Source organism: Monodon monoceros, unplaced genomic scaffold (genome assembly GCF_005190385.1).
Source record: "Monodon monoceros isolate NGI ecotype Baffin Bay Population unplaced genomic scaffold, NGI_Narwhal_1 Super_Scaffold_16, whole genome shotgun sequence".
Lineage (NCBI taxonomy): Eukaryota > Metazoa > Chordata > Mammalia > Artiodactyla > Monodontidae > Monodon > Monodon monoceros.
The window spans coordinates 50,081,161-50,153,249 of NW_021703772.1; the positions used below are offsets into that span (position 1 = coordinate 50,081,161).

General features: G+C 36.5%; 2 protein-coding genes across 2 annotated transcripts in view; both read right to left on the reverse strand.

Annotated features, from left to right (window-relative positions):
- Nucleotides 1–13,330: 13,330 nt before the first annotated feature.
- NUP35 (nucleoporin 35) lies at nucleotides 13,331–49,813 on the reverse strand. The gene is made up of 9 exons (XM_029226034.1): nucleotides 49,676–49,813; nucleotides 46,314–46,484; nucleotides 44,135–44,262; nucleotides 41,295–41,355; nucleotides 19,773–19,914; nucleotides 17,052–17,121; nucleotides 16,167–16,295; nucleotides 14,935–15,099; nucleotides 13,331–13,977 (listed from the first exon to the last, which is right to left on the reverse strand). Exons 1-9 carry the CDS (start codon nucleotides 49,713–49,715, stop codon nucleotides 13,900–13,902), a joined length of 984 nt encoding a protein of 327 aa, XP_029081867.1. The 5' UTR covers nucleotides 49,716–49,813; the 3' UTR covers nucleotides 13,331–13,899.
- Nucleotides 49,814–69,118: 19,305 nt separating this feature from the next.
- Nucleotides 69,119–72,089, reverse strand: part of DUSP19 (dual specificity phosphatase 19) — an 18,912-nt gene continuing 15,941 nt past the window's right edge. Inside the window, exon 4 of the mRNA XM_029225789.1 lies at nucleotides 69,119–69,502. Within this exon, the coding sequence (XP_029081622.1) occupies nucleotides 69,248–69,502 (255 nt within the window). The 3' untranslated portion in view covers nucleotides 69,119–69,247. The remainder of the gene's footprint in view (nucleotides 69,503–72,089) is intronic.

Sequence of the window (72,089 nt, forward strand, 5' to 3'; positions counted from 1 at the left end):
CAGACGTGAACCTGCCCACTAGAGACAAGATCCAGCCTCATCCACCACAACATAGGCACTAGTCCCCTCCACCAGGAAGCCTACACAACCCACTGAAACAACCTTAGCCACTGGAGACAGACATCAAAAACAACGGGAACTACGAACCTGCAGCCAGCAAAAAGGAGACCCCAAACACAGTAAGATAAAAGCAAAATGAGAAGACAGAAAAACACACAGCAGATGAAGGAGCAACATAAAAATGCACCAAACCTAACAAATGAAGAGGAAATAGGCAGTCTACCTGAAAAAGAGTTCAGAATAATGATAATAAGGATGATCCGAAATCTTGGAAATAGAATGGACAAAATGCAAGAATCAGTTAACAAGGACCTAGAAGAAATAGAGATGAAACAAGCAACGATGAACAACGCAATAAATGAAATTAAAAGTACTCTAGATGGGATCAATAGCAGAATAACTGAGGCAGAAGAACGGATAAGTGGCCTGGGAGATAAAATAGTGGAAATAACTACTGCAGAGCAGAATAAAGAAAAAAGAATGAAAAGAACTGAGGACAGTCTCAGAGACCTCTGGGACAACATTAAACGCACCAACATTCGTATTATAGGGGTTCCAGAAGAAGAAGAGAAAAAGAAAGGGACTGAGAAAATATTTGAAGAGATTATAGTTGAAAACTTCCCTAATATGGGAAAGGAAATAGTTAATCAAGTCCAGGAAGCACAGAGAGTCCCATACAGGATAAATACAAGGAGAAATACGCCAAGACACATATTAATCAAACTGTCAAAAATTAAATACAAAGAAAGCATATTAAAAGCAGCAAGGGAAAAACAACAAATAACACACAAGGGAATCCCCATAAGGTTAACAGCTGATCTCTCAGCAGAAACCCTACAAGCCAGAAGGGAGGGGCAGGACATACTGAAAGTGATGAAGGAGAAAAACCTGCAACCAAGACTACTCTACCCAGCAAGGATCTCATTCAGATTTGATGGAGAAATTAAAACCTTTGCAGACAAGCAAAAGCTGAGAGAGTTCAGCACCACCAAACCAGCTTTACAACAAATGCTAAAGGAACTTCTCTAGACAAGAAACACAAGAGAAGGAAAAGACCTATAATAACGAACCCAAAACAATTTAGAAAATGGGAATAGGAACATACATATCGATAATTACCTTAAATGTAAATGGACTAAATGCTCCCACCAAAAGACACAGATTGGCTGAATGGATACATAAACAAGACCCTTATATATGCTGTCTACAAGAGACCCACTTCAGACCTAGAGACACATACAGACTGAAAGTAAGGGGATGGAAAAAGATATTCCATGCAAATGGAAACCAAAAGAAAGCTGGAGTAGCAATTCTCATATCAGACAAAATAGACTTTAAAATAAGGACTATTAGAAGAGACAAAGAAGGACACTACATAATGATCAAGGGATCGATCCAAGAAGAAGATATAACAATTGTAAATATTTATGCACCCAACATAGGAGCACCTCAATACATAAGGCAAATACTAACAGCCATAAAAGGGGAGATCGACAGTAACACATTCATAGTAGGGGACTTTAACACCCCACTTTCACCAATGGACAGATCATCCAAAATGAAAATAAATAAGGAAACACAAGCTTTAAATGACACATTAAACAAGATGGACTTAATTGATATTTATAGGACACTCCATCCAAAAACAACAGAATACACATTTTTCTCAAGTGCTCATGGAACATTCTCCAGGATAGATCATATCTTGCGTCACAAATCAAGCTTTGGTAAATTTAAGAAATTGAAATTGTATCAAGTATCTTTTCTGACCACAACGCCATGAGGCTAGATATCAATTACAGGAAAAGATCTGTAAAAAATACAAACACATGGAGGCTAAACAATACACTACTTAATAATGAAGTGATCACTGAAGAAATCAAAGAGGAAATCAAAAAATACCTAGAAACAAATGACAATGGAGACACAACGACCCAAAACCTATGGGATGCAGCAAAAGCAGTTCTAAGGGGGAAGTTTATAGCAATACAAGCCCACCTTAAGAAGCAGGAAACATCTCGAATAAACAGCCTAACCTTGCACCTCAAGCAATTAGAGAAAGAAGAACAAAAAACCCCAAAGCTAGCAGAAGGAAAGAAATCATAAAAATCAGATCAGAAATAAATGAAAAAGAAATGAAGGAAACAATAGCAAAGATCAATAAAACTAAAAGCTGGTTTTTTGAGAAGATAAACAAAATAGATAAACCACTAGCCAGACTCATCAAGAAAAAAAGGGAGAAGACTCAAATCAATAGAATTAGAAATGAAAAAGGAGAAGTAACAACTGACACTGCAGAAATACAAAAGATCATGAGAGATTACTACAAGCAACTCTATGCCAATAAAATGGACAATCTGGAAGAAATGGACAAATTCTTAGAAATGCACAACCCGCCAAGACTGAATCAGGAAGAAATAGAAAATATGAACAGAACAATCACAAGCACTGAAATTGAAACTGTGATTAAAAATCTTCCAACAAACAAAAGCCCAGAACCAGATGGCTTCACAGGTGAATTCTATCAAACGTTTAGAGAAGAGCTAACACCTACCCTTCTCAAACTCTTGCAAAATATAGCAGAGGGAGGAACACTCCCAAATTCCTTCTACGAGGCCACCATCACCTTGATACCAAAACCAGACAAGGATGTCACAAAGAAAGAAAACTACAGGCCAATATCACTGATGAACATATCCTCAACAAAAAATCCTCAACAAAATACTAGCAAACAGAATCCAACAGCACATTAAAAGGATCATACACCATGATCAAGTGGGGTTTATTCCAGGAATGCAAGGATTCTTCAATATACGCAAATCTATTAATGTGATAAATCATATTAACAAATTGAAGGAGAAAAACCATATGATCATCTCAATAGATGCAGAGAAAGCTTTCGACAAAATTCAACACCCATTTATGATAAAAACCCTGCAGAAAGTAGGCATAGAGGGAACTTTCCTCAACATAATAAAGGCCATATATGACAAGCCCACAGCAAACATCATCCTCAATGGTGAAAAACTGAAAGCATTTCCACTAAGATCAGGAACAAGACAAGGTTGCCCACTCTCACCACTCTTATTCAACATAGTTTTGGAAGTTTTAGCCACAGCAATCAGAGAAGAAAAGGAAATAAAAGGAATCCAAATCAGAAAAGAAGAAGTAAAGCTGTCACTGTTTGCAGATGACATGATACTCTACATAGAGAATCCTAAAGATGCTACCAGAAAACTACTAGAGCTAATCAATGAATTTGGCAAAGTAGCAGGATACAAAATTAATGCACAGAAATCTCTGGCATTCCTATACACTAATGATGAAAAATCTGAAAGTGAAATCAAGAAAACACTCCCATTTACCATTGCAACAAAAAGAATAAAGTATCTAGGAATAAACCTACCTAAGGAGACAAAAGACCTGTATGCAGAAAATTATAAGACACTGATGAAAGAAATTAAAGATGATACAAATAGATGGAGAGATATACCATGTTCTTGGACTGGAAGAATCAACATTGTGAAAATGACTCTACTACCCAAAGCAATCTACAGATTCAAGGCAATCCCTATCAAACTACCACTGGCATTTTTCACAGAACTAGAACAAAATATTTCACAATTTGTATGGAAACACAAAAGGCCCCGAATAGCCAAAGCAATCTTGAGAACGAAAAATGGAGCTGGAGGAATCAGGCTCCCTGACTTCAGACTATACTACAAAGCTACAGTAATCAAGACAGTATGGTACTGGCACAAAAACATAAAGATAGATCAATGGAACAGGATAGAAAGCCCAGAGATAAACCCACGCACATATGGACACCTTATCTTTGATAAAGGTGGCAGGAAAGTACAGTGGTGAAAGGACAGCCTCTTCAATAAATGGTGCTGGGAAAACTGGACAGGTACATGTAAAAGTATGAGATTAGATCACTCCCTAACACCATACACAAAAATAAGCTCAAAATGGATTAAAGACCTAAATGTAAGGCCAGAAACTATCAAACTCTTAGAGGAAAACATAGGCAGAACACTCTATGACATAAATCACAGCAAGATCCTTTCTGACCCACCTCCTAGAGTAATGGAAATAAAAACAAAAATAAACAAATGGGACCTAATGAAACTTCAAAGCTTTTGCACAGCAAAGGAAACCATAAACAAGACCAAAAGACGACCCCCAGAATGGGAGAAAATATTTGCAAATGAAGCAACTGACAAAGGATTAATCTCCAAAATTTACAAGCAGTTCATGCAGCTCAATAACAAAAAAACAAACAACCCAATCCAAAAATGGGCAGAAGACCTAAATAGACATTTCTCCAAAGAAGATATACAGAATGCCAACAAACACATGAAAGAATGCTCAACATCATTAATCATTAGAGAAATGCAAATCAAAACTACAATGAGATATCATCTCACACCAGTCAGAATGGCCATCATCAAAAACTCTAGAAACAAAAAATGCTGGAGAGGGTGTGGAGAAAAGGGAACACTCTTGCACTGCTGGTGGGAATGTGAATTGGTTCAGCCACTATGGAGAACAGTATGGAGGTTCCTTAAAAAATGAAATATAGAACTACCATACGACACAGCAATCCCACTACTGGGCATATACCCTGAGAAAACCAAAATTCAAAAAGAGTCATGTACCAAAATGTTCATTGCAGCTCTATTTACAATAGCCCGGAGATGGAAACAACCTAAGTGCCCATCATCGGATGAATGGATAAAGAAGATGTGGCACATATATACAAGGGAATATTACTCAGCCTTAAAAAGAAACGAAATTGAGCTATTTGTAATGAGATGGATAGACCTAGAGTCTGTCATACAGAGTGAAGTAAGTCAGAAAGAAAAAGACAAATACCGTATGCTAACACATATATATGGAATTTAAGAAAAAAAAATGTCATGAAGAACCTAGGGGTAAGACAGGAATAAAGACGCAGAACTACTGGAGAATGGACTTGAGGATATGGGGAGGGGGAAGGGTGAGCTTTGACAGGGCGAGAGAGAGTCATGGACATATACACACTAACAAATGTAGTAAGGTAGATAGCTAGTGGGAAGCAGCCGCATGGCACAGGGATATTAGCTCGGTGCTTTGTGACAGCCTGGAGGGGTGGGATAGGGAGAGAGGGAGGGAGGGAGATGCAAGAGGGAAGACATATGGGAACATATGTATATATATAACTGATTCACTTTGTTATAAAGCAGAAACTAACACACCATTGTAAAGCAATTATACCCCAATAAAGATGTTAAAAAAAAAAAATCAAATAACCTAAGTTTTAAAGAAAATACACTATAATTCCACAACACTACACTCTAAAGAATCTGGGTTTCTGTCCAGTTGCTATCAGTATATTTCTATGTGATTTTAGGCAAGACATGTGTTCTGTGTTCTTACCTTCTGTTCCAAATGCTCCATAACCTACCTCCCTAAAACTCAGTAGCTTGAAACAACCATCATTTATTTTTATATCTCACAGTCCTGTGAATCAGGAATTCACACAAGTTTTGGCTGGGTAATTCTGTTCCACGTGTTATGAATGGACTCCCAGTGATATTGAGCTGGCAGCTGGGCTCTGTGGAAGGGTCTGTGACAGCCTCACTCACATACTTGGTGCCTTGGTCAACTAGAAGGCTTAGTTTAGCTAATTCCTTTTCCCATTCCATGTAGTCTCAGGCCCTTTCCATATTTCTCCCACAGGGTGATGGGTCTGCTTACCTGGCAGATCAGGACTTCAAGAGACCAAGGTGGAAGTTGCTGGTCCTCTTACAGGCTAGTTCTGGAACTGGCATAGCATCACTTCCCCTGTACTATATTGGTTAAACACACACACACACACACACAAGGAGAAATAGATCCTGCATCTCAATGGGGAGGAATGTCAAAAGTTTGCACCCATCTTTAATCCATGGCATACTCATTTTTTTAATAAGGGTAATTAGCAAACATTAACTACATAATGTTTAATGGATGCTTAGTGCATGCCAGACACTATTCTTAGTGATTTATATGTATTCATTCCTTTAATCCTAACAATCCTATAAAGAATATACTATCATTATCACCATTTTATAGATGAGGAGGCTGAGGCACAAAAAGGTTAAGTAACTTGTCCAAGGTTATACAGTTATCAGACAGGACTTAAAAATAGTCTCAGTCCAAAATCTAGGCTTTTAATCTTTATAAAAAGAAAATTCTAAGATTCCAGTAACTTTAACCACTACCTTTTTTTTAATATATATTTTTTTTTAATTTTATTTTTGGCTGTATTGGGTCTTCATTGCTGTGTGTGGGCTTTCTCTAGTTGCAGCGAGCGGGGGCTACTCTTCATTGCGGTGCACGGGCTTCTCATTGCGGTGGCTTCTCCTGTTGCAGAGCAGAGGCTCTAGCTGTGCAGGCTTCAGTAGTTGTGGCTCGTGGGCTCAGTAGTTGTGGCTCACGGGCTCTAGAGCGCAGGCTCAGTAGTTGTGGCACACGGGCTTAGATGCACCGTGGCATGTGGGATCTTCCCGGACCAGGGCTCAAACCCACGTCCCCTGCATTGGCAGGCGGATTCTTAACCATTGAGCCATCAGGGAAGCCCCTAACCACTATCTTTTAATCGAACAGTTAGTAGTACAGTAATGTGAACTGCATAGGATATCAGAATGCTTACTGAAATTTATGTATGGACACTGAGTCAAGAAAATGAGTATCAGATAGATATCCACTTTGGAAAGCTATTTAAAATTATGTCAGAGGGATTATTTTCACCTTGAGTCATTTCCTTTTAATGACCTAGTCAAAATTTTTTAAGTTAAAATAATTTTGATTCAATTTATTTACTAATGTGAGGTGAATTTCCAAAACTGGATCAGAGTCGCAATACCTACACTTTTGCTTCATTAACATCCAAAAGTCTTACAAGCTCATTAAGAACTTTAACTTCAATCAGCGTTCTACATCAAATAGAATTCTCAGCCCTTTTCAAGCCTGTCTGAACCTACAATGTCTGCACAACATATACTAGTGTATTTTACTTTTAGTCTATTCCTACTTATTATAGGGATAAAAAAATGTATTGGGAAGTACTTGAGGTTTAAAAGAGTATTCATATTTAAGGCTAAGTCTGTAATTCACAGGAGTGTCTTCATGCCCTAAATCACAGAGCTATTGCCAACCAATTCACAGGAAGTTGGAGAAACAGAGACTCACCTTTCTCCCTACTATCATAACATGAGAGTATCCAGTGTTATGAACAGAAGGGAAGAAATACACAGAGCATTTGCCATTCAAGTTACACTGGAAATCTGAGATACAGATGAGCTGGAAAACACAAAGCTTACAATCAGAACACAATGTCATCTAGCTCAAGATTTGTTTATGGCCATAAACTTTCCTTTACTTGCATGTTAGAAGATGAATAAAGCTGTGTATCAAAATTAAACTTTGTTTTAAAAATCAAAATGCAATGGAAGCTTTTTAGTTTTTTTTTTTCTAGTACCTTTCTATTTTTCTATTATTCTTTCTTCATAGTGTGGGAAAAGATAGGGGCTGGAGAATCAAGAAAGGCAGTGAGACTAAGGTAACTGGGTAAACAAGAGTAAAAAATGGCAGGGGGGGAAGACATATGGGAACATATGTATATGTATAACTGATTCACTTTGTTATAAAGCAGAAACTAACACACCATTGTAAAGCAATTATACCCCAATAAAGATGTTTAAAAATTAAAAAAAAAAAATGGCAGGGGAATGCAGGGAACACTAAGTAAATTAATCATCTTGAGTCCCAGAAAAAAGATCAAAGCCCCATGCCTTATTTCTGCTCAATCTCTAGCAACTAGCATAATGAATAAGACAAAATAAACGTTTGACAAATGAATGATAATAACTTTAAAAGAGTTAGGATCAGGTAGCAAGAGGAAGGAAGGAAAGGAAGAGTACTCTTTAGATTTACAACACTTTATAAAACCTGATTAAGACATTTTGGAGAAAAGGCAAAACAACATTTCAGAAGGGAATGAGGGAATTTAACCACAAACCTTCAAGCTAGAAATTACTATCTTTTTAGCCAACAAGTTTCTTTGCAGAACTTCATCTCCTAAAAACATTTCTACATTTCTTCACTCTAATTGCCAAAAAATATAGTTGGTAACAAAACCATAGTTCTTCATCTACAAAAACATCCAACAACTCTGCCCACATACACACAAAAGGAACCACTGTGAAGTTAGCAAGGCTTCCTAGAAGCTTACCCTTTCTTAAATTTCAGGAAAACTCATTTCATATAAAAATGAGTAAGACCAAAGTAGTGAGGTCAAATCCCATACAAAGTTATTATGAGAAAAAAAGAGAAGAATGACATCCCTAGAGACAATGAAAGCACGCCAGAAAGACATAAGCCTAAAAAGATCAAACCCATAAACCTGTTTCAAACTGAGCTAAAGGACATCAATAAAATGATACAAGCATGAAATAACAACATAAATCAGAATTAGAAACCTAAAAATGATGTACAGAATTCAGAAAAGAATCAAAAACCAAAGGCAAAATCATTTCAAAATGAAGACTAAACCAGAAGGCACACAAGACTGAATAAATACAAGAAATAAAGACTTAAAGGAAAGACACTTAAAAGGAAAACTCAATAAGATACAGAAAGTATTTTAGTTTCTCCCACCTCCAACTGAGGAAGTAATTTTCAATGCCACAGCAAGTCTTCCTCATTTTTCAGAGTGCACTGAAGAAGAGGAATACAGTGATATTTCCAAGGGCTGTTAAATTCAGGGTCTTAATTGACATGATGAATCAAAATGTTCTCATGGTTCCTGTTGAAAGTGGGGTCATAAGGAAGCCAGGTGACAGAAACTTAGCCCATGTCTGTCTCACAGTAGGCCAGTCACAATATATAGTCAGAGAACTCTTGATCATTTGAACATTGTGCTGGTCCACTACATTGATGGTATCATGTTCATTGAACCTGCAAGAAATAAGTGGGAAATACTCTGGACATTCTGGTAAGGTACATGTATGCCAGAGGGTAGAAGGTAAACCACAAAAATTCAGGTTTACCACATTGGTGAAGTTATGAGTCCAGTGGTCTGGGGCACGCTAAGACACCTCTTCCTAAAGGATAAATTGTTGCACCTTGCTCCTCCTACCGTTAAAAAAGAGACACAGCACTTGGTAAATCTCTTTTTGGTAAGCTTCTGGATTTTGGAGACAACCCAATATCAATGAGAAAGTGCTTCAAACCATTTCTCAGATTACTTAGAAGATTCTAGTGGAGCCCAGAGTGAGAGAGGGCACTGGGACAAGTGACTTAACACCTAATCATCAATTACATCAGAGCGTATGAAATACATGACCAGAGCTGTCCCTCATAAGCTCGGTACTGTCAGATCCACAAAGCCCTGAGACCGGGCCAGCGTAACAGTAACCTATGGCACATTCAGATTGGGGCACAATGAGGTCCACAGGCTCCAAGTTTCATGACAAGGTGACCCATAAGCTCATGTCACTTACCTCCAAAACACTGAACACCTCTCCCTCAACTCACAATCTATGACTTGAGTTCACTACCATCAGCTGACAGGAGAAAAAAATCCAGGCTTGATTCAGACAGATCAGCTTGATATGTTGCTGTAAGCCAAAACCTGACTGCTGCCATATTAGATTCAGAGTGGACTTGAATGACAGTGATGAGGGGAAAATCCACCCAATGGGCTGAGCTTCAAGCAATAAACCTGGTCAGCACTTTGGTCTAGTGATGTGATGTCAAAATTAATGCTCACCGCAGACTTTATGTCAACATCTTCCTAGTTATTTAGCTTGTCTGAGCACATTCTCTAGTCCACTTCTCAGGAAGCGCTCAAAGGAAACTTCCTGAATTCTTGCATACTGATACTGTCTGAGCAATGACTTTTACTTAAAAATCAGTTTCATCAAAAACATACATGTAGGGCTTCCCCGGTGGCGCAGTGGTTGAGAGTCCACATGCTGATGCAGGGGACATGGGTTCGTGCCCCAGTCCAGGAAGATCCCACATGCCGCGGAGCGGCTGGGCCTGTGAGCCATGGCCTCTGAGCCTGCGTGTCCGGAGCCTGTGCTCCGCAACGGGAGAGGCCACAACAGTGAGAGGCCCACGTACCGCGAAAAAAAAAAAAAAAATACATGTAGATGCAGAGAACAGACTGGTGGTTACCACAGGGGAAAGGGGGGTGGGGGAAGGGGAAATGTGTAAATGGGGTCAACTGCATGGAAACTAGACATGCTGTAGTGTATACAGAAGTCAAGTTACAATGTTGTACACATAAAACAGATTATAAACCACTGCTACCTCAATTTTTTAAAAGATCAGTTTTCTTAGATATAAAATCTGCTCACATTTTTTTCCCGCAAATATCTTAAATGTATCATTTTCTCCTGGCACAGTACTGTATTTAAGTCTTGCTTTTCTAAGTCACTGTTTTTGTCTAGATAGCCAAACCCAGTTTATATCTAGGAAAATATTCTTAGTAGACAAGATGTTCTTCCAGTATATAGCTCCAAATATTCTTTTTCAGCAAAGTATTCTTCATACAGTTTTGTTCACTATATTTTTTTAATCTCTAAAATGTCACTTTTCTATAAATCCTTTCTATACCTTTCTGATTTCTAAAGCCATCATCCTTTTTTGCACTGTATTTCCAAAAGGCATTATCTGTTGTTCATCTACTTTTGTGTGTATTCTCGTTTAGTCTTCATTTCTAAATTTTTTTCCTTTATTTCTAGTATTTTCCCAAGTTCTTCAAATTCTGATTTTTAGTATCCTTTCATATTTTGCAGCATTTCCAAAACATCTTAGAACCTATTTTTAAATAACAGGTCATAATTTTGATCTATTTTATGTGCATGGCTTTCTGGTGTGCTTTCAATGTCTATGGGAAATTTTGTTCGTTATCCTCTATATTTTTTTCTTAACAACTTTGCATGACTATACTTTTTTTTGTTTTAGTTAGTTTTGGCTGCATTTGGTCTTTGTTGCTGCACGCGGGCTTTCTCTAGTTGTGGCGAGCGGGGGCTACTCTTGGTTGCGATGCACGGGCTTCTCATTGCGGTGGCTTCTCTTGTTGCGGAGCACAGGCTCTAGGCACGTGGGCTTCAGTAGTTGTGGCATGTGGTCTCAGTAGTTGTGGCTCACAGGCTCTAGAGCACAGGCTCAGTAGTTGTGGCACATGGGCTTAGCTGCTCTGCGGCACGTGGGATCCTCCCAGACCAGGGCTCAAACCCGTGTCCCCTGCACTGGCAGGCAGATTCCTAACCACTGTGCCACCACAGGGCAGTCCCATGACTACAGTTTTATGTTACTTACTTATTTTTGTGTGAAATCAGCTTTTCTGAACTTTAAAATGAGGCTTGTTTCAAGGTAACTTTTCCAGCTTCACAGATTCTACTGTTTTTGTATAGTACTGGAAAATGTGGCAGTTTGTTTCCTCAGATTTTCCTGGCTTTTACTTTTGTTTTGTATTTTTGTTGGTTTTATTGTATTTTTTAAGTTGAGATACAACTGACATATAACATTGTATAAGTCTGAGGTATACAAAGTGTTAGTTTGATATATTTATGTATTTCCTGGCTCTTTTTAAATAAAGGATGTGATGGATACAAAGACAGGTAAGATACAATACTGGGTAAAAATAACGAACCCAAACATAGCAAACAAATATTTTTAGCCAGAAAGCAAACTTCATGCTCCACAGAGGTTTACGGAAATAAAATGCCCTCTCAAAAATAAAACCCACAACAGCCCTTTTACAAAAATGTGTATAACTCAAATACAAATCCAACAGTTTAATAGGAAAACTATCCAGATCTACCTTGAATAACTGAGTTCTGTATGTAAAGAAACAGGATAAAAAATATACTCCTATTTTAAGGTGGAAAAGACTTTAAAAGTTTCAGATGAAAAATACTCTATAAATGTAATGATAAATGGATTTTCATCCATGCCAGTACATTCCTTAGTTTCACTTCATCTCAGAGAACTAAACAAGTCTTCAATGGTAGTTTGCTGTGATTTAAAAAGGATATCAAAACCTTCTATACAATGTGTTACTTTATTCTTTATAGATATGTATTAAAGATAAAGAAAGATGCAGATTACCTAGATACATGTATTATGGTGAAATATCATGTCAATTAAAACCTCCTTTTCATACAAGTGCCAGCTTGATGAGGTTCTCACTGGCCAAGGAGGACAATTTGAATAAAAGAGTGATGACCGCAAGTGACTGCAACAGTGAATTTAAAAAAGAAAAAAAAAAAGCCATTAAGTGCATAATGATACCAAAGGAAAAAAAATTTTAACTCAGGACAGCAGTGGAGGTCGCCAGGGCGCCAAAAATAACTCTGAAAACTGATAAAGGAAACGAATTAAATATTTATCCTGCTATCCTGGTATGAATGTATTCCATGATAACCAAATAGCCCTAATGGATGGATGCGACAAGTTTCTTCTATATGAAAGAATTCCAACTAATAAATGCAACAGGAATGATAGGTTTGGAAAGTCCTCATTTTGCAAATCTTAATGAAATAACTGATTCAGGCAAGTATCATTAATGCACGCTTTTAAATACATTATGTAAAAAGTTTATGGGGAACTTTCCAATGATGGTGTTTGGCTTTTGCCCACATGCCCAATGAACAACCTGAGGACCATTAAAAGTGGGACAACCAGAACTAAATGCCTCATCGTTTGACATAAAGTACACCATACTACTATCAAGTATTCTTGCTCAAAAAAAATGAGATTGCAGAATCTAATTAACCTTCTCTAGATATAACTTCTAGGATATGGGACAAATGACAGAACTAGTTAAACAAGAACGCTATTCTTGTTTAGATCAAATTCAGTCTGTGGTGCACTCTGTAGGCAACTCACATGGTTCCTTCAACAAATCATGGTGTACTGAACGGTGGGAAGAGCAGGGGAACTCTAATTTAAACTTCAAGACACTCCAAAGACAAAACCAAATACACTGTGTAGACCTAGTCTCGACAGAGACTCACACAAACCAAACATAAAATTTAACAAATTTTGGAAACAATTGGGAAATTTTTAAAAGGACTGGATATTAGAAATTAAGAAAATAGTGATGGTTATATGGTTATTAAAGCTGGATTACAGGTGGATGGAGGTTCATGACATATTTTCTCTATTTCTGCAAAGACTTCAAACCCCTTGTACTAATTAATAAATCACCCTTTCAAAAACTGCTCAATACATATAATCGACGTTTATTATCAAGAAACTTCGGTAGGTTTTTTAAAAGGCTGTGTTGGTTTTACAAGACTGAAAGATGACAATTCATGACAGGACAACTATAAACAAGGATAATTAAAATATTAAATATCATCTAAATTAAAAGACCATAATTCAAATTAATTATAATCTTTGTGTCTTGTTAGAATCAGCTGTACAGTTACCCGTCATGAAATTCACCTCACCAACTCATGAAGACTACAAAGCCTCACTACAAACTCAATTACATAATTTACAATAATCAATGAGTGTTTTGCACTTAAGCATGCACTATCACAGAAAGCACAAAATCTTATATACAAGGATTTTTTGTTTCTTTAAAATGTATCTCAAGCATCGTTTAAAGTGTGAGCTACAAATATGCTGTATCCTTTAAGAAAAAGGCTTCTAAAGGAAGTATGAGACAGCTATTCGATACTGTCAAGAGTGGTTATATAACTAACCGAAGGAAACCCAGCAGTACCCTGCTAAGTCTGTTTTATTGTGGCAACCTTCTCCTTTGTAGTTGAGTTCTTAGCTCTTACTGTATTACCAGCCAAACATGTATTCCATTGCTTTGGATACAAGACTTTCATCTTTTTTTGGCGTTTGTCTGTCAGAAATAACCTATTAAAAAAACACACAATTGTAAGGTTATGGTTTCTTTAGTATCATAGTCAATTCTTCAGTTAATGGCTAATTTAAAAGTGCCAAACACTAAAGTGGATTTGCAACAATAAATTGTATATTTAAAAATTAAAATATAGGCTTGCTTGGAACATCCTTATGCTTTTAAGAATAACAAAATTGTATTCCTTTGGCAAGGCAAATTACATCTGCTCCTTAAATTAGTAAACTGAACAAACAACACAAAAGCTAAAAGAGATAAGGACTTTAAAATACTAGTTTAAAAAAAACTAAAGGGAAAAATTAAACCAGTTCTAGAATGATCCCCAAATTTCAAGGGAAGTCAAACTGCCCTACTAAAGTGTTTTATTTGCTATCTCAGGACCTGTGTCTGCAGCTAGGCAAGTTCAGAACTACTGGCTAATTAAGCAGGCAACAATAGCATACTGAATGACAGTCATAATACTTCTAGCATTCTTCAATGAATATAATGAACTTTTCCTTTAAACTTTTTTGAAATAAGTTTTGAAATGGGGACTGGTCAATGTTTTCTTTTGATAACCAAAGCTACTTCCAATCTGAGGTTCTTCATTTGCAACACCATCAAATTTAGTTATCAATTTAACAGGGATTTAACATTCCCTCATGCCAGAGACGTCCACAAGAGAAACTTTTTACGTATGCAACATACCTCAGAAAAAACCAAACTAATTAACTCTCAAAATGTTTTTTAAAATGGCAAAGAATTTTTTTAAAAACTCAAGATAAATTTCCAACTGGCTAAAATTCTAATTTTTAAAATAGGAAATTTAAAAATGCAAAGTTTATAGGTTTCATCAAGCCAATCAACTTCAGTAGGAAATATTTAATGGCATACAAATCAATCCAATGAAAAAGTTAAACATGCTAAGCACTGCAGCCCTTAAAGTATATTCTTTTATCCAATCTTTAAAATACCTGATAGTCACTAGTAGAAGCTTTGTATGCTGTAGCAAGAGGTCTCATGGTAGAAATTCTAGGATTACTTCCAGGTTGGGTTGGTGTACCTAAGGTTTTGATTGGTGGTGTAAAGGCAACAGATGGAGATGATAAAGCACACCTGTCACTGTTTTCCATAACGCTCTAGGGAAATAAAGACAAAGAACTTCTCTGTTTATTAACATAATACATATCATCCACTATTATGTCCTACTTACAAAGAAAACTTCATTAAAAGTAGCGTACTTTATTTAATCTAATTAAACGTTCAAATAACTTTAGGGTTGAGAAAACAATATGTGCTTCTCAGCTAGCATATGAGATCTAATGCTCAACCAGAAATCTCACTTGAATGACCTCAAATATCCTCAAGAAAACTATAGACTCTCAAGAGTAAGAATCTCCTAACAAACACTACGGAAAATCAGTAAGAAAAAAAAAAGAATTCTTAGGGAAACTCAGGGGTGTGGGGCATCAAAGTCCAGTGCTTTTTAGTATCCAGTAACCCCAAATTTTCCTCTAGCCTCTGCAAACACCTGCTACAGCACAACGTAATAATTACACAACTACTCAGTGATCCTAGATTATGATAACAGGAGCCATGTTTGCTTCGTGCACTAGTGTGTATACATAAGTCCCAAGCACAGTGCCTGCTAGGTAGTAGAAGTTCACATATATTTACTTAAAGAATGATCATGATTTTACAAGCCACGAAGTTTAAATTGTGCCCAGGATTATTTTATCAGTATACAAATATATAATAATATTTAAATATTTTAAAGTAGAAATGACTAATAAAAAGCTTCAGCTTTTACAAGTTAACCCTCAGTTACCATTCTTATGAAATATTTCATTCTGAAATAGCACCACTCCTTTGAGGTAAAGAATTTGAAGTTGCTTTGCACAAAAAAGGGAATGGGTTAAAAGTTAAAAGACCTAGAATGCAGGCTTCACCTTAACAACTCTGGGTAAGTTACCTAAGTCTCCTTGGCCTCTTTATTTGTAGAGTGAAGGGGTTGGCATGTATTACCTCTAAAGTCTTGTGACTAAATATCTTTGACTTACCATAAAAGAGTGCTGTAACATCATCCAGCACATTTTATAAAATAAGAGGCACAGTGAAGCAAAGTGACATAACCACCAATGTTAGTACTTAGACTTGTGCACTACATATAAATTAAACTGCTTTCCTTACACCAGCAATAACTTACTTTATCTATACATGGTTTTACACCAATCATGATGGACTCTCCAAAAATTCTCCCATCTTTGCTTAAAGCTTTCCGGGCCTGCAGTTTAGATTGATAACGAATATGCATCCAATTTCCTGTGTTAGACATCTGCAAAAAATGAAGTTTTCTCTTAAATTAAAATACAAAGTATACAAAATTTAAACTTAATGAGTTCTATTAGAAAACAGAAACATATGAAATAAACCTGCTTCCACTTTTTATTTGATGCCCTGTAAAAAGCTGTATACTAGGATTCAACAAAAATCCTATTAAACTATTTCAATACATTTCAATAGTTCTCAAATCTCTTATATAAAGAATATGTGACAAATATTCTCTGAAAGCAAAGTAATTCTCAAAAGATAATGTTTCTTATAAAAAGGTCTTATCAACACTTGCTATGAAATTTTTTAAAAACTGTATTCATCAATCTGATTTTGCATAGGAGTTAAGTCAATTTCTAGTAATAGAAAAAAGATTTATTTGTAACTGGCACGCTAAAAAAGCTCTAAGAACTCTAAGTTAGAAACATCTCCCTTTTCCTTTATCCCCAATAAAACAAGCTCAAATTGGAAAACTTGGCATGATCTTTTTTAAGAGACTGTGAACTATTTTTAAAAGGGGGATACCTGAAACTCTCACTCTCTTGCTTATCTTCTCTCTTTATCCCTTTTTATCAAATACTATGCAACTACCAGCCTTCCAAACTCCAATAGATAGATACATCCTACGAAAACTTTAAAAAAAAGAAAAATTTTTAAGTTTGGAAAAAAAACAGACAACATTCAGCAGCAAAGTTTTCCCTCAATTCACAGGTTATCTTTCCTCAGCTTAAATCTTGAAATGAAAAGAATTAAGACTTACCACATGTTTTAAGATATTTCCATACTGTGCAAATTGTAATAATATATAGGAAGCAGATGCTTGAGGAAACCTGGGGTTGGGGGGGACAAAAAGTTGTCTGAACAGTCAACTTCAATAATACAAATGCAAATTACCTTACAAGTGTTTCACAATAAACTCCCCCTAACTGTCTAGTACATTAATAAGAGACCCTGAACATCCTATTTTCCCCTATATTAGCTAAATTTATTCATTTGCCCATCACCCAAAAGCAAATTATATTAAAATTTTGACTCAGCCACTTTTCTCCAGCCCCAAATTCCACCTTCTACTCTCACTGTCATTATCATAATCCTTAGAAAAGTACTATGAAGTTACAGTTCTGTAAATAACTTATTTTACATGGGTGTGTGCGTGTGTGTGTGTGTGCGCGCACATCCATGAGAGAGAGAGAGAGAGAGAGAGAGAAAGGGAAATGTTGCGATATACTACTATGGTTATTAAAGGGGAAAGAACTTTAAATTATATAGAATCATATCAATATATATTGAGCACTACCTGAAAATTCAGAAATGTATTCCTGAAACAAAAATACAGTCAGAACCAATATCAATGGTAAACAATCAATTAAAAGGACTGTTACCAAAATTTTAATAGCCATATCTCTGTATGGGAAAATTTTAAGTGATTTTTACTTTCTTCTTTATAAAGTTCTGTATGCTTTGAATATTACAATGAGATATAACTTTTATAGTCCAAATAATAAAGCTATTTTCAGCTTGAAAATCTCGAGTTTCCTTAACCAGTAACTTCAGTTATCTGGAGCTTGGATTAGAACCCTAAAGGAAAAAATGTAAGTCACAAAAATAAATGAGAAACTCCACACGTTAAAATCTATGTGACTAAAATACTCACTGCATTCAGGACTGGAAATTTATTTTATGTTACGTAAATTTGGATATAAGATTTCTAATCCCAAAGAAAACAACAAATGAGTCAGGGTGCCTACAAAGCAGAACTAAAAAAAAATTAAAACGAAAGGGAGAAAAAATGGTTGCAAGTGATGCAGGCACTTGAGAAATAAAACATAATTCCAAGAGTCTAGGACCACTCTGAGTAGAAGCAGTCCAATATCCTGTCACAGAATCACCCTACAACAATAAATGATATTTCATGATAACCCTGAGTCAGCAGGAAAAAGTTAAATTATCAAAGGAAGAAGATATATAATGTATTTTAGATGTACTTCCCTATAAATAATCAAAATAAAATATTTTATCCCTTAAAAGAAAATGTTTCTGTGCTTGCAATTAAACTTATATGCAGGGTTACTGAAACATAAAACCAACAGAAAATAAATAGCTGGGAAAGTGTACATCTTAAAAATGAAGGGCTAACAGAAGTACTTCAAGTAATTTATCTAATTACTGAGGAATCTTAAAAATGACACCATTACTACTTAACCTGAAAAACACTTGAGAGTGGACAGACACATTCAAAAACATACAGCCACTTACTTCACAAGAGAATACAAAAATTTAAACACATAAAAGGAAAGAAAAAAAAAGCAGCAGCAGCAGTCAGCCCAACTGCTATGGACATATGGCTGAGCATGCCCTTTCTGGAGAACAAGGGAAAGCAATGACCCTGCTTATTACCTAAACAGAATCAGTAACAAAGAATCTCTCTGAAAGGTTACACAAAAAACAGGTGGCAATTACTGCCTTACAAGGGAGAAAAACTATCTGGGGGAAAAAGTGGGAAGGAAAACTTTTCACCATATTCTTACACATTCTTCTGAATTTTAAATAAATTGAATATATAAAGTCCACTAATATTTATTTACTGGGCATTGTTCTTCCTTCAAGGAGCTCATATGTTTTTATATTTTTTTAAACCCCAAAACTAAATATAGTAAGGTCCAGTAACAGTATGACATCACACTTTCAGAAACCAACCTTATGTAGTACAGTATAAACAATCACAGCCTGAAAATAAAAGACCTGGGTTTTCGATGAAGCTACTAATAACTAGATGTAAGCCTCTGAGTAAATCACTTAATCTGTCTATATCTCAGGTTTTTCATATGTAAATGATGCAATATGATCTCTAAGACGCTTTAAAGTACTTTATTAGATCTAAAACTCCATTCAACTAGGACTGTCATGCACAATTTCTATTAATATTCAATATTCTGTAGCTAGAAAGTATCAACCCTGTGACATAGTATGCATATATATACAAATGAAATTCAATCTGTTAGTTCAAAACTGGTTAAGTCCAATATAAGCATAGACACAGTCACAACAAAGAGAGAAAGGAGCTTCCTAAGTCTAAAGGGACAACCAACCCTCTTCCAATATCCAGCAAATGTGCTCAAGAGAAGATAATCTGAGAAGAGGCATACAGATAAATGATGGAAAAACTATTAAAAATCAAACATTACTTAAACATTACTTAAAACATTACTTAAAATACAAAAATCAAACATTACTTAAATACATGCTGAAATGTCAAGGTGGTATGTACTGATGTCTGCAACTTACTCTGAAATATACCAACAACAAAAAAGATGAATTAATAGTAGATAAAACAAATGTAGCTGTTAACAACTGCAGAATCTAGGTGGTCGGTACATATGGGTGTTTGCTGTGCCACTGTTTTAGTTTTTTTATGTTTGATAATACTCATTAGAAAATGTTAGGGCTTTTTTTTTTTAAGTAAATAATCTAGAAACCTTACCCGAACACAGTCACCCAAGTGTCATCAAAGTGATCTTCAGATGTCAAAGAATCTCCTTGAGTATAAAAAGGATCCAACTGGGCAGGAGATAATGTTGTCTTTCGTGGTTGACCAATGTTTGCTGGACTAAACATACTTTGCCCTATATTAGTATATTTAGTAAGTTAGTTACCAATATAAACATCTTGATTTAAAATATCAAAGCTTTAGTTTTAAATGGGAAAGTATATTAAAAGTTGGCAATTCCATAAATAATTCAAAATACACACTATAATCAAATGATAATTATATACTACCACACAATTTGAGAGGAAGTCATTAAAATTTGAGCATAATTTATCATTTTGCAAATGTTTTATTATTTATTATAAATTTGCTAAATGTTTTATTAATTTCCAGTTAAGCTTACAGCAGAAGGATCTCCAGTCAACCTCAAGGACTTCATATTCCAAACCTACCACTTTCATTATGACACCTCTGCCTTAAAAAGATTCAGTAACTCCTCATTACACACAAAACAAAATCCAAATGTCTTGGTTGTTCTCCACAATATAGTTCCAACCTTATTTTTTCAATATACCCCTAAACAGTATCTACCCTAGTCCCTAAGATGTGAACGCAGTTTTCTTTTATTGAGGTCATTTCTATCTGAAATGTCTGATTCTGTTCTTTCTTTTCTTATTCTTCAACAATAATTACCAATTAATGAGTACTTCACGTCCAACATGTCAAGCTAAACACTTTACGTGTTCATTCTATCTCAGAGGCTCTGTCCTACTGAGACCACACATTTCTGAGAAGCAGGGATTATTTCATCTTTGGAGTAGTAATAATGATTCACATACAAGAAATATTTTTTCAGCACTTAAATGTACACCAAGCATTATTCTAGGTATTAAAAATACAGTAATGAACAAGTTAGACCAAAGGGGGGAAAAATCTCTAATAGAGCTTAAATTCTAGTGGAAGAAAGACAAGTAAATACCTAGTATGTTAGAAAACAGAAAATCTTACAGGAAAAAAATAATAACAAAGAGAAAGGTGAAAAGGAACATGTATATACATAAGGGTTAATATCCAAAATATATAAGAAACTCATACAATTCAATAGCAAAAAACAAACAAAAAAATCAATCCAATTAAAAATTGGGCAGAGGAACTAAATACACATTTTCCAAAGACATACAAATGGCCAACAGGTACCAAAAAAAGGTGCTCAATATCACTAATCATCAGGAAAATGCAAATCAAAACCAAAATGAGATATAACCTCATCAACAGCTATCATAAAAAAAAAAGAAAGAGGTAAGTGTTGGTGAGGATTTGAAGAAAAAGGAATCCTTGTGCACTGTTGGTGCGACAATAAAGTTGTTGCACACACTATGGAAAATAGTATAGAGGTTCCTTAAAAACATTAAAAATAGAGCTACCATATGATCCAGCAATCCCACTTCTGAGCATATATCCAAAGAAAATGAAAACAGGATCTCAGACATCTGCACTCCCATATTCAATATAGCACTATTCACAAGAGCCAAGATATGGATACAATCTAAAGGTCCATTAATAGACGAATGGATAAGAAGATGTGGCACGTATATACAATGGAATGTTATTCAGCCATGAAAAAGAAGGAAGTCCTGCCATTTCCTATAGTATGGATGGATGTTGAGGGCATGATGTTCATGATGATAAGTGAAAGAAGTCAGACAGAGAAAGACAAATACTCTATCACCTCACTGATATGTGGAATGTAAAAATGGCAGAACTCACAGAAGGAGTAGACTTGTGGCTACCAGGGGCCGGAGGCTGGGGGATATGGGGAGTTGTTGTTCAAAGGGTACAAACGTCCAGTCATAAGATGAATAAGTTCTGGGGATCTAAAGTACAGCATGGTGATTACCTCTAATAATACTGTATTATATACTTAAAAGCTGCTAAGAGAGTAGATCTAAAGGTTCTCACCACAAAAAAGAAATGGTAATTAAGTGACCTGATGAAAAATGTCAGCTAAGACACTGGTCATTTTGTAATATCAAAATGACCACAGTGTGTATCAAATCAACGCACTGCATACTTTAAACTTACACAATGTCACAATGTCAATTATATCTCATTAACTCTACTAAATGTTAGTTTCCCTTTACTATATCCATAAATTAACCTGTGACAGAAGACTTACATGTTACTCCAAGAATCAAATGAAACTTTAGGTAGACAAGAACTCACAAAAGTTAACTGTTTTAACAATATATAACTTCAATACTATAAATGATGCACTTGGTACAATTATTCTTTTGCATCAACAGCACAAATATATTCAGTCAAACCTAAAATAAAAGACTTCCAGGAATGATGTCCATTCTCTTGCCTCCGAACAGTAGTAAACTGAAACTATACCCTCAACAGAATTAAAAGCCAAAGGCATCAATCAAGTAAAAACTACAATGCAACAATGTGATTCTAACTAAAGAGGAAAAGTATGGTCATCTAAGGATTTCAAAATTCTTAATTCTTTATGCCATACAACTTGAATCCCTTTACTTCATCTGGAGTCAAATTTAGAGACCAGAATTAATCTAATTTAACCCATTAATGTAGCCTTTCCTTAAGGGAAAATAAAAATACATTTCAGATCACCTCAGATCTACTAGGCTTATTAAAGAATCTATTTAATTCAGAACACTATCCTAGACCCTACTAGAAAATAAAGATGCTCAAAACTGACTGCTTATATTCAGCTGTTGAGTAACCAGGCAAAAAAGAATTTAGCAATAAGAAATATTCAAATATTTTTACAATAGTAATCAAGCAAAAGAAAGTATGTAACAGTTATTAACTCTAGAGAAAACAAAAAGATATACATGAAGGACATGGAATCCTAGTACATTACATGGCTCAGTCTTACAGATTTATCTAATTTTAAAATTGAGTTCATGCTTAAAAGAGACAATACGAAGTAAATAACTGAAAAGAATGTCAAACTGCATACATGCTATAAAACTGCATACATGCTATAATACATCTAGCAATTTTTCTTTTTCCTAGCAATTCTTCTTTTCCTCATCACCACGGATGCATTTAATAGGTACAAAACATTTCTAAAATGAGGCTGATTTAAAATGAACCAGCCCACTTTGACAAGTGTCTGCTAATCAACCAACTTATCAACTACCCCATTTTAGGAAATAAAAAGAAGCACGCAAAAGATAAGCTTAAATAAGTTTAGTTCTTACTACAAAGACATGCCTTTAACACAAAAAAGATGGTAAAAGGCATTCTAGTATAAAACCTAAAGCCAATTCAAATTTTTATGTCCTGCATTACCATTAAGAAGGTACAATTTAGTTCTGCTACATTATGTAATAACCTTCAAGCAAGAAATTAAATGGAAATCTCAAAATAAGACTACCATTATGACTTTTAAAAATAAAACAAATCAAAATTAAGTCTCAAACGAATAAGCAATCTAATTTTTGCCCTGTCAACTACTCTGAAAAACATAATTACTTATACATAATCTAAAACTATTTACATAACTTTAGCATAATTGCCCCCCACCTTGTTAACGTTTCATTGCTCCACTGATTTTACTTCCTTTCAATCAGACTTCTGGTACTCACATGCAATGCTTTATAAGGTGAAAATAAAGTGTGCCTAGCAAACCACATCAAATTGAACTGTAATGTGTCTCCCTTTGTAAATCACTACTCCATCTTCTTAAGATCAGACTGAGGTGGAGGGCAAAATAACTTATTACCCTTTATGAAAATGTCTTCAATTGAAGACCACATTCAATTATTTCAAAATAGACAACTAACCTAAATGAAAATAAAAGAGATTAAAAGAGTCGGAATTTTAAACAGACACATGGCATATGAAACTTGGGAGAAAAAGAGGTTCCTGGCAGTGTTGTTACCTTCTAACCATGAAACAACGCAGCACAATGTATAATAAAGAATTTGGCCTCAGCCCAGACAGATGTCTGGCCTTTGTCAGGTTCCTGGGAGACAACCTCTAAACCCTAGGAATTTCCCCAGTGACAGGAGTGTTTTCGTTACTTGTGGCAGGCCCCTCAACCTCAAGAGCACCTGATAGTTTATGACAACAAGGTGACTCCTGGTGAGGGTAGGTCACGCCATAAGGACCAACCATGAAGACCATCCATGTTATAAAAAAGGTCACCCCTGGGCAGAAGGGATGGAGACTGAGTTTAGCCACTTGATCAGTGATTCAATCAGTCATTTGTATGTAATGAAACACCAATGAAAACTCAGGATATGGAGGCTCCAGTAAGCTCCCTACTAGCCAATACTCTGTGTAGTGCCATATATCAATGCCAGGAGGGTAACATGTCACGGAAGTTCTTGTTTTCAGCCTATGCATCTCTTTCTTTAGGTGGTTCTAATTTGTCTGCTTTCTGTATAATAAAACTGTAACCGTAAGTATAGCACTTTCAGTGGGTCCTGAATCTTTCCAGTCAATTATCCAACCTTAGAGTGGGCTTGGGAAAGCTTGAATTTGCAGCCAGCAGGTCTGAAGTGAGGGTGGTCCTGGGGACCCCCAAACTTGCAGCTGGCACCTGAAGAGAGAGCAATCTTGTAGGTACTGTTTCCTTAGACTCTTCAGTTTGACAAAGTCTTTGTACCCAGAATAATATTGAACAATGAATACAACAATAACCAAAACAATATGGCGAACTGAACACTTGTATTCATCTCTAATCCCTGTCAGACACCTAATGACAGTCAATCTAGAAAGTCCCAGGTTTTGGAGAACACAGAAACTGTGAAAGGTGTGAAAGAGGCTCCTCATTGAAATTAAGGAAAACTAGTTTAAGAGTGTATAATACGGGATGAAATGGCAAGCCCTTCCTCATCTTACCCAGCCACTCCACCACCAAGAGACCAAGGTTTTACTCCCTGAGGAAAAGGAATCTCAGTGGCTCAGGACTCAGTGGGTCCAGTCACAGTGGAGAAAAACTATGTAAAAGAGTAAGTAAAAATCTGCATATTGAAAAGAAGACTTCTAGGGTATGGAAAAAAGGGAACCCTCCTACACTGTTGGTGGGAATGTAAACTGGTACAGCCGCTATGGAGAAAAGTATGAAGGTTCCTTAAAAAACTAAAATTAGAGTTACCATATGACCCAGCAATTCCACCCTTAGGCATATATCCAGAGAAAAACAGAATTCAAAAGGATGCATGCACCCCAATGTTCCTTGCACCACTATTTACAATAGCCAAGACATGGAAGCAACCTAAATGCCCACTGACAGAGGAATGGATAAAAAAGATGTGGTACATATATACAATGGAATATTACGCAGCCATAAAAAGGAATGAAATAGTGCCATTTACAGAGACGTGGATGGACCCAGAGATTGTCATACAGAGTGAAGTCAGAAAGAGAAAAACAAATATTGTATAATATCACTTACACTTACATTTACAATCTGGAAAAGTGGTACAGATGAACTTATTTGCAAAGCAGAAATAGAGTCACAGATATAGAGAACAAACTTATGGTTACCAAGGGGAGAATGGTATGAATTGGAAGATTGGGATTGACATATACACACTACTATGTATAAAATAGATAACTAATGAGAACCTACTGTATAGCACAGGGAACTCTACTCAATGGTGACCTAAATGGGAATGAAATCTAAAGAAGAGTGGACATATGTATATGTATAAGTGATTTACTTTGCTGCACAGCAGAAACTAACACAATATTGTAAAGCAACTATACTTCAATAAAGATTAAAAATTTTTAATTTAAAAAATTTTTTAAATTAAAAAAAAAAGAAAAGAAGACTTCTCCCTTTCTATATTCAGAACACCAGCTTAGACATTAAGACTGAATATTACAGAATTCTTCTTTGGGAAACTTAAGAGAAAGAACTATATATGCTAAAATCAGAGATTTTTCCAAACAAAAATCTACCTAACTGTCCAATCCTCCTACAGTGAAGCCCAAAAAGAGACAAAACAGCCTCTCTCCACCAATGTCCCCCTTCCTACCATTGTTAATACACATACACACATGGATTCCAAGTAGCTTTTTAGTGCCTCATTTCACCAAGAAAGGCAGAAGAGGTGAAAAAAACAAAAAGAGAGGAAAAAAAAAAAAAGATCTAGAAGGAAACAGACAATATCAGCAGAAATAAAAGACCAACATGAACCTCACTGATAAGTTATTTTACCCATGAAACAAGAAAAGGATACTACATTTTAAGTACATTAAGAGAGCAACAATAAAAAAAAGGTTACTGGAAATTAAAATAAAATAAAAAATTATTAGATGTGTTGGAAATTGAGATTGTGGACATCTTTCAGAAAGTAGAATACAGATATAAAACACACTCTCACAGAGAAAAAGTAGAAATTTAGAAATCTTTGCAGTGCTCACAAACAGAAGAAATTCCAGAAAGAGGGAACAGACAAAACAGAGGGAAAGCTATTATCAAATACAGGGAGGTTTCCCAGAACTCAGGGTAAGTGTCTTGATTTAAAGGATCCACAATTCCCCAGAAAAATAAATGGAAGTCCCAGACCAAGGCACATTTGTGAAACTGAAAACACTAACCCTACAGAGATCTTAAATTTTTTGAAACCAATCCCCATACAACAACTCAGGAATCATCACTACAAATGACTTCTGCAGAACACTAGAAGCTAGAAAGCAAAGAAATAATGCCTCCAAAATTCCAACCTAGAATTCTATACTTGGTTAAACTAGCAATCCATTTTAAGGGAGATAAAAAGCATTTCAAACTTAAGGTCTTAAATTTAATTTCCCATGCAAGCTTTCTTAGAAAGCTACTCATATATTTCTTCACCAAAATTAGGAAATAAACTAAGAAGAAAACATGTTAACTAGGAAAAATAGCTCAACTCTAGAAACTTGCTAAGGCAAGTCCTAAGATGATAGCTGTACATCATGCTGATACAGGCAACAGCCAAAAAAGAAGCTGAGAATGAGAAGTTCTCAGTTTAAAACAAAACAAAGATGTGTTTGAAACTATGAGCATTTTTAAAAAGATATATATGTATCATAGCAGCAGAATATTTGCTTAAAATATGAGCAAATGGCACACAGAAAAATTAGACAAATGGAAAAAAGAAACAATTATTAACAAAAACTTAACATTTTACAGGAAGAATAAATTATAATAATACTACTTGGTGCAAAACTAAACAGTGCTTACATAATCATAATAATACACTGACAAAGGAATAAAGTTTGATATATTTTAATTATATTCAGATAAGGTAATTAAAGATAATTATATCTTATCTCCCCTACATTAAGATAAATATAGCAATACTAAAAATGAAAATAAAGGGCTTCCCTGGTGGCACAGTGGTTGAGAGTCCACCTGCCGATACAGGGGACACGGGTTCGTGCCCTGGTCTGGGAAGGCATGCCGCGGAGCGGCTGGGCCCGTGAGCCACGGCTGCTGAGCCTGTGCGTCCGGAGCCTGTGCTCCGCAACGGAAGAGGCCACAACAATGAGAGGCCCACGTACTGCAAGAAAAAAAAAAAAAAAGAAAAGGAAGAATTAGCAATAGGACTTCCCTGGTGGCTCAGTGGTTAAGAATCCACCTGCCAATGCAAGGGACACAGGTTTGAGCCCTGGTCTGGGAAGATCCCACATGCCGTAGAGCCACTAAGCCCATGTGCCACAACTACTGAGCCTGCACTCTAGAGCCTGTGAGCCACAACTACTGAGCCCACGTGCCACAACTACTGTAGTTTACGTGCCTAGAGCCCGTGCTCTGCAACAAGAGAAGCCACAGCAATGAGAAGACTTCGCACCACAATGAAGAGTTGCCCCCGATCACCACAACTAGAGAAAGCCCACGTGCAGCAACAAAGACCCAATGCAGCCAAAAATAAATAATTTTTTTAAAAAAACACCAAAAAAAAAAGAATTAGCAATATAATCATATACAGCTAAGTAATGGCCCGCCAAGATGACTACATCCTAATCCCTGGAACCTATGAATGTTACCTTATATAGCAAAAGAGATTTTGCATTTATGATTAAGGATCTTGAGATGGGAAGATTAACCAGGATTATTCAGGTGGACCCCCAAGATATCCACTACTGTCCTTACAAGAGAGGTGATATGATGATGGGAAAGAGACTGGAGTGATACAATATACTTTGAAGATGAAAGAAGGGGCCACAAACCAAAGAATATAGGTAGCCACTAGGAACTGGAAAAAAACAAAACAAAAAACAGCAGGGAAATGGATTCTCTCTAGGGCCTCCAGAAAACCAGTCTTACCAACACCTGACTTTAGCCCAGTGAAATTGATTTTGGACTTCTGACTTCTAGAACTATAAGAGAATAAATCCGAGTTGTTTTAAGCCACTAAATTCATGGTAATATGTCACAGTGCTAACAGGAAGCTAATACAGCATCTCATTTAGTTAAGTGGAGGTAAATTCCAAAAGGAAGAGCTCTAAGATCTGGACTGGCTAGTTGTGAGGAATAAAGCTAAAGACTGCTGCATTTCATTACAAGTATTTAAGTACTATTTGACTTTTTTAAACAATCTGCATTTATTCTTTTGACTAAAATATAAAATACTATCCCACCAAAATTAGAGACCAATAAATGGCACTATGGCTAGTCTGGCATGAAACTAAATAAATTTTGTTGACTAATTTTAAAAACTTTATCTGGTAGGCAGAAAATGGTCCCCCAAAGACGTCCATGTCCTAATACCCAGAAGCTGTGAATATGTTATATTACATGGTAAAGAAGAATTAAGGATGCTATGGAATTAAGATTACTAATCATCTCATCTTAAACAAGATTATGCTGGATTAACAGAGTGAACCCAACACAATCACAAGGATCCATAAATGGGGAGGGAAAAGAATGATGTGAAATAAAGACTCAACTAGCCATCGCAGGCATTGAAGATGGTAGGGAGCCAGGAGCCAAGAAATATGGGCAGCTTCTAGAAGCTGGAAAACAGGAAAAAACCCCAAGATTCTCCCCTAGAGCCTCCAGAAAAGAATGAAGCCCTACTAATACCTTGATTTTAGCCCACTGAAACCCATTCTAAACTTCTGGCTTCCAGAATTTTAAGATAATAAATTTGAGTTGTTTTAAGCCACTATAATCTGTGATAATTTGTTTCAGCAGCAATAAGAAACCAACATAATCTAGATTAAGGCTAGTGGTGACTCAATATTACCAAAGAAAAACTACGCCATGCCAAGATGGACACAAATATTCCAATCATCATTTGGTTTGGGGATGTCATTGCCTCAAAACACAACATACATACATGAGTTTCCTCTGTCTGTTGTGACAAACTACCACAAACTGGGTGGCTTAAAACAATAGAAATTTATTCTCCCACAGTTCTGGAGGCCAGAAGTACAAGAATAAGTTTTCAGCAGAGCCAAACGCCTGTTGAAGGCACTAAGAAATAATTCATTGCTGGCCCCTGTAGCTTCTGGTGACACTGGTAAGTTTTAGTGTTCCTTGGCTTATGGCTACAACACCAAAGTTTGCCTCACTTCATGTGACCTTCTCCTCTGTGTCTTTCCTGTTTGTGTCAAATTTCCCTGTGCCTCTAAGAACACTTGTGATTGGATTTAGGGCCCATCCAGGTAATTACCAGGATTATCTTCCCCTCTTTTCCTCTCTCCTTAACTCACTAAACTGTCCTTGAGAGCTACCCCTCTCAAGATCCTTAACTTAATCATGTTTTGGCCACATAAGCAATATTCAAGGTTCCAGGAGTTAGAATGTGAACATATCATTTTGGGGGCCACCATTCAACTCACAACTTATATCCATCAATCTGTTCAGTCAACCAACATTTACTGAGGTCCCTTTATACCCAGCTCTGTCACAGGTAAACAATGAAGATATACAGAAGGAATCTCTGCCCTTCAGCTCATAACCCAGTAATGGAGAAAGATAAGAACCTAGCAGAGAGAGCTTTATAGGAGCACATACAAGGAACAGCTAACCCAGATCAGAAAAAGAAGTGTCAGGGAAAGGTTCCTCACAGATAAATTAGTCCTTTATCCGCCTTCTGGGAACGCTAACAGAATTCTGAGTTCCTGGCATCAACAAAAGCAGCCAAAAACTGCTATAATCTAAATATCACACTTACCCCATTAATAATATGCTAACACAAATAAGGATTCTAGTTCAGTACATATAAGTGGTATACCACCTGAGAAGAGAGCTGATAGATAAATGAAAGAACTTCTCAAGAAAAAAAAATTTTAATTAAAAATAAGAGGAAAGGTGGACCTTCAAGATGACAGAGGAGTAAGACGTGGAGATCACCTTCCTCCCCACAAATACATCAGAAATACACCTACATGTGGAACAACTCCTACAGAACACCTACTGAATGCTGGCAGAAGACCTTAGACCTCCCAAAAGGCAAGAAACTCCCCACGTACCTGGGTAGGGCAAAAGAAAAAAGAAAAAACAGAGACAAAAGAATAGGGATGGGACCTGCAGCTTGGGGAGGGAGCTGTAAAGGAGGAAAAGTTTCCACACACCAGGAAGCTCCTTCACTGGTGGAGACTGCGGGGGAGGGGAGCTTCAGAGCCACGGAGGAGAACGCAGCAACAGGGGTGCAGAGGGCAAAGTGGAGAGGTTCTCACACAGAAGGTCAGTGCGGACCAGCCCGAGAGGCTTGTCTGCTCACCAGCCAGGGTGGGTGGGGGCTAGGAGCTGAGTGAGCCTCGGGCTTGGGAGGTCAGATCCCAGGGAGAGGACTGCAGTTGACTGCATGAACACAGCCTGAAGGGGGCCAGTGAGCCACAGCTAGCCAGGAGGGAGTCAGGGAAAAAGTCTGGAATTGCCTAAGAGGCAAAAGACCATTGTTATGGAGTATGCAAGGAGACGGGATTCAGAGCACCACCTAAACGAGCTCCAGAAACTGCATGAGCCGCAGCTATGAGAGCAGACACCAGAGACGGGCATGAAATGCTAACGCTGCTGCTGCAGCCACCAAGAAACCTGTGTGCGAGCACAGGTCACTATCCACACCCCCTCCGGAGCCTGTGCAGCCCGCCACTACCAGGGTCCCATGATCCAGGGGCAACTTCCCTGGGAGAACACACAGCGCGCCTCAGGCTGTGGCAATGTCACGGCCTCTGTCACTAACTACCTTACCCAAACACACCCCCACCCCGGCCTGAATGAGCAAGAGCCCCCTAATCAGCCCTGCTTTAACCCTGTCCTGTCTGAGCAGGAACAGAAGCCTGAGGGCAACCTACATGCAGCACTGGGGCGAAAATCAAAGCTGAAGCCCAGGAGCTGTGCATACAAGGAGAAAGGGAAATTTCTCCCAGCAGCCTCAGGAGCAGCAGATTAAATCCCCACAATCAACTTGAGGTACCCTGCGTCTGGGAAATACCTGAAGAGGCAACGAATCAACCCAAAATTGAGGTGGTGGACTTCGGGAGCAGCTGTACCCTTGGGGTTTGCTGCCTGCAACTGACTTGTTCCTAATTTTTATGTGTATCTTAGTATAGTTTTTACTTCTTGTTACCAGTCGTAGATTTGTTTATTGCTTTGGTTGCTCTCTTCTTTTTTTAATTACTTTTTTATTTTAATACTCTTTAAAAATGTTTTTACTTTAATTACTTTATTTTATTTATTTATGCATTTATTTTCTTTCTCTTTTTCTCCCTTTTCTTCTGAGCCATGTGGCTGACAGGGCCTTGGTGCTCCAGCCTGGTGTCAGGCCTGAGCCTCTGAGGTAGGAGAGCCAAGTTCAGGATACTGGACCACCAGAGACCTCTGGGCCCCAGTAATATCAATCAGTAAGAGCTCTCCCAGAGATCTCCATCTCAACACTAAGACCCAGCTCCACCCAATGGCCAGCAAGCTCCAGTGCTGGACACCGCATGCCAAACAACTAGCAAGACAGGAACACAACCCCCCCACCCATTAGCAGAGAGGCTGCCTAAAATCATAATAAGGTCACAGACATCCCGAAACACACCACCGGACGCAGTCCTGCCCACCAGAAAGACAATATACAGCCCCACCCACCAGAACACAGGCACCAGTCCCCTCCACCAGAAAGCCTACACAAGCCACTGAACCAACCTTACCCACTGGGGGCAGACACCTGAAACGACAGGAACTATGAACGTACAGCCTGCAAAAAGGAGACCACAAGCACAGTAAGTTAAGCAAAATGGGAAGACAGAGAAATGTTCAGCAGATGAAGGAGCAAGGTAAAAACCCACCAGACCAAACAAATAAACAGGCAATTGGCAGTCTACCTAGAAAAGAATTCAGAGTAATGATAGAAAAGATGATCCAAAATCTTGGAAAAGGAATGGAGAAAATACAAGAAACATTTGACAAGGACCTAGAGAACTAAAGAGCAAATGAACAGTGATGAACAACACAATAAATGAAATTAAAAATTCTCTAGAAGGAATCAATAGCAGAATAACTGAGGCAGAAGAACAGATAAGTGACCTGGAAGATAAAATAGTGGAAATAACTACAGCAGAGCAGAATAAAGAAAAAAGAATGAAAAGAATTGAGACAGTCTCAGAGACCTCTGGGACAATATTAAACGGACCAACATTTGAATTATAGTAGTCCCAGAAGAAGAGAAAAAAAAGGGACTGAGAAAATATTTGAAGAGATTATATTTGAAAACTTCCCTAACATGGGAAAGGAAATAGTCAATCAACTCCAGGAAGTGCAGAGAGTTCCATACAGGATAAATCCAAGGAGAAACATGCCAAGACACATATTAATCAAACTATCAAAAATTAAATACAAAGAAAAAATACTAAAAGCAGCAAGGGAAAAGCAACAAATAACATACAAGGGAATCCCCATAAGGTTAACAGCTGATCTTTCAGCAGAAACTCTGCAAGCCAGAAGGGAGTGGCAGGACACATTTAAAGTGATGAAAGGGAAAAAACTACAACCAAGATTACTCTACCCAGCAAGGATCTCATTCAGATTCGATGGAGAAATTAAAACATTTACAGACAAGCAAAAGCTAAGAGAATTCAGCACCACCACACCAGCTGTACAAAAAATGTTAAAGAAACTTCTCTAGGCAGGAAACACAAGAGAAGGAAAAGACCTACAATAACAAACCCAAAGCAATTAAGAAAATGGGAATAGGAACATACATATTGATAATTACCTTAAATGTAAATGGATTAAATGCTCCAACCAAAAGACATAGACTGGCTGAATGGATACAAAAACAAGACCCGTATATATGCTGTCTACAAGAGACCCACTTCAGACCTAGGGGCACAGAAAGACTAAAAGTGAAGGAATGGAAAAAGATATTCCATGCAAATGGAGATCAAAACGAAGCTGGTGTAGCAATTCTCATATCAGACAAAACAGACTTTAAAATAAAGACCACTACAAGAGACAAAGAAGGGCACTACATAATGACCAAAGGATCAATCCAAGAAGAAGATATAACAATTGTAAATATTTATGCACCCAACATAGGAGCACCTCAATACATAAGGCAAATACTAACAGCCATAAAAGGGGAAATCGACAGTAACACAATCATAGTAGGGGACTTTAAACACCCCACTTTCACCCATGGACAGATCATCCAAAATGAAAATAAATAAGGAAACACAAGCTTTAAATGACACATTAAACAAGATGGACTTAATTGATATTTATAGGACATTCCATCCAAAAACAATAGAATACACTTTCTTCTCAAATGCTCATGGAACATTCTCCAGGATAGATCATATCTTGGGTCACAAATCAAGCCTAGGTAAATTCAAGAAAATTGAAATCGTATCAAGTATCTTTTCCGACCACAATGCTATGAGACTAGATATCAATTACAGGAAAAAAACTGTAAAAGATACAAACTCATGAAGACTAAACAATACACTACTAAATAACCAAGAGATCACTGAAGAAATCGAAGAGGAAATCAAAAAATACCTAGAAACAAATGACAATGAAAACACGATGACCCAAAACCTATGGGATGCAGCAAAAGCAGTTCTACAAGGGAAGTTTACAGCAATACAATCCTACCTCAAGAAACAAACATCTCAAATAAACAACCTAACCTTACACTTACAGCAATTAGAGAAAGAAGAACAAAAAAACCCCAAAGTCAGCAGGAGGAAAGAAATCATAAAGATCAGATAAGAAATAAATGAAAAAGAAATGAAGGAAACAACAGCAAAGATCAATAAAACTAAAAGCTGGTTCTTTGAGAAGATACACTAAATTGCTAAACCATTAGCCAGACTCACCAAGAAAAAAAAAAAAAGAAGACTCAAATAGATTCAACAGAATTAGAAATGAAAAAGTAGAAGTAATAACTGAAACTGCAGAAATACAAAGGATCTTGAGAGATTACAAGCAACTATATGCCAATAAAATGGACAACCTGGAAGAAATGGACAAATTCTTAGAAAAGCACAACCTTCCAAGACTGAATCTGGAAGAAATAGAAAATATAAACAGACCAATCACAAGCACTGAAATAGAAAGTGATTAAAAATCTTCCAACAAACAAAAGCCCAGGACCAGATGGCTTCACAGGCAAATTCTATCACACATTTAGAGAAGAGCTAACACTTATCCTTCTGAAACTCTTAAAAAATATAGCAGAAGGAGGAACACTCCCAAATGCATTCTATGAGGCCACCATCACCCTCATACCAAAACCACTACAGGGTAATATCACTGATGAACACAGATGCAAAAATCCTCAACAAAATACTAGCAAACAGAATCCAACAGCACATTAAAAAGATCATACACCTTGATCAAGTAGAGTTTATCCTAGGAATGCAAGCATTCTTCAATATATATAAATCAATCAATGTGATACACCATATTAACAAACTGAAAGATAAAAACCATATGATAATCTAAATAGATGCAGAAAAAGCTTTTGACAAAATTCAACACCCATTTATGATAAAAAAAACTCTCCAGAAACTAGGCACATAGAGTACTTACCTCAACATAATAAAGGCCATATATGACAGACCCACAGCCAGCATGGTTCTCAATGGTGAAAAACTGAAACCATTTCCTCTAAAATCAGGAACAAGACAAGGATGTCCACTCTCACCCCTATTATTCAACATAGCTTTGGAAGTTTTAGCCACAGCAATCAGAGAAGAAAAAGACATAAAAGGAGTCCAAATCAGAAAAGGAGTAAAGCTGTCACTGTTTGCACATGACATGATACTATACATAGAGAATCCTAAAGATGCTACTAGAAAACTACTAGAGCTAATCAATGAATTTGGTAAAGTTGCAGGATACAAAATCAATGCACAGAAATCTCTTACATTCCTATACACTAATGATGAAAAATCTGAAAGAGAAATTAAGGAAACACTCCCATTTACCATTGCAAGAAAAAGAATAAAATACCTAGGAATAACCCTACCTAAGGAGACAAAAGACCTGTATGCAGAAATCTATAAGACACTGATGAAAGAAATTAAAGATGATACAAACAGATGGAGATATATACCATGTTCTTGGATTAGAAGAATCAACATTGTGAAAATGACTATACTACCCAAAGCAATCTACAGATTCAGTGCAACCCCTATCAAATTACCAATGGCATTTTTTACAGAACTAGAACAAAAAATTTGTATGGAAACACAAAAGACCCTGAATAGCCAAAGCAATCTTGCGAAAGAAAAACGGAGCTGGAGGAATCAGGTTCCCTGACTTCAGACTATACTACAAAGCTACAGTAATCAAGCAGTATGGTACTGGCACAAAAACAGAAATACAGATCAATGGAACAGGATAGAAAGCCCAGAGATAAACCCACACACACATGGTCACCTTATCTTTGATAAAGGAGGCAAGAATATACAATGGAGAAAAGACAGCCTCTTCAATAAGTGGTGCTGGGAAAACTGAACAGCTACATGTAAAAGAATGAAATTGGAACACTCTCTAACACCATACACAAAAATAAACTCAAAATGGATTAAAGGCCTAAATGTAAGGCCAGACACATAAAACTCTTAGAGGAAAACATAGGAAGAACACTCTTTGACATAAATCACAGCAAGATACTTTTTGACCCAGCTCCTAGAGAAATGAAAATAAAAACAAAAATAAACAAATGGGACTTAATGAAACTTAAAAGCTTTTGCAGAGCAAAGGAAACCAAAAACAAGACGAAAAGACAACCCTCAGAATGGGAGAAAATATCAGCCAATGAAGCAACTGATAAAGGATTAACCTCCAAAATATACAAGCAGCTCATGAAGCTCAATATCAAAAAAACAAACAACCCAGTCCAAAGATGGGCAGAAAATCTAAATAGACCTTTCTCCAAAGTAAATATACAGATTGTCAACAAACACATGAAAGGATGCTCAACATCACAAATCATTAGAGAAAGACATATCAAAACTACAATGAGGAAAAAAAAAAAAACCTGTAAATACGGACTTCCCTGGTGGCGCAGTGGTTGAGAGCCTCCATGCCGATGCAGGGGACACGGGTTCGTGCCCTGGTCTGGGAAGATCCCACATGCCGCGGAGCAGCTAGGCCCGTGAGCCATGGCCGCTGAGCCTGCGCGTCTGGGGCCTGTGCTCCGCAACGGGAGAGGCCACAACAGTGAGAGACCCACATACCGCAAAAAAAAAAAAAAAAAAAAAAAAAAAAAAAAAAACTACAATGAGGTATCACCTCACACTGGTCAGAACGGCCATCATCAAAAAATCTGCAAACAATAAACGCCGGAGAGAGTGTGGAGAAAAGGGAACCCTCTTGCACTGTTGGTGGGAATGTAAATTGATACAGCCACTATGGAGAACAGTATGGAGGTTCCTTAAAAAACTAAAAATAGAACTACCATATGCCCCAGCAATCCCACTATTGGGCATATACCTTGAGAAAACCATAATTCAAAAAGAGACATATACCACAATGTTCATTGAAGCACTATTTACAATAGCCAGGACATGGAAGCAACCTAAGTGTCCATCAACAGATGAGTGGATAAAGAAGGTATGGCACATATATACGATGGACTATTGCTCAGCCATAAAAAGAAACGAAATTGAGTTATTGTAGTGAGGTGGATGGACCTAGACTCTGTCATACAGAGTGAAGTAAGTCAGAAAGAGAAAAACAAATACCGTATGCTAACACATATATATGGAATCTAAAAAAAAAAAAGTTTTGATGAACCTAGGGGCAGGACTGGAATAGAGATGCAGACATAGAGAATGGATTTGAGGACACGGGGGTGGGGGAGGGTAAGCTGGGATGAAGTGAGAGAGTGGCATGGACATATATACACTACCAAATGTAAAATAGATAGCTAGTGGGAAGCAGCTGCATCGCTCGGGGAGATCAGCTCGGTGGTTTGTGACCACCTAGAGGGGTAGGATAGGGAGGATGGGAGGGAGACACAAGAGGAAGGGATATATGTATACATATAGCTGATTCACTTTGTTATACAGCAGAAACTAACACAACATTGTAAAGCAATTATACTCCAGTAAAGATGTTAAAAAAAAAAAAACTAAAGAAAAAATAAAAATAAATTTTTTAAAATAAAAATAGGATGAAAAGTAGCGTAATATTTAAATAGTAGCAGAAGAAAATTGAGGGGTGAGGATGGGGAAAGAGAGGGCAAACATTCAGTATTGTTTATCAGAGGCGATAATGGTTGAAAAAAGTTTTTGAAATTCTTTAATCTAGATTTCCCACTTTGTTACGACCAAGGTTTTTCTACACCAGAAATAAGATTCTAAAAGAGATTTTTAACCTCACTTTCAGAATTATAAACTAAACCAAAGTCACCTTTGGATACAAAGACCTAAGCATAAAATAGCAATTCATGCCGTTAAATCCTGTGATGTCTCTTTATAAAAGGTGCCAATCTCAGAAAGTTAAAATTTACAAATCATACAAGAAATTTTCATTTATTTAACACTAAATATAAGAGTTTAAAATAGCTCTAGGGCTTCCCTGATGGTGCAGTGGTTGAGACTCTGCCTGCCAATGCAGGGGACACGGGTTCGAGCCCTGGTCTGGGAAGATCCCACATGCCGCGGAGCAACTAGGCCCATGAGCCACAACTACTGAGCCTGCCCGTCTGGAGCTTGTGCTCCGCAACAAGAGAGGCTGCGACAGTGAGTGGCCCCGCTCGCCACAACTAGAGAAAGCCCTCGCACAGAAACGAAGACCCAGCACAGCCAAAAATAAATAAATAATTAAATTAAATTAAAATTTAAAAAAAAATAGCTCTAAGTGAAAAGTCTTCATTTTCTACCTCAATTTTCTCAACTCCCTTTTTCCATGTCTTCTTTAGGTATTGACCATGCATGACAGTACTCATGTCTATCACATCTTTTCAAAAGTATTCTTAAAAAAAAGAAAGTATTCTTTTTCACTTATGCCCCATTAAGACTTTACATAAATTCCTTAAATTCAAATAAGAAGTAGCAGTGGCTCCCAGTGGCCAATTTATGACAGTTATCTTTTCCTATCATAGTTCTTATATTTTCACATATGATTTCTAAAATTACAAAAACCTCATAGAAGTTACAGAATTAGAAAAAATAAATTAACAAAAGGAGGTTTAATTAACTTTAATCCTGTACTCTTCCACTTGACATCAATCAGAATATTACAATGCACGCTTTTCAGGCGACTAAGAGATCCTTTAAAGCATAAAATACATTACTTAACATTATGTGCTTTTGCATCTTCAATGTCTCGGGGATCACTGACTGACTCAACCGAATAGTCAATATTATAACAAATAGTCACGTAGCAAAGCATTATCACGTAACAAAGCACTGTCATCTGCCTATTTGATCAAATTAGGATTGTTAAAACCTGAACTAATTCCCCTAGAACATTTCGCCTCAAGTATGTAACTGAGACAGAGGTGACATCCTAGATTTTTCACCATTATATATATGTGGCAGACAGAAATCTGAAGACATCACCCCAAATCTTCTGTCCTCTGATTTGATTGATTGGTAATTCAATCAAACTCTAATCCAGGTATTGCTGTGAAGGGACTTTACAGACAGAATTAGGTTATTTATCAGCTGATCTTAAAGAATTACCCTGGATTATTCCAGTGGGTCCAAACTAATCAGATGAGCTCTTAACAGCAGATGGCAGAAAAGTCAAATCAGAGATACAACAGAAGAGAGAGATCAGAGAGATTCAAATCATAGAAAAGGACTTGATCTGCCATTGCTGTCTTCATAAGCCAAGGAATGAGGGCAGCCTCTAGAAGCTGAAAACAACCTACAGGTGACAGCCAGCAAAGAAACAGAGACCTCATTCCTAAAACGACATGGAACTGAATTTGGCCAACGACCTGGATGCAGATTCATTCACAGAGCTTCCAGAAAAGAACAGAGCCCTGCTAACACCTGACCTCTAAAGCAAAGAACCAAGCTGTGCCCAGACATATGACCTTCAGAAACTATGATGTAATAAATGTGTGTTGTTTTAAGCCACTAAGTTTTTGGTAATTTGTTATGGCAACAATTTAAAACTGATACAGATTTTGGTACCAAAAGGGATGCTGCTGTAACAAATACGTAAAAGTGTGGAAATGACTTTCGAATAGGGCAGTGGGTGGAGGCTGGAAGAAACCTGAGGAACATAATAGAAATAGCCTTGAACAAACCAGTAGTAGAAATCTAGACTTTAAGAACACTGCCATGATGACTCAGACTGCTTGAAGAAATCAAGATTTGGAGAATAAAAAGATCTAACTTGTCATTGGATATTACTTTTGCTACCATCTTGCCTTTAAACAGGAGTGTTTAGCACATTTCGTTTTATATAATTGTCCATTTGGTTCATTTAAACCTACTGTCTTGCTCTTGTTTCTTTTGTTCCGTCTGTTTTTGCTGTTGTTCCTCCTTTCCTGCCTTCCTTTATGTCTAAGCCACCACCATCTTTCACCTGGATTAATGCAGTAGCCAACTGTATGGTCTCCTTGCTTCCACCCTGTTCCCTATTTCAAAGTCTATTCACATCACAGGACCAATCTCATCCTATTTTTTTCCACCTTTTCTGGGTAAAGACCAACTGTTATGATGACCTACAAAGCCTTGTTGCATCAGCCCACATTACCTCTCTGACCTCATATCCTATTACTCGCCCCCTCACTCACTCCATTTCACAGTATATACTTTATACTTGTTTGAACACCCCAGACACAATCCCACCTCAGTGCCTTTGTACTTGCTATTTCCTCTGTTTAGAAAACTTGCCCTAAATGTTTTTAAGCAAATGTTACTTTTCCTATAACTATTTGTAGTAAGCAGAATAATGCTTCCCCTCACCCCCAGATGTCCATGTCCTTATCCCTGGAACCTGGGAGTGTTACATTACATGGCAAAGGAGAATTAACGTTGCAGATGTTAAGACTGCTTATCAGCTGACCTTAAAATAGGGAGATTATCCTGGATTATCCAGAAGGGCTCCAAGTATTCACAAGAGTCCTTAAAAGAGAGAAAGGGAGACTTGACTGCAGAAGAATGGTCAGAGATACAATGTTGCTGGCTTTAAAGATGGAGGAAGGGGACCACAAACAAATGTGGGCAGCCTCCAGAAGATGGAAAAGGCAGAAAACAGATTCTTCCCTAGAGCCTCCATAAATTAAGACAGCCTACCAATGCCCTGATTTTAGCCCACTGAGACCATTTCAGATTTCTCACCTCCAGAACTGTAAAACAGTACACTGAACTGTTTAAACCACTTTTAAGTTTGTGGTAATACGTTATGGCAGCAAAAGAAAACTAATACACTACCTTAATTAATATAAGCCCTCATTCCTTACTTCCCTTTGCTGCTTAATTTTCCTCCATAAAATATATTACCTTCTAACAAACTATTTTACTTATAAATGTGAATTCTATAAATAAATGTAAGCTCCATAAAGGCAAAGATTATCTATTTTGTTCAGTTTCCCAAGGCCTGATACTTGGTTATGTGCTCAAATATTTACTGAACGAACATTTGATAGATTATAAATATATAAATATGTTAGAAGAGCTGTGCTTATGATGATGCTAACCGTGATAAAAAAACCATTAATCTTAAAGAAAAATGAGATATAATCAGTGGCTGTTTGTAGTCAATGACATTTAGATTTATAGCTATGCACTAATATCTCTCAAAACATCTTTATTATTCAGTCTCTGTATTCTTCTTCTTCTCAATTGCAACTATTTTTTTTAAAATTAGTTTTTAACAATTCAGGAGACACTATTAAATACATAATTTTTAAATTTTTTAATATTTTTCAGTAAAATATCTCATCTTATCTATAAGTTCAGAAAATAATAATATACAAATAAATATTTCCTTGCTGAAGGAAGTTACTGACATTTGAGAAAGTCTCCAAGTTTGAAATATAAAAGACAAAATTTTGGCAATGACCAACAAAGGTCTTATATTATCTTCATTCAAAGAGTAAAGAATAGTCATTGGTGTTAAAAGGCATTGCTTACCTGTTCCAGGAGTAGTTGTCATAACTCCGACAAGAGGACTCTGCATTACTGAAATGTTTGCCTACGTGAAAACAGAAGTGTTAAAGTAAAAATGCAAAGTTCTAACCATAACACAAACAAAATAAGTGTTGAAAAACTACATTCAACAGACAACTGAATGTCTACCAGGTATTGGAAATGCCTATTAGCTCACAATTGAAGAGTACTCTCTAAGTTTTTTTATTTTTTTTTAAGCTGAACAGTATTAATCTAAAATGCCAGACTTGTTAGCATATTATATGTTTAATGTAAGAAAAGTTGCATTAGATAAAAAGACATTATTTTTAGTAGACAGTAACACTGCTATTTGTTTTTAGTTCCTAAGATACAATATTTGAAATAACAGAGATAATGGTGATTCCTCAAATCATCAAGTTCACATTGAAAAATAGATGGCAAAACTATATTTCTAAATTGACATTTACAAACCATGAAATACTATAGATTCAAATCAGTCTATACAGTAAAAGACAGCATATCTCTGCCTTTACTAGTAGAAAGTAACAAAGACTAATTCCTTTAAATGTGAGAAAATTAGAGATTAAAGTAGTTAAAAGTCCTTCTATAAACAAAACCAGAAATATCTAATCCAGAATGAGAAACAGACTCCTTCTCTAGAAGGAAACATATAGAGAGAAAATTTTTTAACAGATTCTGACTAAACTAAGAAAATCTAAAATCTGGCTATTATCCAGCAACCAGACCAAATGCTGAGAGATTGTTAGGAGGGATACAAAATGCATTGTTCAATTCTTAATGATAACTTCTTTCCTGATTAGAGAGAGGTTGACCAAAGTGTCAGGTGGCAAAACTAATTTGGACTTTAATAATATTCTTACCAACTTTCAAATCAAAAACTTTCTCTACAAATTATGACCCACAAGATTCTTAAACATTTTGAACATAGCAATAACTATAAACTACCTTTCTTTTCATGTATTATGAGAGAAGTAATGAAAACTGGCATAAACTTATAAGCCAGAGATCCTATCAAACTAAACATCAGATTTATCTATCAACCTTTAGAAAAATACTCCAGACCAGAATATTCTGGACATAGTTAAGTTTTGTTGGTTTTTTTTTTGGCGGTACGCGGGCCTCTCACTGCTGTGGCCTCTCCCGTTGCGGGGCACAGGCTCCAGACGCACAGGCCCAGCGGCCATGGCTCACGGGCCCAGCCACTCCGCGGCACGTGGGATCCTCCCGGACCGGGGCACAAACCCGCGTCCCCCGCATCAGCAGGCGGACTCCCAACCACTGCGCCACCAGGGAAGCCCCATGGACATAGTTAAGTTTATAACACCACTGTCCACATATAACGCAAGCCACACAAGCAGCTGTTAATTTTATAGTATGCATGTATACCTCAATTCAGTATAGGACTAGCCACATTTCCAGTGTCAACAGCCACACTTGGCTAGTAGCTACTACACTCGACAGGCGGGCACGTGTAGAAGTGATGGAAAAAGAAAGTAATGTTTAACTCAATGAATTAATTTTGCCTTGCTTGACAAACAGGCCTAGTATGCCATGCATATCAAGCCTATAATCAAAATTTACTGAAAGATTTTTCTACTTTTCTTAAACTTGGCAAAAAATATGCTATATTTGATTTAGGGAAAGGCCATAAAATATTTCTCCAAATCAAACAGCAGAAATGTCGTTATACAAAGAACTTACCAGTTTAGCTGATACACTTTGTTTACATATCCTTCTAGGCATAATAGGAGAGAAAACTTTTGACTATAAACGCTACTAAACTTCCTACTTAAAAGAAAAATCCACACTACCTTTCAACTGACAATCAAGAGAAATCACAGTACTGTGTATTAGCAGAACACTGCTCTTGTAAACACTGGCTCTAGATTCAAGATTGCTAGGTTTAAAATCTGGCTCTGCTAGACTAGCTGCCTTACCCTTGACAAATTACTTAGGCTTTCCGTGTCCTAGTTTCCTCAATGATAAAATAAAGCTCGTAAGAGCTACCTCACAGATTCACTGTGAGGATTAAATGAGACAATACATGAGAAGTTATAAGATCAGGCCATGTGCACTGTAGGTACTTCATAAGTATTACATACTTTTTTGTGATATCAGTACCATTAAAACAGAGAATCTCTACCTTGTATAATCTGACTGAAAATAACACCATCAGAACACCTACATCTACACCAACCAAAACTTAACATCACCATCAGAACACCTACATCTATACCAACCAAAATTTAACATCACCATCAGAACACCAACACCAGGAACACACTAAACCATCAGCTCATAAACAGGCAGAAGGAAGCGTTTTCAGTAAAATAAGTAAACAGTGAACACAGCTCTAAAAGGATATTGGTCTTATATTAATAAAACCATCCCTAAAATAAAGACCTCAAATCATTACAAGGTGCCTTAGATCTGGATAAACCCTGAATCTTCACTTGTTCTTTCACAAAATTATGTATAAATATTGAACTTTTTAAACAATGAACAATTTAAATGATAATCATTTCTACATGTTTATTAAGGAGGTTGGGGGCATGGACAGGTGAATAGGCACATCTTTAAAAACCACAGAATTATCTATACGAGAAAATTATCTAAGTTCTATCACATCTTTAAGTACATTTCATGATAAACACAATTTAATTAGACTCTAGGATAACTATCCCTAATGCTTATTCTGTGCAATAGAATTACACTAAAACAGACCTCAGGCAAACACTTCAAATTACTGACCCTCCCTGTAAAACCACATAAAAACATGAAATAAGGACATGTATGGTCCTGAATGAGGATATGTGTATCACCTGTCTTCTTGAAGTTAAAGGTGTTGATCCAAGTCCTGGGCTGGAAATGTCATCATATATACTTCTAACTGGTGGAGCTCCACTTTTATCTTTATGAGCTGGTACAACTGGCTGTGGTGGTGACCCACCTAACAATGCACAAAAAATATAGACAGGTGAGAAAATAAAGAAATCCTCCATCTTTCTGGTAAGATCTTTTAAATTAATATTTTTAAAATAATGACTTAAATTCCTGTCTCCCAGCAATTCTCAGATCTTAATACACAGAAAAATCACCTGGGCATCTTGTTAAAATTCAGGTTATGTCTCAGATCATGTGAGATGGAGCCTGAGACTATGAATTTCTAACAAGCTCCCAGTGATGCCAATGTTGGTGATCCATAGACTGCACTTTGAATAAAAGGTTCCAGAATAAGTAAATAGAAATTTTAGTTTTTAGTAAACACATGCAACTTTTGTTTTCTCTAGATGCTTTTCTTTTGTTTTCTCTAGATGCTTTTCTTTTGTTTTCTCTAGATGTTAAGATGCTTAACATTTCAATACAAAATTTGGTCCTATTTCTCACTTGAAAGTAGGTATTAAACAGCTCCAGTTTGTATACACTTGAATATAATCTCATAATGTGGAATTTGACTCTCAAATTCCTATTCGTGTTTCTCACAGTAGAAATATATTTAAGTACATAATAAACATACAGAAAAGGACCAACTTTGGGGGATACAAAGGGATCCTCGTTAAGTCAGAGAATCAACAATGTCAAGTAGCAAAGCAGTCCAGGCCCTCTGTAAGACTAATGTCTGAGCCTAGACAGTACGGCATAAGGTATTTAGATTAGAGCACAGGCTATAGAACAAGACTGACCTGGGCTTTAACCTCCTGCTGTCACTAACCAGTGAGCTTCAGCAAGTTCTATACTGCATTTAGCCTCAGCTTCCTCTTTTGGAGGATACTACTAACTACCCTTTAAGACTGATAAAAGAATGAAAATAACATATAAAATGCTTAGCATACTGCCTGGCTCATAAACACTCAATATATGGTAGCTACGGTAATAAAATAATACACTTGAAATATGTAAAAAACAAAAATCTGTCCAGAATAACGTTAAGTGAATCACTTCAAATATAACTTATAATTCTCCCTGATCAATCCTAAAAAAAAAAAAAAATGATAATAAACCACTTTAACTGAAATAATACCTTAAGGACAATTAAAGTAAGAAGAATTTTCATTTAAACATCTATTAAAAGGATATTAGCTCACATTTGGAATTCAATCATTTTTGTAGCTCTCACTACTCACAGTCAAAACTTCCAAGTTATCTTTTCCAATATTTGTTTGCTAAAAGAGTCCTGTAAAAGATATGTTTCATTTACATAACATTTTGTGCTGGCAACTGCAAATCATAGTTTGTGTAGTAAGTTCTTTCACTAAACACACTATAAGTGAGGCTCTTAATTCACTATGACTAGAAGTAGAATTCATATCTACAGATTTTCAAATTACACTTCTTTTGACTATTTGCTATTATTACATTTAAGATTATTTAAATTGAATTCAGCTGAAGTTAAACGACCATATTCCCCTCCCCCCACCCACACACACTAACATCTCCGAAACAGGGATAATTTACAAAAACTGGCAAATGTTGTTCTATCATATTTAGTGTTTTTCTTTCTTAGTGGTACTTAAAATAATGGTGAGTTTGGGCTTCCCTGGTGGCGCAGTGGTTGACAGTCCGCCTGCCGATGCAGGGGACACGGGTTCGTGCCCCGGTCCGGGAAGATCCCACATGCCGCGGAGCGGCTAGGCCCATGAGCCATGGCCGCTGAGCCTGCGCTCCACAACGGGAGAGGCCGCAACAGTGAGAGGCCCACGTACCACAAAAAAAAAAAAAAAAAAAAAAAATTAAAAAAAAAAATAATGGTGAGTTTTACAATCAATGGCATCTTAGATTGAATAAAATGTAGTATGCATATTTTTAGTGAGTGGTTCTTGGAATTATAGTAACTTATATTGCTTACACCTCTACTCCAATAATCTTAAAATAAAAAATAGAGACACTCCTTAATTTTTTAAATAAATGTGGTTTGAGGGTGAACGCTGCATCACTACCCTTTTTAAAATTCTTGTACATGTACTGATAGTACTATAAAACTATTTTAAGCAATTTACCTACCTGCAAGTAAAGGTGATCTCATTTCCATTACTCCTACTGAAGGGCCACTAATTGATCGAGGTTGGGGAGTCACTGGAGCTGGCAAATCCCCCATTAAAAATCCAGGTAGGAACTGGGCATTAACCCCTGGCTTTGGAGACGTGGGTGAACCCAGCATCATTGGTTCAGATCCTAAATGAATCACAAAATAAAATAATACAAAGAAAGGACTTTAATGTAACAATATCTAACAAAAAGATGCAAGAATCCAGCATAAACAATTTTTTTTAACATCTTTATTGGGGTGTAATTGCTTTACAATGGTGTGTTAGTTTCTGCTTTATAACAAAGTGAATCAGTTATACATATACATATGTTCAGCATAAACAATTTTGAGAATTTAATCAAAACTGTTAAGTATTACAGAACCATAGTTAATTTTATTATTTTAAAAACCAATAAAAATTATTTCTAGAAAAATGTGAAACATTTTATATTAACCAAATAATATTTGACAGCTGTTTTTGTTTACATTACTTCATAGATTTAAGAATCAACACTTAAATTTTAAAATTTTAGCTTATTATCTAAAAATAAATCCCTAATACCTACAGAATAACTTCTTTCCATTTCTGGATCAGCTTCTACTATGTAACAACAGAAAACAAGAACAAGGTGCACTAGTTACACAAAGTCTAAGCAAATCAAACACAATAGGTTTAGCATGCTGTATGTCCCGTTTTTCTTTCCCCATATACAACTGTCAGTCATTTTTGTAATGAAAGTGTAATCATGCACACATTAAAGCACATATGAAATAATGTGATGATTAGCATACCAATTAAGAATTATATTGAAAAGATTTGGAAAGGTTATGTTTTGGGTCATTTTTAAAACCATTCATTTTAAAGTTAAGAATAACCAATAAAAGTCTCCCCAACATAAAACCAACTTAAGAACTGATACTTCACAATCATCAATTCAAAATTATTTTTCACAATTTATAGGGTAGGTATTATTATTATTCCAACTATGAAAAAATAAGGAAGCTATAACTTCCTCTAATTTCAGAACAAAATAGCCCAGTAAGGAAAACATGGGCTCTGGAGTCAAGAGACCTCGGTTCCAGTCTCAGTAAAATGGACATAACTGTAGTACCCACCCACAGAGCTTTGATTAGACTTACAGCAAGTAAAGCACTTATCTCAAGTGCCTAACATACAGTAAGTATTCACCAAATATTAGTTATTATTATTCTAATAGTATCTTACAATAGCCAAAACTGAGGAACTGATGTGTACATGTAGAATTTGCAATTTCTGCTTATGAAAATTTAATTTTTCAACTATCTGACAAGCCTGAATGTGATTCATGGTACTCAGCAAGGTCAAACATTTGGTATGTTATTTATATTACCTTTATTAACTATTCCTTAACTTCTAAACAGCCTCAAAAATGTGTTTCTTGCTATCCAAATGCTGTCAATTATTTATTCTTCCTCTTATTTCTAATCATAGTAGACCTAGATATTAACAATGCAAACACATAAAAAAGGAAAAAGGAAAAGAAATTCAGGAAAAGAATAAAGCAAATACTGAAATAAGGTGTGAAGAGCTATACTACATTGTAATTACTTCAAAGTGCTAGTTACAATGTTACCACAGTACTATTACGTATTTCCAAAGAACATACCACTAAAATCAAACCAAAAGTCTAAACAAAAGCATATTATGAACATATATTTATAAACCCATAGTAATAAATGTATTACAAAGCTTTAGGTACCACCAACTACGTTCACTCTCCCAGCCCCAAAAGAAAAAAAATACATATATGGCAAGTATAGAAATAATGAAGTCAAGAAAATTTCTGACACATCCGAATGTATATTGTGATACAGTAGAAAGCATCAGAGTGAGGAGGGCACAAAGGGCTCTTAACTGAACTGTCACTTACCACCCAACCCTTTCACTTAGAGAGCTATACCAATGGATCTGGAAAGTCTTAAATTCCATTTCAGTCTTGTACTCCTAACATGTTAAGTACAGTGTCTTACTCAGCTAGCATTGTTTGTTGAAGTAACCATTAGTTTTACTGTACCATTAGGTGCTGGGAAAACGTTTATTCCTCGTCTGGAATATCTGCAATATGTGGACTTGAACAATTAATACAACTAATGTCAGATTTCTGACCAGAGGTTTATTCATATTTGTAACCCAAAAAAACATACACTCCAAAATGTTTTTGTTGAGTAGAAAACTTTGGAACTGGAAATGAAAAGTTTTTTGACCTCTAAAATAATACAAGACATAATACCTAGACCAACTTTAAATGTAGCTGAGTATCTCTGTTGATATTATGCATTTAGTTTTTTATAACTAATGCTAAAACACGTTACTCTATTCTCAAAAGAAACTTATTTTGCACAAAACATGGCAAGCATTATATATCCTTCAACTCTAATAAAACTCATTCTACAGATACATATCCTGCTTGCTTGCTCTCCTTTCAAACTCATAAAGTTGTAACCGAACTTTCAAATACATCTCAATGACAGTAGACGATTTATTTTCTGTTCTAAGATATTCAACGGTTCTCACAAAACTCAGCAGACACACACACACAAAATCGACATCCTGCTAACTTGGCAAGATTTTCTGAAGACAACACATCTCAACAATGCCCGCCCCCATTAAATAATGGTAATGAATTTTTTTTAAAAAATCATGACGTGACCGATTAGAGGGAAAGACCACCTACAGTACTTAGTCATTTTCCCAAGATAAAGCCGGGGGAAATCGAGCGAACTCCTGGCCTCCTATTAAGGCTAATATCTCAATGGCTGCATCACCTGGTTAATTAAATGTCGCACGATTCAAGCTTCCATTAAAAACAGATTTCTTCTGCAAAGCCCGGGAGAAGGAAGGAATCAAACAGGAACTAGAAGCCTAGGTGATCAAACAGCGGTGAAAGGTAACCACACTCCAGGGCACTGCCCACCCAGGTGTTCACAGGTGAGTTCCTTCCCACCAACTCTTCTCCGGATCCCGGAACCTAGCATCGCGTCTACCGCGCTGGCGGAATCCCAGGTATGGATAGGTCTGGCTCCGGTGTAAGGGGGCACAAAACAGCTGAGTCACCACAAGACCGCCGTTTCTTCGCCCTCCTCGGGGCCCGCATTTTCCCGGAGCCGCCTTGGTAGCGGCTGGGTGTAGACTCCTCGAGTAGGGGGCGGACTAAGAAGTTGGGTGCGAGCCAGAGGCTGCCCCTCTGAGGCTGAAATTAGAGACAGAGCCCTATGACTACTGCCTTTCAGGCTTGCCCACTTCCAGGATTACAGTGTGCATCGCAGTGCTAGGGAGGAAAAGCAGTTTTTTACTCACCTAACGTGGGCACCTGGGGTTCCACAGCAAACGCTGCCATCGCAGCAGCAGCGACACTTGGCCCCGCAACTCCCCGATTTTCAAAAATGGCGGAAATTCTCCCCACGGATAGGGGCGCGCTGCCTTATGGGGTTGCGTAACTTCCGGACATGCGCTATACCTAAGTTGTGACGCCGGAGCCGTCATTTTGGAATGGGAAAACAGTCTTTTCGGAGACGCAACGTCTCCGAGAGGGTTTTTACTGGTAGGGTGACGAAACAATGTGGAAACTGCGGTTCTGGGAATTCTTCTGCTCACCTTGTGAGTCTCCTGATTTTTTGGTGCTTGAGTTTTATAGAAGCACAAGTTATTTTACTCACGATTTCATAATTAGCGTGAGTTTACACAGTGCTCTGTCATCCGTCAGCTTTTCCAAGTACCACCTGGAAAAGTTGGCCTGAAGAAACAGATGGTGCCGCTTTCCAGTGTAGATTTCCGGCCTTAGTTGCATGAACCTCAATTCTCAAAACATATTTTCTACCATCTCTATGCCATTTTTTAAAATTTTGTGTTATATAGGCACAATTTTACATTAAAGCGTTAACTCATACTTGCTGTTTTATTATATATTAATACATGCAAAAGGTATTAAATAATGAAGGCTAATAATAAACACCCGTGAAGTCACCACACTGCAGAATCCTCTGTGTTCCTCCCTATGCCATCCCTGCTGTCCTCCTCCCCCTACTTTGCTGCTTTTCTTGAGGGTATTCAAATATCACACACATATTCTATATATGTGCATGTGAAAATATGTTATTTCACTATTTGCAGCAACATGGATGGACCTGAAGATTATCATACTAAGCGAAGTAAATCAGACAAAGACAAGTATCATATGATATCGCTTATATGCGGAATCAAAAAAAATGATTAAAATGAACTTATTTAAAAGACAAACAGGCTTAGAGAACAAATTTATGGTAACCGGGGGGAAAGGGTGGTGGGGGAAGGGATAGACTGGGAATTTGGGATTGACATGTACACACTGCTATATTTAAAATAGATAGGGAATTCCTGAGCAGTCCAGTGGTTAGGACTCTGTATTTTCACCACAGAGGGCACAGGTTCAATCCCTGGTCAGGCAATTAAGATCCCACAAGCTGTGTGGGGTGACCAAAAATAAAATAAAATAAAACAAAATAGATAACCAACAAGGACCTACTGTATAGCACAGGGAACTCTGCTCAGTACTCTGTAATAACCTAAATGGGAAAAGAATTTGAAAAAGAATTTATACATGTATATGTATAACTGAATCACTTTGCTGTACACCTGAAACTAACACAACATTGTTAATAAACTATACTCCAATATAGAATAAAAATTAAAAAACGAACAAGAATAAATGAAAGGAAAAAATATGTTGTTTTGTTTTGCTCACTAATTTTATAAAAGTGATGTGCTACATGTATATATTTTGAGACACTCTCTGATCCATACCAGACTCATTATCCTCAAAATACCCACCCATCCTCCCTATTCCCTCCGGGATTTCCTGAAATCCCAAATCCAGCCAAGAATTGTGTAATTTCTGTGAGGCAATAATAATTCCAGCATTAAATGACAAGTTCCCAGAAATCAAAATGTAGAACCACTTACAGATGAATTGACTTTTTTTTAACAGGTGTATGGGTTGAACTGTGTCCCCCCAAATATATGTTAAAGTCCTAACCTCCAATACATATGAATATGACCTTATTTGGAAATAGGGTCTTTGCAGATGTAATCAAGTTCAGATGAAGTCATACTGAATTACTACAAAATTGGTGGCTTAAACCAACACAAATTTATCTTTTATAGCTCTGGTGGCCAGAAACCTGAAATGAGTATTATAGGACTAAAATCAAGGTTTCAGCAAGGCTGGTTTCTTCGGGAGGCTCCGGGGAGAATCTGTTTCCTTGCCTTTTCTAACTTCCGAAGGCTAACTATATTACTTGGCTTTTGGCCCTTTCCTCCTGCTTCAAAGCCAGTGGCATAGTATCTTCTATCTCTCTGACACTGCTTCTCTCTGCTTCTGTCATTACATGGCCTTTTTCTTCTATAGTAAAATCTCCCTCTGCCTCCCTCTTATAAGGACATTTGTAATTACATTTAGGGCCTACACAAATAATCCAGGATAATCTCCCCATTGCAATATCCAGTTGCAGTGATTAAGTCAATAATCATATCTGCAAAGTAACATTCATAGATTCCTGGGATTAGAGTGTGGATATCTTTGGAGGCTCCATTTAGCCCACCACACCCAGCAACCCGCTTTCTAGAAATAATGTACCAAAAAATGTTCATCAATGAAGGGACTTTGATATAAATTATGGTCTGGCCAAACAAAAGAATATTATGCACCTGTTAAAAGGAATAAAATGGATTTGATATGTGACTGTGTGTATTGACCTAGAAAAATCTCCATGATTGATATGAAAGAAGCAATTTGAAAACATTATACAGCATCATTTTATTTTAATTTAACAAAAAGTGTGCTTTTGAGAACAGATGCAAAGAGAAAGGCAGATGCTTGTTTAAATAAAGGAAAAACCTAGAATATATTTCTGCCAAACCATTAACAGGGAAGATAAAATGGGAGAGGGGTTTGTAAATTAGAGGACTTAAGAAGGGCCTTCAATTTACCTTATATAATTTTTAGTGGTTGATTATAGGCATTACTTACTATTTTTAGTATTCTTCAAATTAAAACTTTTTTTTCCTTTAAGAAAGTCATTTTCCTTTCTTCACTTGCCTTTCAAACTTCTACTCTTTCAATTGTCTCTTTCTTTACCGAGTTATAAAGATGCCCAGTTTTCCCTATCAAAAAACCTTCCCTAGACACTGCTCTTTTTTCTAGTGACCATACACTAATTCCTCTCACATTTTCTCTTTTTCTCAGTATCTCAAAATAAGAGACTACAGACTGTAGTAGATGATCTATTTCCCTAACTTCACCATCTTATTGTTTAATTCATTACACACTGGCTCCTGTGTGAATCCTCTTCTGAAACTACTGACCCCAACTATTTTTGTCCTAATGGCTAGATTAAGCCTGTCTCCTTGACATCTGCAGTATTCAACAGCTTTGACAATCTTTTCCTCTATACAGTGTTTTCCTTGTTTTTGGTGGTACTACACTTCCTGTTTCACCTCATAACTTTCTATTCTTTTTCTGGCTTTTCCGTACCTGATCCTACTTCATTCTAACCTGGACACTTAATTATTAGTAGTCAAGCCTTTGTCCTCTCTCTCTTCTTCAATTCTTTATAGTCTCTCCTGGAGTCCTCATCAATTGTCACATCTATGAAAAAAGTCCCAAATATTATATGCCCCAGCTCTCTCTAAGCCAAATGATACTTTTCCAGATGCTTGATGAACAATCTACCAGCACATCAAACCTCAAAAACAAACTCATCTTATCCCTAAAATCATCCCCATTCCAGTTGTCCCTTTTTCTATTAGTCTCAGAAATCCAAAATTAAAAGCACAGTATGTTAGAGCAGAATCTAAAGTAAGGCGGACCTAAATTCGAAGCCTAACTTACCCACTTAAATCCTGTATTACTTCAATTTGTATTACATCTCTATAGATTTTATTTTGTGTAAAATAGAAACAATACCTACTTTGAAAGGTGGTTATGCTTAGTACAGTGCCTGGTCCACTTTGCTTTTCCTGGCTTCCACCTTCTCTTCCATCAAACATTCAAATACCAAATCCTATTCTTTCTCTCTCCTCAATGCCTAGACAATTGCAGTCAACTCTTAACATCTCCCTGCCTTCAGTCTCTCCCACCAAATCTAACACACCACTAGCCAATGCTCCCCTCCTTGTACACATTAGTCAGCTGTCCAAAACCCTCACTGACTTCCTCTTCCCTACAGCAGCCCAACGCCACAAACTTCACGTGTGCAGCACATGCCAACCAATAGTGTCCTCCATTACACCATATACATTCTCACCCAGGCAGCAATGAAAGAGGAAAATCGGAATCTCTTGGGGGTGGGGATGGGATGACTTCCCCAGTGGTCCAGTGATAAAGAATCCGCCTTCCAACGCAGGGGATGCAGGTTCGATCCCTGGTCGGGGAACTAAGATCCCACATGCCGCGCATGGGGCAACTGAGCTGGTGCCACAACTACTGAGCTCGTGTGCCTCAACGATAGAGCCTGAGTGCCACAAACTACAGAGCCCAGGCGCCCTGGAGCCCGCGCGCCACAAATAGAGAAAGAAAAACCCACACACCACAACCAGATAGAAGCCCGGGCGGTGCAACCAAGAGCCCACGTGCTGCAATGAAAGATCCTCCATGCCTCAATGAAGATCCCACGTGCCACAACTAAGACTGGCTGCAGCCAAAAACAAATTTTTTTAAAAAATAAAGAATCTCTTGGGGTGGAAAGTGCTATAGACTGAATATTTGTGTCCCCCAAAGTTCATAGGTTGGAAATCCTAACCCCCAGTATGATGTTATTTGGGGGTGGGGACCTTTGGGAAGTGGTTAGGTCATGACGGTAGAGTCCACATGAATGATATTAGTGCCCTTATAAAAAAGTTCCCATGGGCTTCCCTGGTGGCACAGTGGTTAAGAATCCGCCTGCCAATGGAGGGAACACGGGTTCAAGCCCGGATCCAGAAAGATCCCACATGCCGCGGAACAACTAACCCCGTTCACCACAACTACTGAGCTTGCGCTCTAGGCCCCGTGAGCCACACTACTGAGCCCGCATGCCACAACTACTGAAGCCCACGCGGCTAGAGCCCATGCTCCACAACAAGAGAAGCCACCGCAATGAGAAGCCCGTGCACCACAACGAAGAGTAGCCCCCGCTCGCCACAACTAGAGAAAGCCTGCGTGCAGCAACGAAGACCCAACGCAGCCATAAATAAATAAATTTATTTAAAAAAATAAAAGAGTTCCCAGAAGCTCCCCATCCCCTTTGGCCACGTGAGGATATAGCAACAAGATGCTGTCTGTAAGCCGGGAAGCAGGCTCTCACCAGACACCAAATCTGCTGGTGCCTTGATCTTGAACTCTCCAGCTTCCAGAACTGTGAAGAAATAAATTTCTGTTGTTTATAAGTCTCCCAGTCTATGGTATTCTGTCATAACAGCCCGAACAAACTGAAAGAGGAGGGTAGGAGCATCTTTTTTAGTGATTTCAATAGGTACCCTAAAAGGAATATACATTGTCACCCTGCCTTCACTTAGGGAGGTTGAGAACCATGGCTTTGAAAATAGTCTCTTCACCCTCTCACCCTAACCTTCTGCTCCAGTCAATTCTCCCATCATTCCCCCCTGCAAGCCTTCAGCCTCTTGTGAAAGATCTTCACACTGTATTCCTTGCTCACAGCAATCTCCCTGCCTAGCATCCCTTTGCTTTCCACCACAATTTGCAAATCCCTGTCCTTCTCACAAGTAGCAGCTCTCTTCCACCATGAAACTTGCCCCAGCCCTGCCAGCCCTCAATCATCATTTCATTTCAAAATGTACAACACATTTCTGCAACTCATTTGTTCCAAGATATTTGTTTTGTAAGTTTTCTTTTCAGCCCCGTTAGATGAATTTTCTTGGAGACAGGATCATAACTTTTTCTATTCTGTATTTCTATCACTTTACAATAAACCTATGTTGAAAAAGTAAATAAATGAACAAATTAATGATAAGCTCTAAATTAATAATAATAAACAATGAATAAAATGTAATTATATGACAACATATTTGATGCAATGTTGCATGTTTTCAGATGTTTAAAATAATAATTTTGCACATTAATTCTATTAGAAGGGCTTATATATATTATACAATGAAGACCTATTTGTAGCTCTGTTTATCCTTTTTCTGGTAAAATGAGATTTTTATAACTTGGATTATCTTGACTGAGTAACATTGTATGGCACCATTTTACCTTTTTGTGTTTCTTGTTAAACTACACTCTATAGAAATATTGCACGTTCATCATAGTCTTCTGTACATGAATATTATTATCTTAACAGCAATACTTGTTTTCCTACTTTCTTTTCTGAACATAGTAAATAAAATGTCACATAAAGTGGAACACTTGTTCCCTATTTCTATTCTGGATTTGTGGTTCCCTGAATGCTGCCTTCCAGTGACATATGATTCCATCAAAGTGCTATTTTTGTAGACCACTGATTTTCAAGCTTAGATGGAGAGCGCTTTCACTTAACAAGGTATTGCGCAGATAATACATACAACAGAGCCACTCTGGTTGGGGAAAAATAAAAAACAGGAAAAATGCAAGCCCCACTAACTCAGTATTCTTACCCCCAAACTGTCAACTGTCGCCTCCAAGTAACCCCTGAAACACTTGGGTAAAGTACCTAGGGCTATAGAGAGTCCAACCTGAAAATTAGCTCTGGGCTATATATATTTCAACTTTCTTATAAACACAAAACAAATTTTTAAAAAGTGAGAAATATGTGAAATCTCAAAATTTATTTATTTTCAATATATTTGATATGTTTTCAGTCAAACCGCTGTGTATCTGTCATACATACTGAATACTCATCAACCTATTTATAAATGTCTATTAATATGCAGTATTTGTATATAAACCTAAATTCTTAAATCCCACTCCTAGACTATTTTAAAAATAAAAACAAAGAATTTTTTTAATTGAAGTGAAGAAGAATGGTATCCACCTTTGGTAAGAATTTAGAGAAAGAATAGAGTTTGTCACCTTTGTAAAGAGAGCGAGGAGAGGCGACATCTTCTCACTCTTTTTCTGATCATTTCAGCCTTTGGCAGCTGGTGTAGCATGGGCTGTCCATCATGTAGACTGTGATGTCACATAAAGCACACAGAGGAATCATGATTTCCTAGGGCCCACGGACAAGTGATCTCCAAAAGAGCTTTGTGGTGTTTAAGATGTAGGGATTGTACCCAGAAAAATACAAAGCCATTATTCATTATTAGCATTATCTCACTGCTCTAAGTAATGATGACCAAAGCTGTGCCTTTATAAGTTAAAATAAATAATACATTTGGAAACTTACGAGTTTTTTCTGATCATTTCATTACAATAAACAGCTGGCAGAAAGGGTGTATGAAACATCAAAAGATACATCAGTTTAGCTGACTCACTTGTTGTCTATTAATCAATTAAATGGTTTTTATCACCGGTTGGAAGTAAAAAGGTAACATCAAAACTTGCATAACTTTGGGAGGGAGGGATGAATAGGCAGAACATGGTGGATTTTTAGGGAAGTGAGACTATTCTGTATGATACTATAATGGTGGATACATGTCATTATAAATTTGTTCAAACCCATGGAATGTAGAACACCGAGAGTGAATACAAATTAATGTAAACTACGGATCTGGGGTGATAATGATATTTCAGTGTAGTTTCACCACTTGTAACAAGTGCACCATTGTTGATAAAGGAGGGAGATGTTGATAAAGGAGGAGGCTAACCATGTGTGGGAGCAGAGGTTTATGGGAAATCTCTGTACCTATTGTTCAATTTTGCTATTAATGTAAAACTGCTCTAAAAAACATAACTTTCAGGTGTTATATATTATATTTTATAAGTATAAATATGTTATAAATAAAATTTTATTTTCTGCTTTTATATTTGAACTATCAGATAGGCTTAACTGGTTATTTGAAAGCCCCATGGAAGTTTCAGCAGGAAAAATGGGCAACACTGAAAAAAAATAGGATTGACTTTAGAAAAATCTTTGACTCGGATTTTCCTTGAAATAATCTACTGAGATAAGGGAGAGCAGAAGCAGGGGAGGAGCATGATAGCTGAGGGTATCCTTTAAACAAGAAAAGCCATGAATTGATAATTGTTAATGGCTAATTGATTATGGTATTCTTTATAATTTTGTGTATTTTTACATTTTCCATAATTAAATTCTTTTTTCAATCAATAAGCCTAAATTCTAGGGTATTCAAAGGTCATACATTCTGTCCCAGCTTATTGGAAAAAATAAGAGTGAAAAATCAATGAAAAAATTAATCTTTCCTTACTTGATAATGTCTTCATTTAGAGAAGTAGCATTTTGCTGAGGACAGGTGCAAATCTTGACTTTAAATACTTAATAGTTATATGACATTAACATCTCTAGGACTCAGTTTTTTAATCTGAATAGTGGAAATAATAGTAGCTACAATGCATTGACTTATTCACACAGTGATATATATTATATATAATATATATTCAATAACTGAAATTTATCCTAATGCTCCTATATGTCATTCAGTTTACTACATAGCTTTTAACAAACTAACTTGTCTTCTTCCCCAATTAATTCACCAGACAGCTCTTGCCAAGGTCATCAAAGACCTCCATAAAGCTAAATCCAAGATTTTCAGCATTAGTTCACAGTAGCATTAGTTAACAGTAAACACTCTTTGAAATTCTCCCTAATTTCTTTGACTCTCTTGGTTTCCCTCCTACCTCTCTGACCATGTGGCTAAGTCTCTTTTCTTGGCTTATCCTCCCCCACCTAGCCTAGAAATGTTGTTCCCAAGGCTCAGTCTTATGATCTGGTCTTACTCTAAACTCTTTCTCTATATGATGGCATTCACATCCATTGCCCTATTGACTCTCAATTCATACCACCAACCCAAATCATTCTCTGATGTCCAAATTTATATATCCAATTGTCTATGGGACATCTCCACTTGGATATCTCAAAGGCACTTCAAAATCAAATATAAAAAGCCAAACTTGTGGTCTTTAATGTAAAACCTGAATATTTATCTCAGAGAATGGCACCACCAGCTATCTAGCTTTTAAAGAATGAAATCTTGAAATGGTCTTTAAAACCCCCTTACAACAGCAATCCAATCCTGTGAATTCTACCTCCTAAATACCTTTCAAGTGCATCCACTTCTTTCCACTTTTACTGCTTTAACCAAATCCCAGCTTTACCATCTGATACCTGGAATTAGCTTCCTGGTTAGTCTTACTCCCCCTCCCTAATCCACGCCCCAAAGCACAGCTAGAGTTATCCTTTAAAAATAACATTCTGAGCAAATTGCTCTCCTGCTTAAAGTCTTTCCATTTCTTCCACTGCTCTAAAAGACCAAAATCCTGAAACTGCCCACAAGCCTTTGCTTGATCTGGACTAACCACTCAGTCTCATCTGACACCATCTCACATCCTCTTGTTCACCGCTCCAGCCTCTCAGCCTTCTTCTCATTACTCCAATGTGTCATGCTCTTTCCCACCCCTGCGTCTTTACATGTGTTCTTCCCTCAGTTCTGGAAGATCTTCAACAACCCACTCCCCCATGCTCAGTTAACTCTTACTTATCTTTCAGCACTGATCTCAAACATCACTCAAAAGTCAGGAAAGTTTTCCCTTATAACTAGACAAGGTTATGATTTGAATTATATACTTCTGTAATTTTAAAATTATTATCTAACCCCCCCTGCTTGTAAGCTTCATGAAGTCAGGTACTTGGAGGTTTTTGTTAAGGTTTTTATTAAATTAAACTTTGTTATCTTGAGATGTTTGTAGATTCACAAGAAGTAAAAAATAATGCAGAGAGATGCTATATACCCCTTACCTGGCTTTCCCCAAATGGTACCATCTTGCCAAACTATATAGTACAATGTCACAACCAGGATACTGAATATTGATACATCAAGATAAGGGATATTTCTATTTTCACAAGGATCTCTCCTGTTGCCTTTTTATAACCACGCCCATTTCCCCTCTGTTGCAACCACCTTCTTAACCCCTGACAACCACTAATCTATTCTCCATTTCTATAATTTTGTAGATACATATGTAATACAACATATCACAATGCTGTATTAATGGAATAACACAGTGTTAATATTTGGGGATTGGCTTTTTCATTCAGCATAATTTTCTGGAGTTCATCCAGGCTTTTGCAGTATCAATAGTTCGTTCCTTTTTATTGCTGAGTAATAAATATTCCATGGTATGTATGCACCACAGTTTGGTTAAACATACCTCCATGGAAGAACATCTGGGTTGTTTACAGTTTGGGATACTACAAATAAAATTCACAGGTTTTTGTATTAGTATACATCATCTGTTTCCTGGGGAAAATGCCCAGGATTGCAGTTACTTGGTCATATGGTTGTTGAATGGTTACTTTTTAAAGAAACTGCCAAGCTGTTTTCCAGAGTGGCTGTACCATTTTAAAATCCTACCAGCAACATATAAGTGATTCAGTTTCTCCACATCCCTACCAACATTTGGTGTGGTCACAATTTTTCATTTTAACCATTCCAAGGACTTCCCTGGTGGTGCAGTGGTTAAGAATCCGCCTATCAATGGGACACGGGTTTGATCCCTGGTCTGGGAAGATCCCACATGCCACAGAGTATGTGCGCCACAACTACTGAGCCTGTGCTCTAGAGCCCGCGCACCACAACTGCTGAAGGCCACGCGTCCTAGAGCCCGTGCGCTGCGAATACTGAGCCCGCGTGCTGCGACTATGGAAGCCCCGCACTTAGAGCCCATGCTCCACAAGACAAGCCCCCAATTGCCACAACTAGAGAAAGGTCACACGCAGCAATGAACACCCAACACAGCCAAAAAATAATAAAATATAAAATAAAATAAGGTATGGAAACAATTTTCTAAAAACAAAACAAGCAAAAAAACCCCATTCCGATAGGTATGTAGTGATATCTGGTTGTGATTTTAACTTGCACTTCTTTGATGGCTAATGATGTTGAACATCTTATCCTGTGCTTATTTGCCATATGTGTATCCTTTTCTGTAAAATATCTCTTTTGTCCATTTTCTAATTAAATGGATTTTTAACTGTTGGGTTTTGAGAGGTTTTTAATATGTTCTATATACTAGTCTTTTCTTTTGGATATGTGGTTTGCAAATATTTTCTTCCACTCTGTAGCTCATCTTTTCATCCTCTTAACAAGGGCTTTCATAGAGCAGAATTTTTAATTTTGATTAAGTCCAATTTATAAATTTTTCCTTTTATGGATCACGAGTTTGGTGTCAAGTCTAAGAACTTTTTGCCTAGCCCTGGAGCGCAAATATGTCCTCCTATTTTTTTCTAGACGTTTTATACTTTTACATTTAAGTGTATACTCCATTTTGAGGTAATTTTTGTTGAAGGTATGAGATTACATCAAGGTTCTTTGTCTTTTTTTCTTTCCCTACAGAAATACAGATGTCCAATTGCTCCAGCAGCATTTGTTGAAAGGCTATCTTTCCTCCTTTGAATTGCTTTTGAACTTGTGTTAAAAATTAGAGTGTTTGCATGAGTATAGTACTGGGTTCTCTATTCTGTTCCATTGATCAATGTGCCTGTCTCTCTGCCAATATTACACAGTCTTGATCACTGTAGCTGTATAATGTCTTTTACCTATGCCATAAATACTACTATAGCTAGTACTTTATATAAAGTATACTTTATTCTTCTTTTTCAAAATTGTTGTAGCTATTCTTGTTCTTTGCCTTTCCATATACATTTTAGAATAATCTTATCTATATCTATATAAATTCTTGCTGGAATTTTGATAGGAATTGCATTAAACGTATATTAACTTGGGGACAATTGACATCTTTACTATGGTGAGTTTTCAATTCACGAAGAGAGTATATTTCTCCATCTATTTAGATCTTTGATTTCTTTCATCAGCATTCTATAGTTTTGGGCATATAAGTCCTATACATGTTTTGTTACATTTACAACTAAGTATTTCTCCTCTATCACCCTCCCTCTCTCTCTCTCTCCCCACCCTGGAGTGATTGTAACTAATATTGTATTTTTAATTTTGGTGACCAAGTGTTCATTGCTAGTATGTAGAAAAATAATTGACTTTACTATATGTATCTGGTATCCTGCAACCTTCCTGAACTCACTTATTAATTATAGATTTTTGTAGATTCCTAGGAACTTTCTATGTAGACAATAGTGCTGTCTGCAAAAGGAACACTTTTATTTCTTCCTCTCTGATCTGTATACCTTTAATTTTCTCTTTTTGATTTATTGCTCTGGCTAGAAATTGCAGCAATATGTTGAAGAAATAGTGAGAATGCATATCCTTGACTTGCTACCAATCTTAGCAGGAAGGCATTTAGTCCTTCACCATTAAGTATAATGTTAGCCATAGGTTTTTTTTTTTATGGCTGCTCTTTATCAAGTTGAGAACGTTTTCTCTTTTTCTTATTTTTCTGGGAGTATGCTAAATGGGTGTTAAATTTTGACATAATTTACCATTTCAAATGAACTATAGAAACCTTTATGCCTTGGCTCAACATTTGAAAATCAATCAGTAAAGTCCACCATTTTATCAGGCAAAAGTAGCTATTACCCTCACCCATTTATAATTGTTTCTCTACATATATTTAGAAGCATATCAGATTTTGATATAATTTTGTCTTCGACCATGAAATATAATGTAGAAACTCAAGAGGAGAAGGAAAGTTTATTGTATTCACTCATGTTTTTATCATATTCTTTTTTCCTGAGATTTCTTCTTTTATCATTTTGTTTCTGTTCAGAGAAATTATTTTAAGCCAATCTTTTAGGGTAGTTCAATTGGCCAAAAATTCTTAGTTTTCATTCATCTGAGAATGTCTTGATTTTCTCTTAATTCCTAGAGGATGTTTTTGGTGGGTATGGGATTTGAGATTGAGAGTTTTTCTCCTTCAGCTTTTGAAAAATATGATGCCATGTCCTTCTGGCCTTCATGACTTATGAAGAGAAATCTGTTGTCATTCAAATTGCTTTTCTTTTATAGCGAAGGTGTTTTCTCTGTCTGCTTTCAAGGATTTTTCTTTGCCTTTAGTTGTCAGAAGATTAATTATGATGTGTCCTGGTGTGTATTTCTTTCAGTTTATCCTACTTGAGATCCATTCAAATAGTATGTATGTAGTACTAAGCATAACCCAATAGTCCTAAGAAGCCCAATATTTATTAAGAGCATTTGTTAAGAGCATTAGTTCTAAGTCTACTTTGGGTTGCACTGTATGAGGTTCTATAAATTACAAGAGAAAATAAAATTCTAACACTAATAACAAAAAACTTTTTTGTTGTTTGGAATATCTGCATGTTCATTAACTATGAATTATATAATACAACTTAACACTTTATCATTTAAAGTAAAGATAATTCAAGGGACTATCCTATAGACTGGGGGAGGATTAGAATACTCCATGCTACAGACTGAGGGAAGGGTGATACACCCTGTGCTATGGGCTAGGAGAGACCTAGTACACTCTGTGCTACAGAATCAGGAGAGGCTGGTACGTTCTGTGTTACAGGGGAAGACTAACACATCCTGTGCTATCAACATATATTTTACAAAAGCAGAGAAGTTTCCGAAGTATGTACAGAATGACTAAAAGGTTTTTCCTGACCAATTTAGAATAACAAAATAATAATATTATTAGTATAGCACTATACAGTTTTAGAAAACACATTTTCATACAGCTCAGTTGTAGAGCCATTGATTAGGAGAGATGATATCAAGTTAACAGATAATATGGGCTTCCCTAGTAGCACAGTGGTTGAGAGTCCGCCTGCCGATGCAGGGGATACGGGTTCGTGCCCCGGTCCGGGAAGATCCCACATGCCATGGAGCGGCTGGGCCTGTGAGCCATGGCCGCTGAGCCTGCGCGTCCGGAGCCTGTGCTCCGCAACGGGAGAGGCCACAACAGTGAGAGGCCTGCGTACCGCAAAAAAAAAAAAAAAAAAAAAGTTAACAGATAATAAAAGACAATGACTTTAATTGCTCCAGGTTCCTCTGACCAAAGTAGTGCAATGGGAAGACCAATCGTTGACCTGTCTGAGTGGAGTTGAGCCTCAACTTGACCATGAATTTGCAATGTCAAGGAGCCATACACTTGTGGCATTTGGCCAGCTTGTTGTATTATTTGTGAACAAGGTCCACAGCTGTCCATCCTTGCTGAATGGAAAGAGATCACAGAATTGAATTCTAGTGATTTCCCAATTTCTTAACCCTACTGAAAAGGAAATTTACTTCTTAAGTTTCAATGAATGCTTCTTTTGTCTGGAATTAATGAGAATTGTAGAATATATTAGTACTTACTGAAAAAAAAAAAGAGTCTTCTTGAAATACAAATAAGTGCTTAACCTATTCCAAGGATATGGACTATATAGTGAGATAATTTCATTTCTAAGCTACTCATCATTTGGAAATGTACATCAATTTTTAATTTAAATCAAGTGCCCACTACTAAGCTAGGTGCTATCACTGTAACTTCTTCAACATTTGCAACTTAATCCTATTGTAATAATAATTGCAACAACTTTCAAAGAAACAAAAAAGTTTATAAACATTCAATTGCTAATTCTTTCAACTTTCTTGTGAGGACAGTTAACAATTTACCCATACAGATACGGTCATCCAAGGACCCTATACCTTGACAGAACAGAAAAGAGTATCAATTATTTCCTTAAATATCAGCTTGATTAATATTTTTAAAGTATAAAGGTCTTTTGGGACTTCCCTGGTGGTCCAGTGGTTAAGACTCTGTGCTTCCAATGCAGGGGGCACAGGTTCTATCCCTGATTGGGGAACTAAGATCCCACATGCCGCGTGGTGCGGCCAAAAAGAAAAAAAAGAATAAAGGTCTTTTGAAAATCGCTTATAAAAGGAATATGTGTGTGTGTGTGTGTGTGTGTGTGTAGCTTGATGAAAACCAAAAAAAATAGGCCGCACGTTGGGGAAGGAAGTTTTTAAAATATGATTTTAGGACTCTGTCTTATAACAAAAGGAATACGCAATTGGTATCTGTAGACAACATTTTTTCTAGTGATTTCTAGGAAATTGTTTTCTTTAAACTTTGGGATTTATTGTTAATGTTATCATTGTAGGTAGATGCTAGTGAGGAGGAGTTTTTGTACTTCTTCTTACGGCTGCTATTTACTTCAGTAGGACCAGGAGCAGTCGTGTTGGGAGATCCTTAGAAAACTCTGCCCTTGGTCATTTGCCCATCTCTCCTAAGAAAGACCTCCGTGGTTCAGACATTTTAAAACGGGGGAAAACCTAACCAGCAGAAGACTGAGAGAGCAATGCAGATATGTTTGGTTATTACACAGTGGTGTTACTTTGAATGCAAGATCCATGGGGGCAGGGATTTTTGACTGTTTTGCTTATCCTCATATCCCCAGCACCTAGCACAGTGTCTGACATGTAGCAGATGATCAATAAATAGTTGTTGCATATTTGTGACCACCTAGAGGTGTGGGATAGGGAGGGTGGGAGGGAGAAGCAAGAGGGAGCTATACATACATATACATATGTATATGTATAGCTGATTCACTTTGTTATACAGCAGAAACTAACACACCATTGTAAAGCAGTTATACTCCAATAAAGATGCTAAAAAAAAAATAGTTGTTGCATAAAAAAGTAGAGCCTTCAGGGGAGCCCCTGAGTGTGAAAAAAAGTTCTTTTTATGCGTTGAAGAAATACTGAGAAATACTGAGAAAAACTGCTAATGATATTCCCAAAGCAAGATCAGTCATATTTAAGACATGCTGTTAGAGTGTCATAAAACTGAAGATAGGCAATTATTATACCAGATTTTTTAAAGGGGAAAGGGAGAATGCTATAAATTATACACAGCAAGCTGTATGCCAATCCTGGGGAAAATATAGGGAACTTTTTGTTTGTGAGCACTTATAAAAGCTTGCATTTGCTTTTATAAGAGGTAAATATAAACAAATCTCTAGTGGTGAGACATTAGCTGTCTTCATTTACCCCCCAGAGTTCATGAAGTTGCATTAGCACTAATTACAACTATTATTAAGTAGATTCACAAATTTAGTAGAATAACTGAACTGTGGAAAGAGGGGAGTGGGAACTCCTCGCAAGCAAAGAAAGCAATTTCCTCTCCTGCTGGTATGATATACAAATGGGAAGAGTGGGTGAAAACATAAGAACAATAGCAAATTGCACTATTTGTGTGCTTTTTTTTCAACTTTGAAGAATTCATCACTCTGTAGACAAGAAGTATTAACAAAATCAGGTCATTGTGTTTATACTTTACACTGAACACTGTTTATATTGATAGAATTAGACTCTCAAAAAATTACCGACAACATTACTTGCCATTTCAGCTTTTATTACATAATCTGTATGGTTGTAACATAGCTTGACCTGCTATCAGAAACACTCCACAAGGACAAATATTAAAAAATGTGACTGTAAGTTATAGGCTAGACAGTCTGGGTCCATCAGGAGAGATAAACCACACAATAACTTGGGCCAGAAAAGCTTGATATAAAAGTTTATTAACCATAATAGGATTGGAGTAATGAGGGATTGGTAAGAAAGGAGGAAGTAAACAACATAGGAATAGCAGATATAAAGAGCAGCCACCACCCCTGGGGATGAGTGTTCAAGGAAGAAGACTCCCAGGGTTGAAATCTGGATCTTGTTGCAGAGTGAAGCTATGGCTCACTGAATGGCAGAGATATGGAAAAACTTGCTGGAAATCCACCCTCTAGGATGCCAGGCAAAACAAAACTGTTGACAAAACTGACGCGCTGAGCCTGCGCGTCCGGAGCCTGTGCTCCGCAACGGGAGAGGCCACAACAGTGAGAGGCCCATGTACCGCAAAATAAATAAATAAATAAATAAATAATAATAATAATATATATATATATAATTTGGGGGATAATTAGGGATATACAGTAAATAAAACAGGAAAGGTAGATATAAGTGTTAGGGATGGGAGCAATTTGAAATAAGGTGGTCAGGGAAGGCTTTACTAAGATAGTAAATCTCAGTTTAGTCTGAGAGTAATTCAGTATCTCTTGACTTAAACTACTAGAATATTCTATTGAATTTTCACTGCCAATTTATCCACAGTAATTCCAATTACAAGATCTGACTTTAGCTTTTCACTTCTTGAGGTGGCTGGAGGATCAAATTTCCACAGACCTTAAACTAATTTATATTCCAAAATGTATAATTTTGTGTTTTGCCAACAGATTTGTTTAATCCAGGATTTGACAGCAAATAATTGTTGTCTTTTAAAACAAATAACCTCAAAGAATTAAAGATATTAATGGGAGAAATAGTAAATGTATTATTTTAATTAAAGTATATCAATACCTAGAAACAATAAGGGGCACGTTATAAATATGGATACAAAACGGTAAGTCAAAGTTTCACTTGAAGTAGAAAAGCTTAACTATAAGCTTTTTTTTAAGTATATCAAAGGAAACGAACCATAAATGTGTTAATCATAAAATGTCAGTGTATGTATCGCAAGAATATAAAACTTTAAAATCTTCTGCTTTAAATTCCTAAATAATTACAGGGTGACTAAATATGTTCAGGATGATTTGGGCAGAAAAAGCAACTAGTTAAAGTCACCTGGCAAAATCAATTAATTCACTGGGCTACATTTCTGTTTGTTAGTTTGTTTTTTAATGTATTGTGGTTTTGTTTATAAAGGTGTTAATTCATTGAGTTAATTCACTGGGTAAGGTTTTAAGACAATACTCTGATTTATACTTGTTACATTCCAGAATCTTTGGAGAAATTACCTTTGAAGGGGACTTTCTAAAATAGGAAAATCTATTTTAATATAGAGGCCAAAAATCCTTGAAATACTTTTTCCACTCCCTTGAAACAGATGAATATTTGAGATCTGTTTATAATATGTGGGACAGAGAATCATAATGATAAAGTTCCTTTTTATAAATAACTAGGTATGACACAGTGACATATCCATGAGAAGCCCAATAAACATGCTCCATGTATGACCCATCATTGCCTTACACAGTACCCCTAATTTAAAAGACAATTACCTTTACTGATTTATTTTACATACAGCAAACTATTATCAGTTAAGAGAAAACAAAATTGATGCTCAAAGCACTCCTGTAGATGATACAGAAGATACATGTTTGTACTGTAACCAGATCACTACAGGAAAAAACTACGCAAACTGCAGACAAAAATAATAAACTATCCATAAGGAATAAGTTCAATTTAAGGCTTCATATTCACAACATTTAATGGCTGAAAACTAAACAGCAATAACAAAGGAAAATGTATTTAAATAAATGCTTTCATGTGAATGGAAAAGGTTCACCCAGCAAACCCTCAGCAATATTGACCATAAAGACAGTATTATACACCAGTCTCATATTTAAGAGGATTCTGTCTGCCTTGTTAGGCTTCAAACAGCTCACAGAAGGTTGATTACATTTATGCTGCCTCTTAATAGAAGCAAAGTTCATAGCTTTGCATATGATGGCATCTTGTCAGGCTATAAGCAATCTTGAAACATAATTTGCATTTATCACCTCTACTTTTTGCTCCTGGCAGCATAAGAAAGCCTGCTTTCTCAAATGCACAGATGTGCTCAGTGTGCACTTTCCAAATTATGTATAGGAAAATGCTTGCTCTCTATAATGTGTAATTAAGAAGAGCTCAGGACTTTCTTAATAAAATCTAGAGGGCAATGATATTTTCTAAGTCTTGAAAGTCTACTTGAAAGCTATTAAATAAATTCTATCTTAATTATTATAATTAACTTTAAGTACATTTTGAATAATTAAAAGAATATCTTTAAGCAAATTCATAACGTACAGAGTTCAGCCTTGCTAATATGGAGACTTAATAAAAAAAAAAACTAATCAAAGCCTCTGGCCAGAAATAAAATTGTAAATGATTTTGGGCTTTTTAAAAATGTATGTAAAATTTCTTACAAAACCATAACTGTTCTTTCCTTAAAAATATGTTCCCTAGTAGAATACTGAACTAGAAAACAGATCATTAATCAAACCACATTTTAAAAATGATTTTTTAGTATAAAATACTTTCCCACAGATCCAAGGAGATCAGATAATTATGACGTCAGACGCAAAAACAGAATGCTAGGGACCCAGAATAAAAAGCATACAATGTAAGAGACTAATCACCTAATAAAAGAACCATAAGCTCACAATAAAGTAAGAGAGAATAGCTATACAAAAAACTTTAAAAATAAACACCGGGAATACAGTTAAATTAAAGAATCAAAATGAAAAGTGGGTACATTTTCATAAAAGGACATAAAAATCTTGTGAATATTGTAACTGCTACATAAATATTGTGTAAACCTTCAGATTTTGGTTACCTCTTTTGGGAGGTTTAAGGTATTGTTTTTTAATCTTAAATTCTTCACAAAGAAATTTACCTCCCTCTGAAATAGTAAGTCAAGTAGCACTTCAAGTTTTTCCTTCATGGAAACAGTTGCTGGAATAGAAAACTACCAAAAGTTTTAATCAACTAATTTAATCTTTCATGCTTTAATATAGATTTTAAATTTAAACCTTTTCTTTCTACAGAAATAAATTATTGGTAATACATTGTTATTTTCCCTTAGCAAATCAAAGAAGCATTTAATCACATATTATAATACTAAAGAAAACATGATATAATTTAAAAAATTTATTTATACCCTAACTTAGGACAATCAATTGACCTCTATTTCCACTTGAAAAAAGCATGAAAGAAGGAAGTTTCTACTAGTTTACTCTCAAAAAGGGGAAAGGTGGCTCTAGAGACCAACTCAGAAATTACAGTTGTCCATCATCAGCTAGAATGTAACTCAGGAACTGTTGTTTCTTCTAATTCCTGTATTTTGTCACACTTATTGCTTTCTTTGCCCTCTTGATATGTACGAAGCTGCTCCACAAAACCAGCATTTGGACATATGGAAGGTCTTGCATTTTTCACCAAAGAAAAAGCACTGGTAAATGAGATTTCTTCAGAATTCATTAGGAAGCCTATTATAATTGCAGCAGCCCTGGAAACTCCTGCATTACAGTGAACAAGAACCACTCCATCCTATAATAAAACCAAACAAAAATCTTCATTATTCATTTAAGAGAGACTATAATATAATCTTATACTACTTAAAATTATAAAATAAAAATATTCACTTTATCGATTTATTTGATTCAATCTACTCAATCATCAAAATACAATTCATTGTAAGGAATGAATGGGAAAAATCAATCAATTAACCAACACCTTCTCTTCCCACCTCCCAGAATTGAAATGCTTTCATGATATATTTGGAATTCTGAAACTATCTTTTATTAAACTGAAGTAATCTAGTAAAGTACACATAAAAGCCTAGTAACTTAGTAGCCACAAGTCTATAAATAAGAGAAAAATCACAGGAAATATATGTGGAAATATAAATAAAACCATAATCATAAACTAAACAGAAAGCTCGAGACATTCTAGGTACACATAGTGCTCCCATGAAGAAACTAGTATCACTGGCTTAGAAATCTATGTGTAAAATTATCAGTAAAGAAAAAATTGTCTTCCCTTGGATATATTTTATTCTGGAGGGAAGTGACTTAAAAAATAGTTAAACTTATGAGGTAGTAAAATGATGACACAAATAGCTCACGACAATGTGAAATGGAAAAGGTAATTAGACACCAGCATGAGGTCAATAAATGAAAAACGTTTCAGGTAACTTGCAAATGATACTTCACAAGTGAAAAGGGACACAGTGCAAGGCCAATGCTGATGGGGGTAATATTGCATTAATAATGAATGTGATAGATCTGATGGATCAGCATTGATACAGGTTAGCTTATCTCAGGCCTTTAAAAAGTTAATGATCTAAATGAAATGTAGAGAACAGTGAGCACACCCAACAGAACCAGACATTTTAATTACTTCATTTCTTGATTCTTCTTTTCTTACAACACAAGAAAGATGGGAACAGGGAAAGGGGGAAAAAACCTTACAACTGAAAATTCTCTGTCCAAAGTACACATTAACAATGCTATGTTTATGGCTTATTGGATTACTTAACTTTTACAAGGCAGTTTTCTTAGATGCATAAATCTATTGCAAAATTCCTTTCCTAGGTCTATTGTAACACATTTGCAAGTGTAACTCATTTCAAGAAACACAGATGATTCACAAGAAAATTAGTTAATATTTTAAATCCTCATATCAAAAAGACAATTTCAATTGTTTCTATTTTTTTTTCTTTTTTTAAAAAATTTCTTATTGGAGTATAATTGCTTTACAGTGTTGTGTTAGTTTCTACTGCACAGCAAAGTGAATCAGCTATATGTATACATATATCCCCTCTTTTTTGGATTTCCTTCCCATTTAGGTTACCACAGAGCGCTGAGTAGAGCTCCCTGTGCTATACAGTAGGTTCTCATTAGTTATCTATTTTACACATAGTATCAATAGTGTATATATTTCAATACCAATCTCCCAATTCATCCCACCCCTGCTCCCCTCCTTGGTATCCATACATTTGTTCTCTAGATCTGTCTCTATTTCTGCTTTGTAAATAAGATTGTCTATTTATATTTATATATTTCAGAGTCATTTCCAGATATTAACTTTCTGTACAAGAAAAGCAAAATGCAAATATTCACTCTACATATACAGAATTTTTCTCACTTTGTACAATGGCTTTTTTATGAGACTTAAGACATTTTAAAATCATATTACAGTAACCAATGAAAACTATTAATGAACTTCTTTTAACTCAAAACAAATTAGATATTCCAAAGAAACTTGGAATCATAAGCTTAATAAAAGGTGCCCTCATGTCATTTTTAATGTTTCCTGGCTGTATACTAGTTATCTCTATGTTATGATCCATACATACGCTTTTGAAAATGAAACTAGCTTTATTTTCAATCTTATACACGGTGCAATTAGTTTTAGCTAATGTTTAAAAATGTTAGTATTTTCTTCCCTCTTACATTCTTTATATAAAAAGCTACTTTTCTGTTAGTTTCTACAGCCTTTGAATTTACCTATTTACCTTTTATTATTCCTTGGGTATCATATTGCCCTTGAAAGTATTTCCAAACAAACTACTAGCTTCATATCCCCTTTCCAGAACTCAAAGTAGTGACAATTAAATCATTTATAAAGAAATTTTTTCTTTTGCACTTGCTGTTGTCCTCTGCTTGAAAGGCCTTTGCTCCTCTCTTGGTCCAGCTAACTTTGGCTTCTGTTCTAAGAAGGTTGTCTCTCTCTGCGTGAGAGGCGGGCAGGAGGAATATCCAAGCCATTTTTGTATGCCTAATACTTAGTACAATTTTGGGCACAGAGTAGGTATTCCATAAATGTTTGCTAAGCAAACAAATTAATTTTGTTCTGCATTTCTGAGAAAACATTCTCTTAAAAGAATCAAATCACCATTTTGCTATGGGCAGATAGATAGGAATTATGTTATAGTATTTCCATTTTACACAGCTTGCTTTGTTCTCGTGTTGTTATGAACAGCCTTTCAATTAGATTGCCAGCTCCTTAAGGGCAGCAATATACATCCCTTGTATCTTCTCAGAGTAAGTAATTCATATTTTTTGACAGATGAACTTAGTCAAGTTCAGGTCTTTTGATATATAGAAAAATATATTAAAATACTAACAGTGGT

Bases quoted from the DNA above. Each gene is read 5' to 3' on its own strand.
- NUP35 (XM_029226034.1), bottom strand. From the start codon at position 49,715: ATGGCAGCGTTTGCTGTGGAACCCCAGGTGCCCACGTTAG. The intron at 15,100-16,166 runs GTAAGTTATTGC...TTATTTCCCTAG, and splicing joins TAAAACCATGTATAGATAAA to AGCGTTATGGAAAACAGTGA. The intron at 13,978-14,934 runs GTATTTTAAAGA...TTTTTTTAATAG, and splicing joins CTTCTACTAGTGACTATCAG to GTTATTTCTGACAGACAAAC.